The 71,746-nt window shown below is 43.0% G+C and overlaps 3 protein-coding genes and 2 long non-coding RNA genes across 6 annotated transcripts; 3 read left to right on the top strand and 2 right to left on the bottom strand.

Annotated features, from left to right (window-relative positions):
* Positions 1–8,378: 8,378 nt before the first annotated feature.
* Positions 8,379–9,542, top strand: LOC115208750 (Bowman-Birk type trypsin inhibitor). The gene is made up of 2 exons (NM_001371222.1): positions 8,379–8,696; positions 8,854–9,542. The coding sequence occupies exons 1-2, from the start codon at positions 8,428–8,430 to the stop codon at positions 8,930–8,932; spliced, it is 348 nt and encodes a 115-aa protein (NP_001358151.1). The 5' UTR covers positions 8,379–8,427; the 3' UTR covers positions 8,933–9,542.
* Positions 9,543–14,402: 4,860 nt separating this feature from the next.
* On the bottom strand, positions 14,403–14,762 carry LOC109943003 (uncharacterized). Its single transcript, XR_002265595.3, has 3 exons — positions 14,696–14,762; positions 14,538–14,610; positions 14,403–14,461 (listed from the first exon to the last, which is right to left on the bottom strand). It is a non-coding gene; the product is annotated as an uncharacterized lncRNA (long non-coding RNA).
* Positions 14,763–30,237: 15,475 nt separating this feature from the next.
* Positions 30,238–33,459, top strand: LOC103641678 (OVARIAN TUMOR DOMAIN-containing deubiquitinating enzyme 12). The gene is made up of 8 exons (XM_035963471.1): positions 30,238–30,665; positions 31,257–31,311; positions 31,483–31,557; positions 32,029–32,102; positions 32,201–32,249; positions 32,649–32,733; positions 32,994–33,050; positions 33,142–33,459. Exons 1-8 carry the CDS (start codon positions 30,640–30,642, stop codon positions 33,189–33,191), a joined length of 471 nt encoding a protein of 156 aa, XP_035819364.1. The 5' UTR covers positions 30,238–30,639; the 3' UTR covers positions 33,192–33,459.
* A 13,865-nt stretch (positions 33,460–47,324) lies between these two features.
* LOC100278959 (uncharacterized) lies at positions 47,325–49,388 on the top strand. Of its 2 annotated transcripts, NM_001152058.2 has the most exons (7): positions 47,411–47,709; positions 47,795–47,876; positions 48,059–48,120; positions 48,627–48,729; positions 48,829–48,870; positions 48,963–49,004; positions 49,148–49,332. In NM_001152058.2, the coding sequence occupies exons 1-7, from the start codon at positions 47,528–47,530 to the stop codon at positions 49,232–49,234; spliced, it is 600 nt and encodes a 199-aa protein (NP_001145530.2). In that variant the 5' UTR covers positions 47,411–47,527; the 3' UTR covers positions 49,235–49,332. The 2 variants fall into 2 exon arrangements, with proteins under 2 accessions (XP_035818904.1, NP_001145530.2); XM_035963011.1 differs by having other exon boundaries at positions 47,325–47,709; positions 48,829–49,004; positions 49,148–49,388.
* On the bottom strand, positions 48,300–49,018 carry LOC103641677 (uncharacterized). Its single transcript, XR_002265914.3, has 2 exons — positions 48,813–49,018; positions 48,300–48,681 (listed from the first exon to the last, which is right to left on the bottom strand). It is a non-coding gene; the product is annotated as an uncharacterized lncRNA (long non-coding RNA).
* Positions 49,389–71,746: the final 22,358 nt, after the last annotated feature.

Here is a 71,746-nt window from a genome sequence, read left to right as displayed (position 1 = left end):
CTTCCTCCACAACATGTTCTTCTTGTGCTCCCCCTTCCTGTCCATCATCTTGAGTCGGGGGATGCACCAGTGTTGAGGAAGACGGCTGATCTTGTTCCTATAGTTCCTGTGGTCGCACATAACCTATCGCCATCGTGCGCATTGCGGCCGTCAGAACTTCATCTTCATCTATATCATCAAGATCAACTTGCTCTCTTGGAGAGCCATTAGTCTCATCAAATACAACGTCTCTAGAGAGTTCAACTAGTCCCGATGATTTGTTGAAGACCCTATACGCCTTTGTATTTGAGTCATATCCTAGTAGAAACCCTTCTACTGCCTTGGGAGCAAATTTAGAGTGTCTACCTTTCTTCACCATAATGTAGCATTTTCTCCCAAATACACTAAAGTAAGAGACATTGGGTTTGTTACCGGTAAGGAGTTCGTAGGAGGTCTTCTTGAGGAGACGATGCAGATAGAGTCAGTTTATGGCGTGGCAGGCTGTGTTCACAGCTTCCGACCAAAACCGCTCGGGTGTCTTGAACTCTCCAAGCATCGTTCTCGCCATGTTGATTAGCGTCTTATTCTTCCTCTCTACCACACCATTTTGCTGTGGTGTGTAGGGAGCGGAGAATTCGTGCTTGATGCCTTCCTCCTCAAGATACTCCTCAACTTACAGATTCTTAAACTCGGACCCGTTGCCGCTCCTTAACTTTTTCACCTTTAGCTCAAATTCGTTTTGAGCCCTCCTTAGAAAGTGCTTTAGGGTCCCTCGGGTTTCTGATTTTTCCTATAAAAAGAACACCCAAGTGAAGCGGGAAAAATCATCAATAATTACAAGACCATACTTCTCCCGATGCTAAGGTAGGCAACGGGTCCAAAGAGATCCATGTAAAGAAGCTCCAGTGGTCTTGATGTTGTCATCACGTTCTTGCTGTGGTGAGTGCTTCCCACCTGTTTTCCTGCCTAACATGCTGCACAGGGTCTGTCTTTCTAAAAACAAACATCGGTTAGTCCTAACACATGATCTCCCTTTAGAAGCTTATGAAGGTTCTTCATCCCAACATGTGCTAGACGGTGATGCCACAGCCAGCCCATATTAGTCTTAGCTATTAAGCATGCATCTAGACCGACATTCTCTTTCGAAAAGTCAACTAAATAGAGCTTGCCATCTAATACACCCTTAAACGCTAATGAACTATCACTCCTTCTAAAGACTGATACATCAACATTTGTAAACAGACAATTGTAACCCATGTGGCACAATTGACTTACAGATAGAAGGTTGTACCTGAGTGACTCTACTAGAAATACATTTGATATGGAGTGCTCGCTTGTGATGGCTATCTTTCCCAAACCTTTGACCTTGCCTTGATTCCCATCTCCAAAGATAATCGCATCCTGGGAATCCTTGTTCTTGACGTAGGAGGTGAACATCTTCTTCTCCCCCGTCATATGGTTTGTGCATCCTCTATCGATAATCTAACTTGAGCCCTCGGATGCATAAACCTGCAAGGCAATTTAAGCTTGGGTTTTAGGTACCCAACTCTTGTTGGGTCCTACAAGGTTAGTCACAATAACTTTTGGAACCCAAATACAAGTCTTGTCTCCCTTGCATTTGGATCCAACTTCCTAGCAACTACTTTTGTGTTCTTGCATGAAAGTACAAAAGAAGTATTGCAAGCATGATAGAAGGTTTATTGCACATTCTCCTAGGCGCATGAGGCACAACATGATTTCTCCTAGGTCTACTTCTACCATGAGAAAAAGTGGAGCTAGATGCAAACATAGCATGTGAATCATTATAAGTAGCATGATTATAACATTTATCATTATAAGCATTCGTAGAATATTTCCTATCATAAATATAGGCATGATTCTTTTGGGAACTACTAGCCATAGGGGCCTTCCCTTTCTCCTTGTTGAGAACGAAAGCCCTTTGGCTTGTTAAGTTCTTGGTTTCCTTTCGAAAACCAAGTCCATCCTTAATCGAGGGGTGTCTACCAACAATGTAGGCATCCCTAGCAAATTTTAATTTATCAAATTCAACTTTGCAAGTCTTAAGTTGAGCATTAAGACTTGCCACCTCATCGTTTAATTTGGCAATAGAAGCAAGATGTTCATCACAGGCATCAACATCAAAATCCTTGCATCTATTACAAATAGAAACATGCTCTACACATGAACTAGTTTTATTAACTTCCTCTAGCTTAGCTTTTAATTCATCATTTGAATTCTTTAAACTAGAGACAGATTCATGGCAAGCAGATAACTCGAAAGATAGCATTTCATTTCTCTTAATTTCTAAAGCAAGAGATTTTTGAACACTAACAAACTTGTCATGTTCCTCATACAAAATGTCCTCTTGCTTTTCTAGTAGTCTATCTTTTTCATTTAGAGCATCAATTAATTCATTAATTTTCTCTACTTTAGCTCTATCTAACCCCTTAAATAAATCCGAGTAATCTACTTCATCATCAAAAGATTCCTCATCGCTAGAAGAAGTGTACTTAGGGGTATCTCGAATATGTACCTTCTTTTCCTTGGCCATAAGACATGTATGGCGTTCGTTGGGGAAGAGTGAAGACTTGTTGAAGGTCGAGGCAGCCAATCCTTCATCGTTGGAGTCAGATGAATAGCAGTCAGAATCCCACTCCTTTCCAAGGTGCGCCTCGCCCTTCGCCTTCCTGTAGTTCTTCATCTTTTCCCTCTTCCCGATCTTTTCTTGTTCCTGGTCATTATCATTATCGGGACATTGTGCTATGAAATGACTAGTCTTACCGTATTTGAAGCAGGAGCGCTTTCTCCTTGTCTTGTTCTTGTTGGGGTACTCCTTACGTCCTTTTAGCGCGGTCTTGAAGCGCTTGATGATAAGCGCCATTTCATCCTCGTTGAGCCCGGCAGCCTCCACTTGTGCTACTTTGCTTGGTAGCGCCTCCTTATTGCCTGTTGCTTTGAGAGCAACGGGCTATGGCTCGTAGATGGGTAGTGGACCATTTAGCACGTCGTCCACGTATTGCGCCTCCTTCACCATCATGTGCCCGCTCACGAATTTTCCAAGGATCTCCTCGGGCGTCATCTTGGTGTACCTGGGGTTTTCACGAATAAGATTGACAAGATGGGGGTCAATTACAGTAAATGACTTTAGCATGAGTCGGACGACATCATGATCCGTCCATCTTGTGCTTCCATAGCTTCGGATCTTGTTGACCAGGGTCTTTAGCCTGTTGTAGGTCTGAGTTGGCTCCTCTCCCCTGATCATCGCGAACCTCCCCAGCTCACCTTCCACTAGTTCCATCTTTGTGATCATAGTGGCATAATTTCCCTCATGTTATATCTTGAGGGTATCCCAGATTTGTTTGGCATTGTCCAAGCCACTCACTTTATTATATTTGTCCCTACAAAGAGATGCTAACAAAACAGTAGTAGCTTGGGCATTTTTATAGATTTGCTCATTAATAATCACAGGATTATCGGTACTATCAAAATGCATCCCATTTTCTACAATTTCCCATATGCTAGGATGGAGAGAGAATAAATGACTACACATTTTATGACTCCAAAACGAATAGTCCTCTCCATCAAAGTGTGGAGGTTTTCCAAGGGGAGTTGATAGTAAATGTGCATTTGAATTATAGGGAATGCGAGAATAATCAAAAGAATAATTTTAATTAACCGTCTTTTTCTTTGACGAAGAGTCGTCGTCGTCCCTTGGTGAAGAAGATGAGGCATCACTGTCGTAGTAGATGATCTTCTTGATGCGCCTCTTCTTCTTCTCGTCCCTCTTCTTATGACTCGAGCCTGAGTCAGTGGGTTTGTCGTCCCTTGGCTCGTTGAAGAGGGATTCCTTCTCCTTGTCGTTGACCACCATCCCCTTGCCCTTAGGATCCATCTCTTCGGGCGGTTAGTCCCTTAAATGAAGAATACGACTCTGATACCAATTGAGAGTACCTAGAGGGGGGATGAATAGGTGATTCTGTAAAATCAAACACTAAATAGCCACAGACTTGATTATTAAAGTGTTAGTTAAATCAAGTGGCTATGGAACACGCTCGTGCGAACAAAACAATCATAAGAAGCAACACATGAGACACGCGATTTTTATCCCGTGGTTCGGCCAAGTAACACTTGTCTACTTCCATGTTGTGGCGTCCCAATGGATGAGGGTTGCACTCAACCCCTTTCAAGCGATCCAAAGATCAACTTGAATACCACGACTTTCTTCCTTATAGTCTTTCTCACGTTTGCGAGGAATCTCCACAATTTGGAGCCTCTCGCCCTTACAATGATGATTACAAAAGAAACACAGAAGTAAGGGAGGAGAGAAACACACATAAGACTCAAATACGCAGCACAACCACGCACACAAGTGAAGACTTGAGCTCAAAGGACAACACATGGAGTTCACAACTCGAATGGAGCTCAAATCACTAACACAACGAATCAAATGTGTGGGAGCGGAGTCTGTATGCTTTAATATGCTTAGAGAATGATTGGTGTTCTCCTTCATGCGCCTAGGGGTCCCTTTTATAGCCCCAAGGCAGCTAGGAGCCGTTGGAGACCAATTTGGAAGGCCATCCCTGCCTTCTATCGAGTGGTGCACCGGACAGTCCGGTGCACCACCGGACAACCACTGTTCATGTCTGGTGCGCAATCTCCTTCCATATCGGCTGCAGCCGACCGTTGCTCCTCCGGGCCCGTTGGCGCACCGGACACAGTCCGGTGCACACCGGACAGTCCAGTGTGCCCAATCGACCGTTGGAGCGAGACACGCGTCGCCCGCAGATTGCGCAGCCGACCGTTGGCCGCGAGCGCCGTTGGCTCACCGGACAGTCCGGTGAATTTTAGCCACGTTGCCTTTTTCATTTCCCGAGACCGACGAGTTTGTCGCGGATGACTCACCGGATAGTCCGGTGCACCACCGGACAGTCCAGTGATTTATAGCCGTACAACTCCGTCGATTCCCGAGAGCAGTCGGTTCAACGTCGGCCAGCCTGGGGCACCGAACACTGTCTGGTGCACCACCGGACAGTCCGGTGTGCCAGGCTGAGCTAGAGTTGGCTGCACTCTTTCCCATTTATTTTCTCCTTCTTTTGTCATTGTTTCTAGCACTTAGACAAACACATTAGTATTCAAAAATAATGTACTAAGTCTAGAAACATACCTTGTAATATGATTTGTATTTCTCTCTTTATTTATGACATAAGAACTTAATCAATCATGTTGGGCATTTAATCACCAAAATATTATAGAAATGGCCCAAGGGCACATTTCCCTTTCAACTTCATAGATATAATTGTTTAATTTAGGAGAGAGGAACATGGAAGAGACTTGGCACAACTACCAAACGTAGAGGATTGTGGTATATGGATCATGAGGAGACTAATGACACAATATGCACTATGATGGCAACGAGGTTGGAAGAGAAGGAAGTTGCAGTGATGCTTTTGCATTATAGATTGGGGCATCTCTCTTTTGGTAAGATATGCAAAGCTTTTCCTGGTGTAACGCGTGGGGTGGATAAGAGCAAGCTATTGTGTGATGCCTATGAGTTTGCAAAACACACAAGGATATCTTATATTAGTCGAGGTATCAGAAGTATATCTCCTTTGTGCTAGTTCATTATGATGTTTGGACGTGCCCTGTGACTTCTATTAATGGAATGAAGTACTTTGTTACCTTCATTGATTGCTTCTCTCGGATGACATGGGTTTATTTGATGAAGCCTAAAAATGAAGTGTTGAAATGCTTCCAAAATTTTTGTGCACTGATTAAGAATCAATTCAATAATCAAGTTAAAATGATAAGAATATGCTATGGAACTGAGTATGTGAATAAGGAATTTGATGCCTTTCTATCAACAAATGGTATATTACATCAAACCTCCTGTTCAGCCACACCACGAAGAATCGTCATATTCTAGAGGTTGCTCATTCTCTAATGTTTATAATGAATGTTCCGAAATCTCATCAATCGCACCCCTTCAAAAATAAGTGGAATTAGGACCTCCCATAAGGGGGCAAGCAAGTAAGCCAGAAGCAAGCATGTTCTCATCAAACAAGCACGTGAGATCTGCGTTTTGTCTTGTAACACACTCGAAACAACAACAAAGACTTCCACACCATACTAGATGTAGTGGACGTTTTCGAACCAGTCTAATCCCTCTCTCAAGCTCGTTAAAGCAAAGCCATTGGGTCAGTAGCCCACAAAATTCTCTTTTAGACCTATAAATTTACCTGTTGGGTGTACAAAACCAGGACACTCAATACCTAGTTATTAGTTAAAAATATTTACTAAAATACAAAAAAACGATTGGATAATTTTATTTTCTAATCATTTTTGTATTTCTTTTTGTTGGTTTTATAGGAATTCCTAGGATTTGCTGAATGATTTACATGATTTCATTGTTGTACCTCACTGCTGGGATTGGTCACCTCGACTTCCAATATATACTTGAAGATAATTGGTTCAGAATATAAGATCTAAAGCAATATCAAAGGGCTTATCAAAGGAGTGGTCCTGGTAACTGCAATCATGGTCAAGATGGAACAATATTGTTTTTCTTTAGTTTGATAGTTTGGTCAATTAAGATTTTATTTCAGTCGTGCGTGCTCAAATTTATTATATGCACCCCTGCTGAAAGTTTCTTACTAGCAAGAAAAGAAGTGGTCCTAAAGTAATCAGAATGTGCATGTTGTTGCTTTATTCTTTTAGTACTTACCTATTTAGGAGTGTGCAAATGACAGGTTCTGGACTTCTGGCACTTTAGTCTTGAGTGAACTAAGCCACTATCCTCAATTAAACAAAATTTTAGTGCCAACCAACAACTGAAATCTGCTGAACAGCAGGTAGTTTGGTTGTTCAAATTGATCATAAGAACATGTTGTGCCCCTGACAGCTCCATTTGATACTCTTCTGGTTAGCACGAAGTTTACATAATAGAAAGCAGAGGTCCAGAAGCCAAGTTTACAAAAAAGGGCTTTTTTAATTAGAAACGTGGTGTATGTAGTGGCACCTTAACAGCTAAGAATTGTGCATCTTTACCACTTTGTGCTTTTTAGAAATAAGTTTAGAGCCCTAAACTCTAAACCCTTTAATTAGAAACGTGGTGTATGTAGTGGCACCTTAACAACTAAGAATTGTGCATTTTTTCCACTTTGTGCTTTTTAGAAATAAGTTTAGAGCACTCAGCACACTAATATTATTTTCCCTAACGCCCTTTTTAGATACTTAGAATTGAATTTCATTCTAATAATCATAATTTAGACATACATCAATTAAGCTAATATAGTTTTATATCAAATATATTTATTACTACAATTGTTCATATGAGAGAGATATATTTATGTGCTACATTTCTACTATAAAGGAGTAAGACGAAGAGTGTGTCATAAGTTGCAGGATAGAATCATGGACTAGTGATACATAAAATCAATTTTCACCGCCTCACCCAATAAATTTAGGATAGCCTTATATCTAAACTTTAGAAAGTAATGTAATATTAAATTCCAAACCAAATAACATACTATATTAAGTAAATTTGAATTCTTTCCAAGTGAAGGGATCCAAATGGTCCCTAATTTGAATCAAGATGGCGCCTTCAAGGATATGAACTTAGAAGAAAAGTAGGTGCAGATTTTAAATTTTTAGTGTGACCTTTCAAATCGAACAAATTCTTAACAATGTAAAGTATAAAAATACCTTTGCATGGGATATATTCCTCACTAAATATTCAGTCTGGGGCAGTACAGCAGGTGACATGACTTTGTTTATTCATTTAGGAAATAACTTTATGCGCTCTGGACAAGTTAGTGTTTACCTCCTACACTTTTTCCTGGCAGGCTATTTTAGCGACGGAAAATAACTTTATTATAGCTATTGTTGTCCGGGGCTTTAAAAGGTAGTACAGTCGATGGACGATAATATCTTTATGAATGCACAGAGCATAGAACAATTACATCGTTTTTTATGCTTAATTTTTTTATTATGATTCAGAATAATGACATGTTTGGTTTGGTAAATGAGGTAGTTGATCATCTTCTCACTCTTTACTTTCTTGTTTGGTTTTTAGAATAGAATAAGTTTATCCATCATCATTTCATTCATCATAGTCTAATAATTAGTAATAATCTATACTACTTTTTAAGAGCATAGCGTAGGCGTCCACATCGTGGTGGTGCACGGTTTTGCCTTCCATCCTGACATCCTCCGCTCCGCTTCGATCCGGTCGCACTTTCGTCGCCGCCATCAACGGTTGTCGCCACCTCGGCCTCGTCCACGCCCGACGCCTTGACCCGAGCCCCGATGACACCGGATTCCTCGCCGACCTCCACCTCACGTGCCTCGCCTCCACCTCCACTCGCCTCCACCTCCACTCACCCCCACCTGACATCTCGACCCGGTCCCGATACGACGAAGAGAAAGGGGAGGAGGCAAGCTCCTACGGAGATGCAGAAGGATAGGGCCCCGTCGCTGCCCCAACCACCCCGACGCCGATCCACTCCCTCTGGCTCCCTTCGACTGTCCGACCTCCAGTGCGCCGCCTTCTTGCCTAGATCCCTTCGCCTCTCGCCCCACTACGGACTCAGCGGCTCAACCAGGCACCTAGGCACCAGCAATAGGCACCACCACTACCACCACGCCCATGTCCAAAGCACCGGAGGTCGTCCACATCGGTGTTTAGACTCAGTTCCTGCCAAAAAGTCGCATCCTTGGAGGTTTTTCGACCCGTAGTCAATCCAAGATTTTTTTCTGTTATTTTTTGCGCACTACTTTTGATTGGAAAGTTCAAGATTTGTTCCTTCCTTCCTTGCTATCAGCATGCGTGGGTTGTTGAGTTTGGCTCATGGGTCTCGAATCGAACTCTTGTTTCAGGGCAGGGAGCCGGAGGAGGAGGAGGAGGGGAGCTGGCGAGCCGGGCGAAGGCGGCGGCGCGCGCGTGGCCATGTTGTGATAGCTGCGGCGGGTGCACCAGGCCGGAGCCACCGTGGTGCCAGCGCCTGGACGCGGCGCCCTGCGGGTGCCACCCAGCCTGCAGGGACTGCGTCAAATCCAGCCTAAGCATCGACCCGCCGGTGTACCAGTGCATGGACCGCGTCCCCAGCTTCTGCATCGCCGCCGCCGCCGCGCACTGACCGACGCGCGGGGCAGCCGAGCTAGCCGACAGCTGGTTTCTGAGTGCAGCTTGGTATTATTGACCCAGCAACCTTTTTGCTCACCCACCCTCCCGCTCGCCCGCCGGCGAATCATGGCGTCTCGAGTCTTTAAACTTTGAAGCCAGCCGTGGATTAGGATTTTTGTTTGTGTGTGTTTGTGTAGAATGTAACTGTAAAGAGAGATGAGGAATCTGTAATCTGGTGAGCGAGCAACCAATCTGAGTTTACGTTGTCCTCCGTCTGTGGTGTGGTGTCCTTCTTCTTCTGTTCTGTTTTCTTTCTTTCAGTTACACCATTTTGAAAGAGGTTTTACTAGGTTAGCCTTAAGACTACGATTTCCGTTTTCTCCATCTTTTAGTTTGTAAAATAGTTTTTATAATGATTACAATTCAATAACAATAGTAAAAATATGAGTTGTGTGATGTGCTTCTTTCTGCATTCCATTTTCTCCATCTTCCAGCTTGCAAGGCAGTTTTTTACAATGATTAAAGTTCAATAGCAATAATACTAATATGAGTTCCCTATTGTGCTTTTTTTTAATAAATTTCAATTTTAATCTGTTTATATGCTGAAGTATTTCTTATAGTTTCATAAAGAGGAAGCAAAACCCTTTCTACTTTGCCTTCTCTGCCAACTTTTTTGCAATTTGGCCCTTTTAGGGTTTTTTTGCACAATTATGCCCTTCGCAGTTTCATTTCAAAAAATGGACCCTTAGCTTGGCGCCGTCATCATTGGCGTCGAGGTTGTGTGTGTCGGCGCCAACAATATTGGCGTGCATACGTGAGACAGTGGGATACCGTGGAACCTACGTGGCACATACCTTGGTGCCAAGATCTATGGCACTGAGGTAGGCACCGTAGGTCGATGGCGCCTACCTCGGCGCCATAGATCTTGGCGCCGAGGTACGTGCCTATAAATAAACCCTACGCTCGACTGGTTTTTGTGCTCATTCCTATTCTTCGAAACTAGAGATACCGGCCTGATTTCTAGGATGTCTAGACGTGGTAAATCTGCTAAACAAAGGTAAGCGTTGTATTAAATCTTATTTTATGAATCTATTATATTTGTGATTGTTATAGATCTTATCGAAATTTAGGAAGGGTCCTTTCACCGGAACTGCCTTCGATCCGCTGCCTTTGCCAACTAATGTACAGTGCCTATGTGTTTTTGTGGTGATCCTTGTAAGGTTGATAAGTCTGAGGATCATGACACATATCGACAGAGGTATTGGATGTGTGCTAACTTTGCATTTGAGCCAACTATTGTTCAACGTCGGTTGAATTTAATGGTGAGAATAGTTTTGTAATATGTTAACAATTTGAAGACTCGGAGTGGTGAATGTTTTCTTTGCCTACTAACAATTGCATGTTTTGTAGACTCCTCCACCGCTATGTGATTTTGAGCAGTGGATTGACACAGAAATATCAGAGAAAGACAAGAAGTGGTTGGAGAATCTTAAAAAGTGGGATGCAGAGGACAAAAAGAGGATGGAGAAAAGATGAGAGGAGCTTGCTGCCGAGCAACAACGTGAAGACGAGCAGGAAGTGAGGCGTGTTGCTGAATGCAGGGAAGAGAAGGAGAAGAAGCTTGAGCGTGCACGTCGTGCAAAGGAAGCAATGGAGGAGAACCCTAATGCATTTCGCAAGGGCAAATGGCCCCATTGGACTCAGTAGTCTAGGTGTTTTATTTGAAGTTATGTAGTAATGAACTTATTATTCGGTATTATGTATTGTCGAACAATGATATTTGGTAATGAACTACCTTCAAATTGATGAAAACGACATAAATACGCAATTGATGAAAACTACATTAAAAGCAATTGTTGAAGACGACTTCAAGCAATTGATAAAGATAATCAACACGCTGAAAGCAATTGATACATAAGAGTTCTCTAGTAGTGCTCCCACATTCCAAATTGTGTGGACTCTTCTCCATAGTATCCTCCCATTGTTGTTGTCTGCTGTGGGTGCGGTGGAGACGTTGGAGGACCAACATTCTTGCTGTGACAAGGGCAGCAACAATATGGATCTGAGCATACTTGCACCTGTGAAGCACCACCATTGCTGTTGTCTCTTTCTTCCTTGTCATTTCTGTTGCTTACTTCCCTCTCTAGATCAAATATCCTATTCTGTAGGTAGGATATGTATTCCCCATGCGGAAAAATCGGACGAGGATCTACCCAACGAGTGAACCCACAATTCTCCTTGACCAATGAATGTTGCATAAATGTTTATAGTTAGTTTCACTGAACAACAAAATTATTTAGAACAAAGGATTAGAAATTAATTTTTACATATGCATAAGGACATCTGAAGAAACGCTGGCCTCCATCAATTCCACCTTCAACGAACATCTGCACGAAGCAATCCTCACCATGCAGGCACTTCGGCCAATCTTCTCTCCTATTATCGTAGGACCTAAGTCTAACCTCTTTGTTGAAATCTTTTTTACTTTGAACTGGAAAGTTAAAAACCGCCTCTTCAAAAAAATCTGGACCAAGAGGGCCATCGAAGCACATTGGAGGTAACTTCCCTCCATCCTTTCATCTCTCATTTCCCGCACTCTTGCCCCTAGAAGACCCTGAAGCCATTTGTATTGCACAATGAAGCAAATGTACAAAGGATCGTGTATATATAGGCGAAAGGATAGGTAGTGTAATGGATTCTGATAACGGATATGTACAGAAACTCTGAAAAGGCTATGTTCTTGTTCTGAAAAGGCTACATGTCCTACTCATAATGTAGGATATTGTTGATTCTGAAAAGGCTATTTATACACTCTGAAAAGGCTATATGTAACAGTGACATTGTAGGATAGTATTGCTTTTGAAAAGGCTACGAAATGGATCTGAAAAGGCTAGATGCTAGTCCAAAAATTGATGCTTCTGAGAAGGCTATGTAATAGTTCTGAAAAGGCTACATGACATATTCACAGCTTTCACAAAATTTTGGCAGAGTTTTCCCTGTTTTTTTGTCAATCCAACATATACACATAGATAAGCATAACATACAAGTGCATACAATTTTAAAAAATTCCAAGCAAGCTCATAAAGTCCAAACAAGTGCATAATAGTCCATAAAATTCATACAAGTCCATAAAAAGGCCATACAAGCCCGTAGAGGCCAAACAAGTCCTTTACAAGTCCATAGAATTCATACGCTACATAACAAGTCCATAGAGTCCAAACCAAGTCAACGTCTCCTAGTCTTACCCTTGCCTAAAGCGTCGGTGCCTGGAGTGTAACGTTGTGGAGAGCGGTGTCGCCTACGATCTTCTGGTTGTAATGGTTGTGTCGAAGGAGCCCCCTGAAGCTGTGAAGGTCCTATCTCGTCATGATTGTAGTCGAAGCCAGCACCCAGTCCTGTGGAGGGCGTTGTTGTGTGGGTATACGATGGTACATGGACATCATGTGCAACATTAGTCCTGCAGCCACAGCGAGCAGCAGCTCCACGTAGGCGCCTAAATAAACGCTGCATGCCAAAGACATATTAGTTTACAACATATTCATAACAAGCTAAAGGCTATAAACGATGCAGGTAGGCTTACCTACAAGAAGCTGCGCATGCTGCTGTCGCCCACAATCAAAAGTTGCCAATCAATGTCCTCTACCAAGCGTCTCAATGTGTTACCCTGTACAACACAATTTGCATCAAACATACAATTTATACATGTCGAGTACTAAAATCGAGTAAAACTTACCACTCGATCCAAGATGGGTGCCGCCTCCACTTGGGTTCCCAGTCTAGTGGACAGGTCGTACTCCGTTTCTTCATCGTCGGAAGAATCAATGTCGGCGTAGTCATCCGCTGCCCACTGCTAGCGAAGCTTACAACGAGTCGCACCCTGGTACCAAGCTTGATACCGCCTGTAGTCACTGTTGTTGTGCAACTCATCGTTGGAATATACATTCTCACCACCCAAATCCCATTCATTAATAAATGTCAGATGATGTTGACAAAAGTATGTTATCTTCTTTTGCTTCCACCGGTCAAATCTACACACAAACCATATCATATAAAGAACACAAAGTTGTGAATGATTGATGTTATAGATTGCAAAGTAAACTGGAATAATTGAATTTATAGATTGCAAACTTACTTGTGTAGCTCTTTATCAGTTGGAATATCTTCAACCGACCATATCTGGTTCCTACCAAACTGCCTCTGAACCTTGTGAGGTAGGTGCCACTCAACACACCAGAAACAGATCATAGGACATTGCATCCTATAGAGTTCATCTTCACTGCTGCATACTTCACTAAAGATCATCCCATCCAACTCAGGTGCGTTGTATGGCTGCCATGTGACCTGAAATAAAAATGAAGCAATCTATGTTAAGTAAAATAAAACAAATTTCATAATGATAAGATATACATGCTGAGTACTTACGCTAGAGGCTGAAAGCGTGTCAAACTCGTTAACATACTCCATATATGTCCTCTTAGCTCTGGCAAAAGGTGCTGCCACTTGGTCCCAGATATAAGCATACGTCGGTCGAAGACGGCCATTTCCAACAATGATCCATGGCCATGGTCTAGGCTGGAAAACACGTGGCCGACCAACTGGTATACAAAACCACATCCATATCTGTAGGAGGTAGACACAACCGCCTATAGACGAAGAGGAGGACGTACAACGGCAAGCCTCACAAAGTTGTCGGTACAAAAAAGAAAGCACAGTGGAGGCCCAACTGTAGTGTCCAGCTGTATCCCAGTCAGTTAGACATGGGATGTACAACCATGACGCGCAGTCTCCTGTTGCGTCTGGGAAGAGGACACAACCAAACATGTGTAGGATCCAAGCCCGACAATAGAACTGGACTGTATCCTCATCAGCATTAGCAGGGCACACACCAAACGACTGACGGAGCCATGTGATGAGTACTCCAGCAGTCCTGTCAACGCCCTCAGCAGGAAGCTCTCTACCAAGAAAGGCCTCAACTCTAGCCCTCCAACCTTCAGAGTCACATTGGCATGTCACTGCTCTGCTAGTAACATCGAGTCCAAGTATCTTCTGTGTATCCTCTAATGTGACTGTCATCTCACCGAAAGGAAGATGAAAACTATGTGTCTCGGGCCGCCACCTACATAATTAAAAAAACAATTTAGTGTAAACGAGCTCAATGATTCAAGAATAATTTGACAAAATCCTAAAATAATACCTGTCCACAAGTGCAGTAATGGCCACCGAGTCAATAGTAGGCAACCCACGGCGTAACTGGTACGATATTACATCTAGACCTGCTCGTCTGAGGTAATTAGTGTACCTCTCGTCGAACACCATGTCTAGGAACCCATTGTGTGTCCTAGAACGAAGCGTTGCTAGGTCCTACACGGAAAAATATTATATTAGCAACAATATGTGTACAACAACAATTCTACAAAAAATAGTTAAAATTGAATACCTGGCCTTCCGACAGAAGGCGCCCCCGGTGGCTCTCGTCGTAGAACGGGTCGAGGAGGTGGAACTGTGCCATCCTACAAAATGAAATTAATGTTAGTAAGTAATATAGCCTTATTAAATAAAATTAAGGTAATATAAAAAAAACTTAACAATACAAACCTCGCTAATCTGCCAACGACAAGTGCGTGAATTATGACCAAGTCTACCGCACTTGCCACACTCATACTGTTCGGGGTCGGTAAGAAATGGTGTTCTCCTTCCCCTTCTACTCCTACCACCAACCTGATCCATAACCATCTTGTGCCTCGTCCTCTTCCTGGATCCACGCTTGGTCCAACGACTGCTTGGATCGGCGACATACTTTGGGCCATCGTGCGGAGGCCACTCACCCGGGTCACGATAAGGAATAAATCTTGGGCTCCAAGTCAACACTAGTTTGTCAATAGTAAACTCTTGGGGTATCCTCCTCTCTAAGTCAAAGATGCGAGCTCGGGCAGCTGCGATTAGATGAGAACATGGAAAATGGTACTGCCTCGGTGCGCCACAAATACTGCCTCGGGGAACCGTCCGGCGGGGTGCCGGCCGAGGGAGGGGCGCGGGCGCGGGGCGAGGCGGGGCGGCGCGCGGGCGCCGGGGGTGGGGCACGGGCATCGGGTCGCCGAGGGCCGGGACGGGGGCGGTGAACGGGGCGGCGTGGCGAGATAGGGTTACGGTGGCGGCGCGGGGTGAAAAAATGGGGAAAGAGTATGATCGGCGCAGGATATAGGGGTCGGTGCCAAGATCTATGGCGCCGACCCCCTGAAACGTGTTCTACCGCCACCAGGAGTCGGCGCCAAGATCTATGGTGCCGACCCCCCTGACACGTCATGGACAACTGGTCTTCCACGTTAGACAGGCAGGCGCCAATATTGTTGGCGCCGACACACACAACCTCGGCGCCGAGCTAAGGGTCCATTTTTTGAAATGAAACTGCGAAGGGCATAATTGTGCAAAAAACCCTAAAAGGGCCAAATTGCAAAAAAGTTGGCCTTCTCTAGAAGCTATGATATATTAGCCTTAGAGAGGTTCTTGCTATTTTAGTGATTGCCCTCTTATTTTTCAGTTTCTATACTCAACGAAATAGCAGTACTTTATATAGTAGTGATCATGCAGCACCATATAAAGCACATGTGTTCCAGGTGACTCTAACTTTAATTATTAGCTAACTCTAACTTGGCTGCTGCAACCGAGAAAGGGACTGTCGTTAAGGCTCTATTCATGAGCATGATGCCAAAAAAGAGCCAGTCCAACTATTGATGGTAGACAAAAGCCGAGGTTTGTTCAAAGCCGAGATTAGTAAGACTTCCGAGAAGGGTGAAGAGACCACGGTAGCCAAGATCAAAGACATAACATGCATTCTGCCAAGAAGGGTGAAGAGACCACTGTGGCCAAGATCAAAGACATAACATGCAGTCGAGGTCTGTTCGAAGCTGAACTTGGCGTGCCTTGAGGTGCCGAGCAGATACATGTCTCAACCAAAGAATACAGGTGAAGAGACCACAGCGGCCAAGATCAAAGACATAACATGCAGCCCCAAAACGAAAATGGTAATTTGACATCACCTTTTAATCTGCTCAAACTGTCCTCTGGTTTTTGTTACAATATGAAAAAGTTTAAAGCTATCAAAATGATAATTTGACATCACCTTTTAATCTGTTTGAACTCACCTCTGATTTTTTTTACAATATCGAGAAGTTTAAAGCTGTCGAAACGGTATGATCTATTATAAGAATAATGCTAAAAATATATATCCTTTCAATTTAAGCGGTATCTTGTGAGATGAAGTATTTTTGTTTTGCTTGCTTTTACCAAATTTGATTTTTGTAGGACCGGTAAGGCGACCAAAGGGGGTGAATGGGAGCCAATCGGATTTTTGTCTCCAAACACTGAAAATTAACACTTTACTTCAATTGAGATGAAGTAAGTGCACAAACCATAAACACATCAGCGAACGACTGATTTCATGATTACAAAATGTTCCAAATACTCACATGAGACCAGCAAAACAAACGGATCGCAAATCGGACACCAAAAAGTCCAAAACGGTCCAATACAGTATCGTCAACAAGTGATGTTTTCAGCAGTACGAAAATATGTTCTTGATTTTAAAACTGAAGTAAACGAACTTCGATTGCTATGACATTTACACACACCTGAGCAAATATCTTTGCAAGATCTCCCTAAATTTTCAGCTCAATCCGACTTGTGAATCACCCGCAGATTTAAAAATACAACAGAAATTGGGGTTTTGTTGGGGTTTTCAACCTGAGTTTTTCTCAAATCGCGACCAAAATCTGCAACAAATAGGTGTGTGCAGTGGTCCGAAGAGTGCAACTCACCACCAACCAATCCCCAAACCAAATCCTCTCAAAGGAATCAAGATTTTTCACCACCAACACAAGATCGGGAAAAGGAGAAACCAAGACTATAAAACTTCAGAAATTTCAGCAAGGGTACAAACTGAGATTTGAAGCCAAAGAGCCCTGTGGGCTGGACCGGCGACCCTTCCTCTGATTAAACATGAAAATCAAGAACACAGTCAAAGTACAAAATCACTATGGAAACCTCGGCTCAACTGGTGTCTACCTAGAGAGAAAACTAGGAGCTCTAAAATGAGTGCTCAAAACAAATGGCAGCCAAGGATGCTGAACCAACCAGCCCTCCTCTCTATTTATAGAGGGTTATTCTCACTTCCTAAACTATCCCTATTTACATAGAGCTTATCCACTCCATCGAGGGCAAAATGGACCAACTCCTAGGTTTTCGATCCGACGACCACGTCCTTCACACGGAGTTGCTTCGCCTTGATGCACCCTCCGCGATCATGCCACGTGCCACCATCGATTCCCTCCAGAACCACCACCGCCGAGTTTTGAGGCCCAAATTCAGCAAAATCTGCCATCCATAGTGCTGGGTGGTTTTGAGACCCAAACCACCAAACCTGCCGTGAGCACCGCACCTCGTGCACGTCCTTCACGATCAGACGCATGTCCCGCCAGTCCTCGACCATGCCGGCAACATGATCCACTCCACCACGTCCTCGCACAAGTGTGTCCCAGGTGTCAGCCACCGCGGTTGGTCACCTAGCTGCTCTGACCCGTCAGTCAAGACCCAGCACTCGCCCTTCACCGCTTCCGGTCCATCGGCACGAGCCAGCATGACCTTCACCTTAGCCATCAACCATCGTTTCTGTGCTCCTCACATGCACACCACAAGTCGACCGACATGGTTGCACAAGCATAATATCACACTCTAGTCAGTCCACTGACTACCCCAGAATGCTACCCCTTGACAATCACTCATCATCAACCCGAACCACAAGGGACATGTCAACCTTGTGTTTGCAATCTCCCCCTTGATGAGTGCATTGTCAACACCACCATTTGAGCATATGTAAACAGAAAGAGTAAGAAGAGAAACTCACTCAAATGACCATAAGCCAGATAAAAGCTAGACAAGTCATTTAGAGTAAGCAAAACTTGGTCCACAAAGAAATGGGCAACGACTCAACACGACCAAGCAAGAAAAGACTAGCCCTCAATAAGAGGCAAAAGCAGGGTTCAACACCACTAGCCAAAAGCCAAAATCTCATCGGAGCACAAAAGCTAAAATCAAAGCTAGTTCCTCCTGAAGGAGGCAAACGACTCAACACAACTAGCAATAGCTCCAAATAACATATCTCGCCCTATTGAATGAGCGGAAGCCCGAAAGACAAAATTCTCCCCCTAGATAGAGGAAATGGGAAATCTCAAAATCTCTCCCCCTTGTTGACAAGTGAACTCATCAAGCACAGACAGGGGTAGAAAGAAAAACTCCCCCTTGACAAGAGAACCTCCCCTGAGAAAAAACAGAAATGCAACAAAGAGTATGAAATAGAGAAAATGCATGAGCTTCAGGAGTATACCAGTCAGAGTGTAAAAATGCTCTAAGCGGTGCTGTGCTAAGTGTGCAGCAATAAATGCACGTGCTAGTAGATGCTCAAACTGGGCATATGCACAAGATATGTGAAGTGTAAGTATTTTGAATCAGTTTTAAGCATTTCAAAGAGATGTTCACCACAAAGACAACAATAAGCATATAGTAAGCAGGAAATCAACTAAGTGCCAGTCACAAGTGAACAAGGTGAACTATCCCAAATAGTGATCACTCATCATGCTAGAAACATATCTGAAATAGATACCATTTGAAATTTTTAGGATTTATCAGATTTTGCAGCGGATTCCAAATTTCATTGAAAAGCATGTGAGTGCGAGAGGTTGTAAGCATTGTCTTTGTCTGACTTCTCAACCGGGTGTAGCCTATGTAGACAAGCAATCAGAAGCTAAAAACGCCGGTTTCGATCGTCCACTACACTGCTCAAGTTCATCCAAAAGTGCAAATGGAAGCAGTCTTGATACAGTGATGTGGTGACAAATACAAACCCATCTCGATCTTTCTGATTATCACTTATCTTGATTTTGAATCTTTAGCATGATATGAATAAATCAAGACAAGTGAATGACTCAAAGTATGAGACATAGCCACCTAGCATACTAGTAATAGCAAAAATGATTTCAACACATCCTACACATGCTAGGTGCCAATATTAATGGTGAACAATTTGAGATTGAGAAAGTAATAGTCAAGTTCACAATTATGAAAACAACTTAGCTCAACAATATTGTATCAATATGAGCAAAAAGAGCCTAAGCATGACATAGCATTATCATGTACACAAAGAACATACTACTAGGAGCAAAATCACATTCTAGCAGTTATACAAGTGAAGCTCAATATGACATGCAGATATAATACAAAAGAAAGTGAAAGCAGAAAATAAGAAGAAAAGACCAAAAAGGGAGCCCTCTAATCAAAAAGGGAAACAAACACCTAATTCCCCTCGCAAATGAACAAAAGTTTTTTGATCAAGGGGTTTGGTCAAAATGTCTGTAAGCTGGCGAGTGGTATCAATATAGCGCAATTCGATGTCGCCTTTCTCATAATGATCACGAATAAAGTGAAAGCGAACATCAATGTGCTTGGTCCTCGAATGTAGCACAAGATTCTTGGCAACACTTATGGCACTCGTGCTATCACAAAGCAGAGGCACATGATGAAAATCCAAGTCAAAGTCCCGTAAGGTAGCCATCATCCAAAGTAACTATGAACAACAGCTAGCGGCAGCAATATACTCGACCTTTGTGGTAGATAGGGCAACACTAGACTATTTTCGAGAAGACCATGAAACCAATGAAGTACCCAAAAACTGACAAGTCCAGAAGTAGACTTGCGCTCCAAAAGGCAACCGACAAAATCAGAATCAGAATAACCGCACAAGGACAGAACGGACGATGAGGAGTACCACAGACCAAACTCAGGAGTGAAACATAGGTACCTCATAATCCGTTTCACAATCGTTCTGTGAGATGTGCGTGGGGGAAGCCTGGAAAAGAGCGCACAAACGTACTACGAAGTGTATGTCCGGCCTCGTCACAGTCAAGTACAGGAGAGAGCCAATCATGCTCCTGTACTCCTTCTGGTCCACGGGTTCGCCATCCTCATCAGTGTCAAGTGTTGTCGAGGTGGACATGGGCATCGAAAGAGGCTTGCCCTCGCCCATGTCAACCTTCTTCAGGACGTCCTTTGTATACTTGCCTTGATGTACAAAGGTCCCATCTTGAGTCTGCTTGATTTGCAACCCAAGAAAGAAATTCAGCTCGCTCATCATGCTCATCTCAAATTCCCTGCTCATAAGATCTGAAAATCTAGACACAAGAGCATTAGAAGAACCACCAAAGATGATATCATCCACGTAAATCTGGACTAAAAGGGTGTCATTATTATGCTTGAGGAGAAAAAGAGTTTTGTCCACAGAGCCCATTTTAAACCCCTTAGAAAGTAGAAAAGATTTCAAATGCTCATACCAGGCTCTAGGGGCTTGTTTCAAACCATACAAAGCTTTTTGGAGTTTAAAAATGTGGTTTGGAAACTTGGAACTCTCAAAACGAGGGGGCTGCCTAACATATACCTCTTCCTCTATATACCCATTTAAAAAGGCACATTTGACATCCATTTGAAAAAGCTTAAAACCCTTTGAAGCAGCAAAGGCTAAAAGGATCCTAATGGCCTCTAAACGGGCAACAGGGGCAAAGGTCTCCTCATAATCAATTCCCTCTTTTTGGCAATACCCTTGGGCAACCAACCTCGCCTTGTTTCTCACTACCAAACCATCCTCACTTTGTTTGTTTTTGAAAACCCATTTTGTATCGATGGGATGGCAGTTAGAAGGAGGTGGCACCAAAACCCAAACCTGATTTCTTTCAAAATTTTCAAGCTCCTCATGCATAGCATTAACCCAGTTAGGATTAGGGGCTCAAAAGTAGCAACAAAAGTTGAGTGAGCAAAATGAGAAATGTGTTGTGACCTAGAGCGAGTGACTCGCTCGTGAAGCTCCTCGATCATCTGTTGAGGTGGGTGACGGTGCTGAATATGATGTGGATCCTCCCTTGAGGAAGTGGCATCCCCCTCAACAGCAGCTTCAACTCCTCCAGTCTCAGCAGGAGTTGGCTTGAGCGGACCCTAAGTGGTGGAAGGAGTGGGGTCGGGTCCATCAGCCGTAGTAGTGGAAGCAGGCTCGACTGGGGTGGCCGGTGGAGTTGGCTCGAGAGCAACCCAATCGGTGTCGTCGTGCTCCTCCTCCATAAAGATGGTCTGTCCCATCTGATCTGGACCTGCAGGCTCAAAGACAGGGGATGGACAAGGTGCAGTCTCATCGAATGTAACCTCACAAGTCTCCATAATGTGGTTAGTCTCTAGTTTAAGAACATGATAAGCACGAGAATGTAATGCATAACCCAGAAAAACCCCATCAGAAGACCGGGACTCAAACTTGTCCAGATTACCCTGTTTTAGCAGAAAGCATCTGCAGCCAAATATCCTAAAATGACTGACCTTGGGTGGCCGTCCAAATCGCAGCTCATAAGAAGTTTTGTTTAGAAAAGCCCAAATAAAGATGTGATTGGACACATGGCAAGCAGTGTTGATCGCTTCGGCCCAAAAACGCCTAGGAGTCCTATGCTCATCAAGCATCGTCTTGGCCATCTCAACAAGGGTCCGATTTTTGCGTTCAACAATACCATTCTGCTGGGGCACATACGGAGAGGAAAGCTGATGCTCCAGTCCCAAAGAAGCACAAAAGGTTGCAAATTGAGTATTTTTGAATTCTGTGCCATTGTCACTGCTTCTAGCTCTCATGGCATTTTTAGGAAAGTCATTTTGCAACTGAAGAATCAAATCTCAAGCATGAGTAAAAGCCTCATCCTTCACCATCATAAAGAACACCCAAGAGTAGTGAGAGAAGTCGTCGACAACCACAAGCACAAACCACTTCCCTCCAAAAGAGCAAACCCTAGCTGGACCAACAGTGTCCATATGAAGCAATTCGCCAGGATGCGAGGTCATCACCTTGGTGACAAGGGAATGGGAATCAGCAATCATTTTGCCATGACGACAAGGGTGACAGACAAGATCTTTCTCAAATTTTAATTTAGGCAATCCTTGGATGAGGTCAAGTGAGCTCAAACGACACAAAAGATCAAAGCTCAAGTGACCTAGCCTCCTATGCCACTTCCAAAGAGAAGAGGAAGATCCTGCCAACAAACATCGAGAAGGGCCAGAAGAATGTGAAAAATCAGCACTGAAAACTCGACCAAAAGGGGAAATCTGGCAAATAAGATCCCCACGGGCATCCAAAACTCGAGACAAGCCCTTTTAAAGCGCACTTCATAGTCATCCTCAAGGAGTTGCGAAACTGAAAGCAGATTGAAATGCAGATTCGAGACCGAAGCAACATCCTTGAGAATAAAGCTCTCGTTCACCCGAATGGTGCCATGAGAAACAACCTTACCTCTTGATTTATCCCCGAATGTGATGTATTCCTTACCAATCACGGGGTCGAGGCTGGAGAACCATTTTGAGTTTCCGGTCATGTGGCACGAACAATCGGAATCCATGAGCCATGTGTTCTCCAGCCCTTCGTCTTGCATCAATAGTAAGACACGGGGTGAGCAAATGGCACAACATCGGGGTAAGTAAACTGTGAAGAATACCAGTGTTGCGGCATTTGCCCCTGAAAAGTGTTAGGGAAAACACCAAACCTCCCCGGTCCCGAAGGGAAGCGATCACCACAAGAAGAAAATTGTGGTCTACTGGGGAAGTATGAACCAAAACCTCTGTGGCATGGTCCTTGGCCATATGATAAACGGCCAGCATTCCGTCAGGCACAACAACCACGTGGTCTCACTGCTTGAGACTTAGCGGCAAGAGGCAAAACACCTCTAGGCCTCCCAGGACGTCTTTGAACAGGCTGAGCATGAACACCATGAGAGGGGCAGTTCATGTCCTTCCTGCTCGACTTAGAAACCCATCGCTCATCTCTCTTCCTCCTAAAGCAAAAAGAAGCTAGATGCCCATCCCTCTCACAATATTCACAATGGTACCTCACCCCTCTCTTGGGTGGATTTTGTTTGTGGAAGAGGATTTTCTTTTCGGATGGCTGAGGGGCTCTAGGAAGGGGATCGCTAGAGATGTCGGGAAAGGTGTCAAGTGTGTTCCTAAGATGGTTAGGTTTTGGAAGCCACACTTGTTTCTGAGGAGGATCTCTCATAGGTTCATCAATCACACCATCTCTCACAGGGGTGACAGGCTTAGCAAAGGTGGTTTTGATAAGCTTGGGAGTGGACGAAGGTTTCTCTGAAGGTGTCAAACCACTGCACTCACCAACCTTCCCAAAGCGAGCGACACTCCCATCCTTAGTAGCAAAGGTTAACCCCGGTCCTCTAGTTCCCCTCTTGAACTGACTGACCATCATGCCCAACTGGGGCTCACTGCATGACACCCAACTCAAGATAGATCGAAGGTATGTGTTTTCTTCCTCGATTCTTGTCTTGTCGTGTCTATAGGACTCAAGGGCAGATTGCAAACCCTCACAAAGTGCACACTACGCAGGTGCAGGGGCACTCACTGAGCTAGCCTTCTCAAGCAAAGCTATCCTAGCGTGTCTCTCTGCTAGCTCAGACTGCAAACCAGGACAAACGGTACATGCACCCAACAGGATAGACCTAGATCTCAACTCGTCGCGCTCATCTAGCAAGGTAGAGTACTTGGTCTGCAAAGTGGTGATGTTCAACATGTGTAGAGCGCACTCATCACATTCAGTCTCGTCGGACACCTCAACTGAAGCTCTAGCAGACTCAAGTTCCCTAAGCGTGCTCTCGTACTTGGATCTAAACTCTCTCCTCTCACGAGCAGCCTGCCTAAGCAACTTATCCTGACTAGCCAAAGCAGCGTTCAACTCTTCTATCTCAGTGGCAAGATCATCGACGGAAGGTAGTACCTCAGAAGTAGTGTCGTTGCCGATGTCTTTGTCGTCGCTGGTGCCGACCACGTCCTCACCAAGTGCCATGGTACAGAAGCCTCCTGCGGTGTCGGCGATGAAGCACAGCCCGTTCAGCTTGTCCTCGACCAGCCTCTCAGTCTCCTCGTCGCTCAACAAAGATATAACATCGTCGGAGTCGTGGTCGAGGTCGCTGAGGGAGGCGAGGAAGGCACGCTCCTTGATCTTTGCCTTCTGAAGGTACTTCTTCTTGAGTGCCTCCTTATTGAATCCTCCCTTGGACTTGTACTTGCCGGAGGAGTACTTGCCCTTGCACCGACCAGAGTGATGGTCGCGTGGGCCAGACTCTGATTTGCCCTTCTTGGGGCAGCTGGCAACGAAGTGGTCGGGATCGCCACAGTTGTAGCATCTGTCCTTGGACCCGCCACGCCGCCGGCTCATACGGTTGTTATGGAACCGCGTGAATCGGCTGGCCACATGTGCCAGCTCCTCATCCCAAGGCTCTCCACCTGTTCCTCTGTAATAGACAACAAAGAAGATAGAGAAAACATAGTAGGTGAGGAGTCAGAAGCATAACCACCTCCAGAGACCAGGGCCATGGTGGGTGCACTAGGGTTCTCAATCTTGGCCCGAGTCTGGTGGTCAATCTCTATGGACTTGAGCTTGCTGAAGAGCTCATCCACAGTGAGAGTCTCGTAGTTGGGCGACTCGATGATCGCCGAGACCTTCACCTCCCAAACCCTCCGATCTAGAGCATGTAGTAATTTCAGCGCTCTCTCATGATCACTATAGGGTAGCTGTGCCTTGTTGGCACACATCTTGTTCATAATTGACTGGAACCTGGAGAACATGGAATCAATGGTCTCTCCAGCCAACTGTGTGAAGTTCTCGTACTCTCGTCTGTATGTCTCAAACAGTCTGGTCTTCACATGATCGTTGCCCTCATGGAATCTCTTGAGGGTAGACCAGATCTGATGAGCCATAGTCAGATGTCCAACTCGCTCAAACTCACCAAGCGAGAGACACGAGAACAAAGCATTTCGAGCTTTGTTGTTCGAATCATGGAACTCCATTTGAATTGGAGTGATCCGGTCACTTGTAGCATCAAAAATCGCATCGAGGCAAATTTCCCAAACCCAGTAACTGATGCTCTGAAGATACGCAGACATGTGAATCTTCCAGTATGGGTAATTGGTCCCATCGAAGAACGGAGGTTTGCCAACACCTCATTCCATGTCGCCTACGTGGATTTCGAACCAATTAGGGAAGGGAAATCCTTAACTGGCTCTGATACCAATTGTAGGACCGGTAAGGCGACCAGAGGGGGTGAATGGGAGCCAATCGGATTTTTGTCTCCAAACACTGAAAAGTAACACTTTACTTCAATTGAGATGAAGTAAGTGCACAAATCATAAACACATCAGCGAACGACTGATCTCATGATTACAAAATGTTCCTAATACTCACATGATACTAGCAAAACAAACGGATCGCAAATCGGACACCAAAAAGTCCAAAACGGTCCAATACAGTATCGTCAACAAGTGTTGTTTTCAGCAGTACGAAAATATGTTCTTGATTTTAAAACTGAACTAAATGAACTCCGATTGATATGAAATTTTACACACACCTGAGCAAATACCTAAATTTTGAGCTCAATCCGACTTGTGAAACACCCGCAGATTTAAAAATACAGCAGAAATTGGGGTTTTGTTGGGGTTTTCATCTGAGTTTTTCTCAAATCGCGACCAAAATCTGCAACAAATAGGTGTATGCAGTGGTCCGAAGAGTGCAACTCACCACCAACCAATCCCCAAACCAATCCTCTCAAAGGAATCAAAATTTTTCACCAACAACACAAGATCAGGAAAAGGAGAAACCAAGACTATAAAATTTCAGAAATTTCAGCAAGGGTACAAATTAATATTTGAAGCCAAAGAGCCCTGTGGGCCGGACCGGCGACCCTTCCTCTGATTAAACTTGAAAATCAAGAACACAGTCGAAATAAAAAACCACTGCGGAAACCTCGGCTCAACTGGTGTCTACCTAGAGAGAAAACTAGGAGCTCTAGAATGAGTGCTCAAAACAAATGGCAGCCAAGGATGCTGAACCAACCAGCCCTCCCCTCTATTTATAGAGGCTTATTCTCATTTTCTAAACTATCCCTATTTACATAGAGCATATCCACTCCACCGGGGCGAAATGGACCAATTCCTAGGTTTTCAATCCGACGGCCACGTCCTTCACACGGAGTTGCTTTGCCTTGATGCACCCTCCACGATCATGCCGCGTGCTGCCACCGATTCCCTCCGGAACCGCCACCGCCGATTTTTGAGGCCCAAACTCAGCAAAACCCGCCATTCGTAGCGCTGGGTGGTTTTGAGACCTAAACCACCAAACCTGTCGTGAGCACTGCACCTCGTGCACGTCCTTCACGATCAGACGCGTGTCCCACCAGTCCTCGACCATGCCGGCAACACGATCCACTCCACCACGTCCTCGCACAAGTGTGTCCTAGGTGTCAGCCACCGCGGTTGGTCACCTGGCTGCTCTGATCCGTCAATCAAGACCCAGCACTCGCCCTTCACCGCTCCTAGTCCATCAGCACGAGCCCGCATGACCTTCACCTCAGCCATCAACCACCGTTCCTGTGCTCCTCACCTGCACACCACAAGTCAACCGACATGGTTGCACAAGCATAATCTCACACTCTGGTCAGTCCACTGACTACCCCAGAGTGCTACCCATTGATAATCACTCATCATCAACCCAAACCACAAGGGACAAGTCAACCTTGTGTTCGCAATTTCGCATCCGCTTCCTAGATAACAAACGAGCTTCCGTGGACATACTTCTCAAGGCTTCCTTATAACAAATGAGCTTCCATGGACATACTTCTCAAGGCGTCTGTGTTCTTGGAGTGTACTTTGGAGTTGCAGAAAGTCTGTAACACTCATACAAGAGAACTTGTTTGAGACATTTGTTAGAGTTGCTCTAACGCTCATATTTTGTCAAATATTTTGTACGTCGTTGCAACGCACGGGCACATACCTAGTATGAGAAATGAGTTCATTACACCAAATCTGTGGAATAGAATTATGGTGCTTCATTTCATCTAGAATAGATTGATCTAAAAAACCCCTAAAGTTTGTGCATAATCTTTTGAACGCCCAAAGGGTCCGCGAGACACCTCTGAGGCACGGAGGGGCTATACAAATACTCCATCCATCCTAAATTAAAATTTGTTTTGACCTTTTAATAAGGCAACGTAAGTTTCCGTTCAAACTCAGTGCAAACCAACTAGCAAAAGTCATAATAACTTCTCAAAAAATTATGGATATACTTCATTGTCTACTCTACCACTATGTAAAATTTCAAGTTAAAATTCATCATATGTCATGAGATGCAAAAAAGAGAAAATATCTCTTAACATATGATAAATTTGAACTTGAAATTTTATACAGTGATATAGTAGTTAATGAATTACATGTATAATTTTTTTGAGATTTTTTGTCACTTTTGCTAGTTGGTTTGCACGGAAACTTGATTTGCACTTGATATGTTGTCTTTTAATAGATTCATATAATAATTAATGTATATATTTTATATATGTGTCTAGATTTATTATTATTAATTTGAATATAGATATAAAAACTAAAAGTTAAAATGAATACTATCTAATTTGGTATGAGGTTGAATTATTTATTGGATTAAGCATCCCCGTACATTGAACCAACCTATCATGATGCTTAGGGGCTACCCAAGCTCCACATACTCTTGTCTTGGCATCTTAAGTCAAAATATTAAAAGCTTATTTTGATAAAATCCTAAATAAATTTTGTTAATTGCCCTATGTCTAATTAAGACTAGAACCTAGGTTAACCAGAGTGTACAACAAATACATGTGAAGTTGAATCAAAACAGAATTCAGATAAAAGCTAAGACCAATAAATATGAAGTGCGAAGACTTAATAAAACAACAAAACGGTGGAGAGATTCCTTGAGCCTGTATGTATATCGCACTTTCTACAGGATGGATCGCAAGAGGACAGGCCTATAAGGACTTGTTTGGACACTCTAATTTACACTCCAATCCACATCAACCCATATAAATTGGATGGATTGGGGTAAATACTAAATTATCCAAACATAGTCTAATCTCTACTAACTATTAAGGCAATAGTGTAGACCACGCCATGCCCTCGCCTGGCTCCCCCTCCACGCAACCGTCTCCGCTCTACGTCCTCAACCCACGCTCCCCCTGCCCTCCGTGATTCTCGCGTGGCGTCCGCGTCCGCCGCCCACGCTCCCCCTACCCCGCATCCCCTCCGTGCTTATCCTCATCCCCCACCTCCCTTCGCTACCGCCCCTCGTCTGAGCTCCACCCCCACCGTCGCGGGTGCTCGACACCAGCTCGGAGGCAGTGGCCGCCACTGAGGGCCAGATCGGCGCCGTTAATGTCAACGACGACCTTTCAGCCACCATGTCTGCCATCGCGTGATGGATCCCCTCTCCCTCTTGTAGCTCCCTCACGCCAACCACTGCCCCTGGCCGCGGTCACCGTGCCATTGAGCTCCTGCTCGACGGGATGCACTACTGGGCCATTCTGGGGCAATGCTGCGAGATGTTCGTCCGGTACGTGCAGTTACCGGTCGGGGTCGCTGGGTCACTGCTCCTTGATGGGAAACGCGCGCGTTCCAAACCCTCGTCCTTTGTGCGCCGCCGCCCTATCCCCGCTCCTCCCCCTCGACGAGAGCCATCACATAAACAGTGGAGACATATCACATAGCTGCAGCCCCCACCTCGCCGCCGCAACCCTCCGCGTGGCGCAATAACCCCCGTCTTTCACGACGTCGGCATCTCAAGAGCATTCCCCTATGGATCTGACCACCACACCTTGCTCCACCCCACCGTCGCAACCCTCCACACGTCGGAATAACCCCCTCCTCTCGCGACGTTGGCATATCAAGAGCATCCCCCTATGGATCCGACCACCACGCCTTGCTCCACCCCACTCGCTCGTCATCCCTGACATGGGAGATCCAAGGACGGTCGCAGGCCTTTGCATAGCTCCTCGGGGCCCATTGACACCTTCAGCGTGCTTGTGGCGGTCCTGCTGCTCACCTTGGTGTCCTGCATCTTTGGCCGGGTGTGCGCGGGCCACACCGAGGGGCCCAACGAGCGGTATGACTGCAGGAGGCTGGCTCCACAGTGGTGCGGCTGGCGGGCTCCTCGATGGACCGTTCTGAAGTGGGAGGCGAAGGCGTCGCCCGTAGTAGAAGTGCCCGCTGCATCACCGCCGTCCGAGGAGCCGTAAAGAAGCTCCTGACGTCGAGGTTTATTTTGCTCCACGATGATACTGGAAAGCAAAATCCATTGGGATATTGCCCTAGAGTACAGGTGTTCGGGATTCCGTGAAAAAAGTGTGCAGATGATGGACATACGATTCATTATAAGCCCCTAACGTCTTCTACTCCTAATAACCTTATCTTGGTTGGTTTGCCAAGGAGAAACAAATTGCTGCTCCAATTTGTAGCCTCATAATGCAATTTTGCCTCCAGAACGGCACTATGCTTTATGCTCTTTCCATAACCTAGCTAGCATAGACCCTCATCCATTTTAAGCCAAATTTCATTATCCATGGGAGGTAGCCATCAAGTTTTATGTTGTATTCTCATGACTCCTTGTGCTCCAAGCGCAAATCAGTGCCTCTACTATACATATATAGTTATACATTTGAGAGGTCATTGTCATCCCATGCATGTAGAATTAAGTATAACATACATGGAACATCACTGTAAGTCCACGTGGATAATTGATTATACCATATGTTAAATGCATGCTGAAAGACTTGGCGATGGATGCAAACTGTGTTTGAGGAAAAAGATATTTGAGATGTCATCACAGACATCACTAACATGATAGTACTGTAGATAAGTGTCAATGTAAACAAGTTAAGCAAATGGTCGCTCCTCTACCAACAAGAAAAGACACAATTTCATCATGTACATAATAATAAACATTTTACAGTAAAGTTTGTTCAGCTAGGCCTCTCTCATTTTCTCTGCATATGCTTTTCTTTGTCTTTTACTTTGTGTGTGTGTGTCTCTCCATTAAAGTTATATAATTTTCAACCTATGCTGTAGTTTCTGTTTCCTTCCTTCATGCCAGTAGTTGTACAACATATAAATTGCATTTCCAATGTTTATTTCCTTTTAGATATGATTTTTAACATATATAGCGTATCAACGTTATTATAAAATTCTTTATCCTGACAACCACTAGGTTGGATATGACACATATGTTTCCAAGGGAAGGTGCCTCATCTAGCTCAACCTCAATGAGCAGCCAGAGGAGTGAAACTCATGATGATAGGATGATTGCAATGGTTCTCTCCGAAGAATATGCCAAGTTAGATGGTGCTATGGCCAAGCATCTTATTAATTTAACATCAATTCCTGTAAGATGCCTCATGAATTTTAGTTACTTGTATTTTCCTCTGGCTTTTCCTTTTCTTCCCCGCATAGAAGACTATGTGTTTTGGGCACACACTGTCTTCCTTTCTGGTATAGATAAACTGATTAATGAAAGTTAATATCACTGGCTTCTTATCTGATATTCATTTTTATTTGTACATGTGTAGCATGTTCCCCGTATTAACACATAGTTTCCAACATATAGTGATGCCACTATGGACCATTATCGCCTCCTTGATAGGTAACTTTTCATGAAGTTTAGTTTCCATTATCTTCTTGAGCATTCACATCATTTTGTTCGTAAGTAGGCTCCTCATTTTTCACGAAGGTGTTTCATTAATTTTGCCTTATTTTGTAATCATTAACTTTTCTGCAGCTTTAGTTCTTTACATTGGTTAACTCCATCCTCCTAATAATATTGTAAACATCGGGAGATCTATGTCCTTGAGAATGTAGAATTTGTCTTGCTCATACAAATCTGTAGCTGTTGAGTTAAAGCCTTAAAGCACAAGCCATTGTATTAAGTTTTGATAGGGATTGTACCTAGGATCTTGGGAAGACAATAAAGAAACTATGAGTTGACATGCAAGCTAAAGGAGATTCAACTTAGATATGCTACCCCCATTTTTCTCCCAACTTCTAAAATATATAAGATGGATCCAATTCTTTCTAAATTTTTCATTTCCTATGCATTCTGTATTTTCAAACAATATCTAGCAAGATCTTTACTTTATCCTATTGTGGATATGGAAGTTCCGTATCTTGTACCTTGCACATGTTTTGGTTACCGATGAAACATCGACATGTGTTCACGATTAAGAGTTCTTTGTAGGCTAAATGCATACGGCTTGTTTGAGGTGAGAGTATCTGGTGATGGAAATTGTCAGGTACACCAACTTATGCCTATTCTATTTCAGTATTTCTGTGATACAGCAACCGCAATAACAAAGCCTTATTTTCCTAAGCAACTTTTCAGGCCCATTATATTTATTCGATAAAATAAGATAATCTTGTTAAACTCAATCATATGCTCATGTGCTTGTATTTTGTTCATGTAGTTTCGTGCATTCTCAGACCAACTATATAGATCACCTGATTATTACGAGCGTGTTCGAAAGGAGATTGTAAAGCAGGTTTGTCAATCACCTGGCCATATCAGAATTACCAATTTTTGAAATTTATGTTACAAAGTTCATTTACCTTAGTTGTTTTTTATCTGTCTTAACTATATTAGTATGTTTATTTCCTAGTTTAAAACATTAAGAACATTTTTGGGTCATTATTGATCTGATACATCCTTTTCAGTGAAACAAACCTGCATTCTTACATGTGCTTAACACCATTATTATTTTTAGTATGAAGAGAAAGTTGTATTACTCATCCTGTAAGGATGCATGAATAAATGGAAGTGGCATTAAGTGTGTTAATTCGACCATCTTTTTAACACGGATATTAACAGTACAAAAAACCAACAAACTAAAACATATTCTATCTAAAAAAGAACAGATGAAGTATTCAGAAACGTATTTTTTAACCATTGGTCTTATAAGTTTCTTTCCTGTGAGGCCTGCATGCTTATATGTGTCGTTTTTCTCCTCTTTCAGCTCAAGAAATGTAACACCTTATATGAAGGTTATGTTCCAATGAAATATAAAAAATATTGCAAGAAAATGAAGAAGTATGTATATTGCTAATATTAAATTCGCCGCTTCAATAAGAGACGGCCCTGAATTTGTGTTTTCTGAATGTTGTGCCATTGAAATCCATCTTCTCCAGGTCTGGTGAATGGGGTGACCATGTCACGCTACAAGCAGCTGCTGACAAGGTTACCCCTCTTTTTGCGCTATGTTTCTAACATCATTTGCTCTACTGAATTTTCATGCAACTTATGGCATCACTGCGATACATTTAGCCACTGCGCTACTATGCAAATGATTGCTATTATTTCTGTATCTTACTGAAATACAAAACAAATATAACATAATTTGTCTATGGTATGGCCTTAGAATAGAACATTAATGATGTTATATTGTTGCAGTGCATTTAAATTCATCATATATTAATTTGTATTTGCATTATGTTTCACTAAAATCGCCATACTTCCGAGTCAAACACGTAGTTTTCTAATCTATAATAGCAGTCCGTGTTCACATTTATTGTTGAACATGGGTTGCATGGAGACAGGAGAAAGGAGACGTCTAATGTTTTCATGTACTTTTGGCAGTTTGCTGCAAAGATATGTCTCCTAACATCATTCAGAGATACATGTTTTGTTGAAATTGTTCCGCAATATCAAGCTCCACAGAGAGGTAAGATTCCTTTCTGTTTACTTATTAGTGAGTACTAGCGGATCAGCTACACAGAAAACTCTGCACACTGACTTATCTGTCCTTTGTCCTAACATGGATCACTTGCTTTATGCATTATTTTACTTTTGCAATATGCTATTTCAGCATTATTGTTAGTTTATGCATACACCTTTATGATCACTGCACAGACACACTTTGCAAAATATAGGTGGACATAAAAGTTATGTAGCTACTGACCCTAAAATCCTATGCATTTTCAGAGATTTGGCTGAGTTTCTGGTCTGAAATTCACTATAACTCACTGTACGATGCTCGAGGTCAGAAACACATATACTTAAACACATTAATGTGAAGTCTTGCTATGTATTACCCATCTTTTAAGAAGAGGAGGTACCTATTGCTGTGCAGATCTCCCAAGCAAATACAAGCCTATGAAGAAGCACTGGTTGTTGTTTTAATATCCATGCGGGAGTTTGCTTCATACTGGTGGAATCATATTGTTTGACCCTTTCGACCACCGTTCGCCAAATGATGCACCGTACAACTATAGCACGATCCAGGCATACAACAGTAGGTGTAGAGTTACAATGCGGAACCTGAGCCTTGTGAATAGATATTCTTAATACAGGTTGACTGTAATGCCCTATCTTATTTGTTCACCGTGTATATTCTTTATTTATACAGCTACATGTTAGTTCTATTCACCAGTTCATTATTCCCTTCGTTTTTGGAAGAATCCATCATTGCCTTCTGGGCCCAAATGTCCATTGCCTTTTGCTGACACGTTTTATGGTGCATGGCTTGTCTGCCTGAATCTGTTTGTCGTATTTCATGTCTGCACTGGTTGTACAGTACAGCAGTTGTGGTACAACCTGCCAAGTGGTGGAAACCCTGAGTGGCTGAGTGACTGATTTTAATGATCTACGATAGGTGGTGTATGGAGTAGCTGTTAGTTTTGGATTAAAGCCGACTGTTTACTGCCGCAGCTCCAATGCATAAAGATAAAAACATTGTAGAAACAATAGAATGTGGTACGGATTAAAACCAAATGAACAGGTGTCATGTATCAGATTTTGTTCGAAACCATTCTAAATGAGATGATGCATCAATGATTCTATTCTTCAAATTTGATGGAATAACCTTCATTTCTCACGCTAATACTAATTGTTAGTTTGTGAGGAATGAGTTGATACATTAACCTATTCTATCCCATAAATCAAAGAAAATAAGTAAGTGAGAAAATGATGAAATTTCAAATGTTTGCTCTTGGTACAATGGGTGGCGTTTTTCCGATGGGGATTTTTGGCATTTGGCGTGGTGTTATTTAGACTAGAGCTGTAGTGAAGTACATGAAAAAGGGTAACAATTAACTAAGCTAGAAACATGACGAGTTTTTCTAGTGTTTCTAAACTAATATAAACATACGACACCCTTTGTTTTTTTTGAGGAAGCAGTTCTCTAGCTTATTTTCTCGTGGTTATTTTCTCAAACTTAGGACCTGTTTGGAACCACCCAGTTTTTAAGAAACTGGTTTATAGAAACTGAGGTGGTTCCAAACATACCAGTTTATACCTTAGTTATAGAAATTGGATGCACATTTTCTTAAAAACCAAGAAGTTAGCCTCTCCTAGCTAAAAAAATAAAATTGGTTTCTTAAAAGTTGGGTTGCTTCTAACAAGACCTTAATAAAAAAGGACGAGGCTGTCGGACGAACACCGTAGGCCATGGCGTGAGAGTTATGGTAGGGAAGGTAACAGGTACGTACCCGCTAGATACTCTACTCATACCTATATGCGTAAGATAAAAGTGTTGTGAAACGATGTCTCTAACCAAGAGATATATGTGATGATCTCATCCACAAGACACATTTTCAAGCAACAGGATTAAAGATAGATTAGACAGTTTACTATGTAACTAAAGGGCATGTCCTTTGGCATAGTGCATGAACGGTTGCCTCTTAGCAACTGACACCCGTTCAGTGCAACCCTTCACCGTGTATATATATTCCAACAGCAGATCAATGCAAGATAGTTCTTCTATTCGTTCCTTTCATTTACATTCACACTCAAACATGTTATTAGATACATATGCTCTCCATTGAGCACAAGACAACGAACAGGAGGCACGAAGGCCTCCAATCCACCACGACAAGTTCCAAAATGGCTAGAATCGACTTACGACATGGTACTTTCATCGCTCTGTTCAATGCTCTCCATCGAGTTGGGGTCCGTCGTCGTCCTGTTTGTCGCCGCGGCTACTGGGTGTCGCGCTACCGTTCATGGATGTTGCGAACGTTGTGGTGCTCTTTCTTCGAGCGTTTAGGCCCTCGCGTCCATCCCCTGCCAGGAACCCTGACTCCGGCACCGACTGCGCATGGCACATACTAGAATCTGAGGATTGTTGTTGGGGGTATGCTTCGTAGCCGAAGATCCTAAAAAGAACACCTTCGAAAGGTCTTCTCAGAAGCAAGCGCTGAAACTATTATCTATAAAGCTTCGGCACAAAGACAAATCTCAAGATGAAGGGTCGAACCGACTTAAAGATGAATTGACTTAAAGACCCTTGATGTTTTATGTCATTATTGTAGTCGATTGTAAAGGACATAAATGTAATTTTGCGCAGGTTGCATCCTCTGCCTATAAATAGGTGAACAGTATCCCGGCACTGTTCACGCGATCCTGTAATCACAGACACGTTGCGTTTGAATCATTCCTTCCAGTCAAGGCGAAGGTATAAATATGCCCAAATAACATGTTTTAATACTTATATACTCATATAATAAAACATGTGAATATATTTTATACTTTATATTTCATTTCTCATTGTTTGTTGTTTTACAAATATGATCACGAAGGTGAAATCTTCGTGATATTTTTACTCATGCCCTTCGTCCGAAGCTCATTAAATCCTTGGGGAGATAATGCTTCAGCGGACGAAGGGCATTTATACTTAACATCTTTGTGTTGCCTTGTTCTTAATTCATAGCATTTGAGAACAAGTCCCCAACATTGGCGCCCACCTCCGGTGAACTCACTTCCACTTTCTGAGCTGATGGCTTCGTTCAAAGCTGGAGTTGCTTTGGCTCCGAAGCTTGTACTCCCGATAACAGGCGGTTCATGCTCAGAGCCGGCTAACAAGAAGCAGAAGAAGGAGGCACAGAGAAGGGTACAACATGTAGGGGTGTAAGGACCCTTCATCAAGTCAAGATGGTCTCACATCCTGATTACCTTCTCCCAAGAGGATCTTCAGCTCAAGGATTACCCTCACAATGATGTTATGGTTATCTCTTGTGTTATCAAAGGATTTCTGGTCCATAATGTTTTGGTTGACACAGGCAGTGCAGCGGATATTATATTTGCTAAGGCCTTCAGACAGATGCAAGAGCCCGAAGAATAGATCCATGACACCACACATCCCCTTTGTGGCTTCGGAGGAAGGCAAATTGTAGCACTTGGCAAGATCACGATGCCAGTAACCTTCGGATTTATCAACAACACAAGGACTGAACAAGTTGTGTTTGATATTATTGACATGGAGTACCCTTACAACGCAATCATTGGTCGTGGTACTCTCAATGCTTTTGAAGCAATTCTTCATCCAGCATATCTTTGCATGAAGATACCTTCGGATCAAGGGCCTATTGCTATTCATGGAAGTCAGGAAGCTGCAAGAAAGGCCGAAGGAAACTGGACAGATTCAAAAGCAATCCATAACATAGATGGAGCTGAAGCTTGTGAGCAATACAAGTACAGAAGGGAGAAAGCTGCCTCGGCCGATCAGCCGAAGCCCATGCTCTTATGTGACGATATAGCAGAGCAGAAGGTGCTATTGGGATCTCAATTGTTTGAGGAACAGGAGAAAACTCTGATAAGGTTTCTGTTCAACAACAAAGATATCTTTGCATGGTCAGCTAATGATCTCTGTGGAGTCAACAGGGATGTTATTGAACACTCGCTCAATGTTGATCCATCCTTCAGACCCAGAAAGCAGAGGCTTCGGAAGATGTCTGACGACAAGGCTGAAGGTGCTCGGAATGAAGTGAAAAGACTCCTCAGCGCCGGAGTCATCAGAGAAGTGAAATACCCAGAATGGCTAGCCAACACTGTTATGGTAAAGAAAGCCAATGGTAAATGGAGAATGTGCATTGATTTTACTGATCTCAACAAGGCTTGTCCGAAGGATGAATTTCCATTACCAAGGATAGATTCTCTGGTAGACGCAGCAGCTTCGTCAGAGCTCATGAGTTTACTAGATTGTTATTCAGGCTACCATCAAATCTGGATGAAGAAGGAAGACGAGCCAAAAACCAGTTTCATCACCCCCAGTGGTACATATTGTTATCTTCGGATGCCTGAGGGGCTCAAGAATGCTGGAGGAAGCTTCAGCAGAATGACAGCAAAGGTCCTTCATTCTCAGATAGGCAGAAACGTGCTAACATATGTTGATGATATCATAGTAAAAAGCACGAAGCAAGAAAATCACATTGCTGATCTGCAGGAGACATTCGCTAATTTTAGGCAAGCTGGTCTGAAGCTGAATCCGGAAAAATGTGTCTTCGGGGTAAAGAAGGGGAAATTCCTTGGTTGTTTGGTTTCAACAAAAGGGATCGAAGCTAATCCAAATAAATCGAAGCTATCCTTCGGATGGAGCCGCCAAGCACAAAGAAAGGGGCTCAACGGCTGACAGGAAGACTGGCATCTTTGAATCGATTTATATCTAGATCGGCAGAGAGAAATTTACCATTCTTTGAAGTGGTGAAGTCAGCCAAAGTTTTTCAATGGGGATCAGCTCAGCAAAAAGCCTTCGAAGAACTGAAACAGTATTTGATAGATTTAACAACTTTAACTCCACCAGCGCCAGGGGCTCCTCTACTGTTATATGTGGCAGCTTCGCACTCTGCAGTAAGTGTGGCGCTTGTTCAGGAGAAGTTTGAAGGGCAATTGAAAAGGCAGGCTCCAGTATACTTCGTTTCTGAAGTTCTCAGTTTATCAAAGAAAAATTATATAGAATTGGAGAAGGTGTTGTATGCTGTTTTAATGGCCTCCAGGAAGCTTCGATATTATTTTCAAGCATACCATATAATTGTTCCTTCTTCACAGCCTTTGAAGGATATTATGAGAAACAGAGAAGCTACTGGAAGGATTGGAAAGTGGGCTGCGGAACTCAATGAGTTCTGCATTGATTATGTGCATAGATCTTCGATTCAGTCCCAAGCACTAGCAGATTTCATCGCTGACTGGACGCCAGGGGCTCAGGAAGAAGAAGCAACTAAAGATGTCGAAGCTTGGACAGTATTCTGCGATGGTTCCTGGGGAACCTTCGGGGCAGGTGCAGCTGCCGTTTTAATTGCACCTTCCAAAGTCAGAACATGTTACGCAGTGAAACTTGATTTTAGTTGTACAAATAATATTGCTGAATATGAAGCTTTGCTTTTGGGTCTTTGGAAGTTGAAAGCAATGGGGATAAGAAGGGCGGTCCTCAAAACTGATTCCCAAGTTATTTCTGGCCATGTTGACAAAAGTTGCAAAGCAAGAGATCCGAAGCTTGAAAAATATTTGGATACGGTTCGAAGACTTGAAGCCTCCTTCGAAGGGTTTTCTGTTAAGAATATTCCACGAGGAGAAAATGAACACGCTGATCTACTAGCCAAGTCAGCGGCACAGGGGCTGCCATTACCTTCGGAAGTTTTCTTTGAAACAATAAAAGCACCTTCGGTTGACCTTCTTGAAAGAGCAGTGCTCAATATATCTCCTGTTTATAGCGAAGATTGGAGAACTGAGATCATGTCTTTTCTCCAGGGCAATTTCCTTTCAGATGACGAAGCTTATCAAAAGAGAATAGCGGCAAGAGCCCGTCCATATGTAATAATAGAAGGGGAGTTATACAAGCATGGAGTCTGTTCTCCATTACTCAAATGTTTATCCAGAACTAAAGGTATAGAGCTGATGAAAGAAATACATGCAGGCCTGTGTGGATCTCACATCGGATCTAGGCCTTTGTTGGGTAAAGTTTTTCGTCAAGGATTCTATTGGCTGAAGGCAGCTTCGGATGCAGCAGAATTAGTCCAAAAATGCGAAGGTTGTCAAAAATGTGCAAGAGATCAAAAACAACCTTTGTCCTTAACTCAATTAATACAGCCCACTTGGCCATTGCAAAGATGGGGCCTTGATTTGCTAGGCCCACTTCCACCAACACAAGGGAATTTAAGATATGTTGTAGTGGCAGTGGAATATTTTTCTAAATGGATTGAGGTGAAGCCTTTAGCCACAATAACTTCGGTTACTGTTCAAAAGTTTTTCTGGCAAAATATTGTGTGTCGCTTCGGAGTGCTGAAGGCCATTACCGTGGACAATGGAACGCAGTTTGATGCCGAAGCTTTCAGAGAGTTTTGTGAACAAATTGGCACGAAGATCCATTTTGCATCAGTTCGGCATCCGGAGTCAAATGGACTTGTCGAAAGAGCTAATGGCATTATAATGACAGGAATAATGAAGTTAATCTTCAACCAGCCCAGGGGGAAGTGGCCGGACGAATTAATCAAAGTGGTGTGGGGCCACAACACAACAATATCAAGGTCAACAGGTTTTACACCATTCAAATTGTTGTTTGGTGACGAAGCAATAACCCCAGAAGAAGCTAAAGCGGGATCAATAAGAGTAATGGCTTTGGCAGAAGACGAAGCTGATTATTCTGTGGCAAAAGATGCTATAGAAGGGATCAGGCTTCAGGCTGTAGAGAATATCAATAAATATCAAGCCGAAACAATAAAATGGCGTGACAGAAAGGTTCGGTTAAAAAATATTAAGCCAGGACACTTGGTACTTCAGAGAGTTGCCAACCCAGACACAGTAGGCAAGCTGCAGTTGAAATGGGAAGGGCCTTTCCTGGTAGTATCTTCGTCAAGACCCGGTTCCTACAGGCTGAAGGATATGGACGGCAGCGACATTCCTAGATCTTGGAATGCAGATGAGCTTCGGCGGTATTATGTGTAACCTGATGTAATCTTTTTTATTCTTTCCTATGGCACCCTTTTCCTTTCCAAAGGGGGAGAAAGGTTTTTAATGGGGCCATAGCATGTAATTTCTCTTTTTCTTATATCAGCTCTACAAGAGCAGTATCCACCGAAGATGTAAATGTAAAAACTGGGCATGCACCATAGAGTGCAACGAGAAAAAAGAAAAAACAGGGAGAAGCTCGAAAGACGTCCCTAAGGGGATGCAGAGTACGACGAAGCTACAAAAAGCTGTTCCTAAGGGAGCGCAGCGTAAGTTTTCTACTCAAAAGTCGTTTCTAAGGGAATGCAGAGTTTACAACGAAAAGTCAACACTGATTCTGCCAAAATAAAAGGCGAAGCGTGAAAAGTCAACGCGAATACCGCCGAAATAAAAGGCGAATAAGCTCCTAAGGGAGGCTTACAGCGAAAAGTCAGCGCTGATACACCGAAAAATAAGCGGTGAAGCCGAAAAATAAACGGCAAAGATTTGTTATTCCTAAGGGAATAAGAGTGGTAATTATGGTTTTGTATGTGTCTTTGAACATTCATTTGCACGATACATTTCATCATACATTTGCATTCATAAACATTCACTTAGACATACATAGGATCATCATCATCATCACATACAAACTTGCTTCGGCTTTGAAAGATAAGGCTTCGGAAAAAAGGGAAAAAGAGGCAATTTTATGCTTCACTGTGTACGCAAAGAAGGGAAGGTGTTTTTCGCCTTCGGCTCAAAAAGTATTAATTTCGTCCACACCAAAGCATTTCATACATTGACGAAAAGGTAAGATTATATTACAAGGTATGGATAAAATCCACAAAGTGAAATTTAATTACATCATATACAAGTTATCACAGGAGTTTTTTGAGCTATTTCTACAGGCCATTCAAGCTTCGATAGCATCCATGGAGCTTCGACTTTTTTTTTACTCTGCAGCTTCAGTTTCAGCTTGGTCAACCTGTATGTAAGTATTATAAGCTAAATTCAAAACTCAAAGGAAAAGGTAAGCATAAGGTATAATATTGTTACCAGCTTAAGGTGGCTCTGGGCTTCGTCACCAGCTTTCTCTCGCCCACCCTTTGTCCATATCACCTTTATAAATTTATTCGCAATGCTTCGGGCGAGGTTAGGAATATCATCTAGAATTGCTGGTGATAGGCTGAAATTGGGTCTGTTGATAATTTTTCCGTGCTCACAGCCAGATTTCAGGAACGCAGCAGCGGTGCCCCGAGAAGCTACCAGGGCACAAAAGTCGCCGTGTCCGGCAATAACATCATCGAGGTCATCAATCTCACCTTCGATGTGTTCGAAGGCTCCTGGTAGATCTTCAGACGAAGGAATAAATTTTTCACTACTGGCCCCGACTGAATAAAACACCTTCTCCAGTCGTTGAACACATTGATTGCTGAATTTCAAACACTTGTTCTGAAGGTCTATCAATGATTTTTTCAAAACTAAACCATTCTGGATTTCAGCCTCAAGTTTTTCATTAAGCTTCAGCTTTTCTTGTTTCAAACTTTCTGACTAATAGAGAAGCTTCGTATTCAGTTCTGTTATTTTAGCTTCGGCTTCCACTAGTAAACCTTCAGTTGTTTGGAGTTCGAACTCTTTTTTCTCAAAAGCAGTTGTTTGATCTTTTATTTTGTTTTCTAAGTTTTCAATTATAACCTCGTACTTTTTATCTTCTAAATCCTGTTGCATCCTCAAAGCTTTGCTCAGTAGCATACTCTGTAAACGAACAACCTTCGTTAGAAAACATTTTTGTTATGAAAATAAAAAGTTAGAGGGAGATTGTTTACCTTGAAATTGGAATAAAACAAACTACCGACGATGTGTTATCGTCGGTAGCGGCTAATATCGGCTTCGAGCTTCGGGAAACCGATACTCTTTGATAGAGTACCGATAACCTTTGCTCCGGTCTGATCTCGGATGCAGCCTAGCTTCTCATCATCAACACCTCCGAAGAGAAGTGCCCCTGGCCGATAGCCGCAAGAAATAGCATACTCTTTTAATTCTTCTTTTTCGGCTTTTGTTAATTCTTGACCAACCAAGTTTTGAAAATTGAAAATTTCATCTTCCAGTGTTTCTTCGGCAATTTCTTTCTTTTTCTCGGCCTCTGGGGCCGAAGCCTCTTCGGTGGCTCCAGCAGCTTCTTCTGCGGCCATGTCTAGCAGAATTTTATCTATATCAAGAGCCATACTTTCCAAATTAATATCTTCGGCTCTAGTAGCTTCGGCATCTGTGGCCTCCGAAGGTGCAGCTTCAGTAGCTGTTGTGCTTTCAATATCCGGCACCTTCGGAGCTGAAGCCCTTGGTGGTGTTGCTTCAATCACTTCTGTCACAGTAACAATCCTTTGCCTCTTTGGCCTAGGTGCCTTTGTTTTTGTGGGCTCCTTTTCCTTATGAAAAAGCTTCGTCAGATGAAGCCCCAATGGACTTAGTTTGACAGGCAAAGTTTCAGTCATTACCTTTAGGATTTCCTCTATTTCAGTAGCAGAACATGTCGCAGAAGTCTTCTCTTCCTCATCAATTGATTTTTGCTTTGGGGTCGAGGCCTTTCTTTTCTTCGAAGCAACTGCTTTCGCCTCAGATTCTTGTTTCTTCTTCTTTGATTGATCTTCGCCGTCTTTATTCAAAGCACTAGCCACTCTTTTTCTTTTTTGCCCTTCGGCACTCTTGTCCAGTCGCTCATAGTCAGGATATTCAAAGCCTATAGCATCCATCACTCGTTTTAGCCTTCATTTCGGACGGGTGCCGAAGACCGCTATCATCAATTGATCTTCTTTTTTAGAATAATTTCCAAGAATTTTGTTGCACATTACTTCGATTGTATCCAGCCATTCTTGGCAGGGTACTTTGAAATGTCTCTTGAACTTGTAGTGGTAAGACAACCAAATAAGCTCCCCTTTCTTCTTTTCCCCTCTAGTTTCGGCATTTCCCACTCCTTCAAAGTCGGAAATACTCTGAAGGCCAAAAATTCCTGTACTAAGTCTCTAGTGCCAATATGATCTGCAATTACTCGAAATTCAGCCAAGGCAATCTGGCTCGGGCTCCCCGATAACATGTTGCACGGGGGTCTTGTTTCTCCGAAGGTCAGTTCTAACGGACTCTGGACCAATTTATCTTCATCTTCGTCAACTTTGACATAAAACCATTCAGATTTCCATCCTGCTGGCCATTTGCTTCGGTAACTAATCACTGGGAACTTTGTAGTTTTGCGGTAAGCAAAGTTGTAGCAGCCAAAATTTTCATGCAAACCATCCCCCCTAGCCTTGGTTTGGTAGTGCAGTTCGTGTACTCGGCAGAAACCTTCGGCGAATGGTTCCACCCCCTGGCTTCGGAGGGCCCAGATATAAACACTCAGCCTAACGATAGCGTTAGGCGTCAGCTGATGAAGGTAGATCCCATATTTCTTCAACACATTAGCAATCATCTTGCTCAGAGGGAATCTTAAACCAGCTTTAAAAAGACTTTTGAAAACCACCACTTCATTTTTTTCCCGGCTTCGGGATAGTTTCTTCTCCACCAAAATGAATCAATTCCTTCTTTGCTTCACTAAGATAGCCCAGCTTCACCATCTTAGGAAAATCAGCTTCGGAGATGGTGGACTTTCCGAAGTCCAGGTGGCTAGGCTTGCTCGGCACTGCACTGTTGTAATCATCTTCGGAATCAGTTTCTTCAACAGCAGCCCATTCTGCTTCGGCAGCAGGGATGTCCTCCGGTGTTACCAACCCAGAGCGCTTCATTGCTTCTGAAATAGGAACAGTCTCAATAGCTTCGGTCTCATCTCCCTCACGATCGACCCGAGCAGTAGAGCGAACTCTGGCCATTTGATTATGACTTACTTGAAATTTTTGGTGTTGACTTTTCTGTTTTTTTCGAAGCTCTTACTCTTGTGCCGAAGCATAATCACAAGCGAAGTTTCGTCTGAGCACGATGATTAAGCTTCGGCTATGACTAAAAATTTGGCAGCAAAACAGTGCAATAGCAATGAATGCCGTGGTAACTTCACACCTACCCGTCTGTTTATATAGTGTCGCAGGTGGGAAGGTGAATCGGCAAGGTCTCCAGCACCGAACAAACAGTCACCCGCACTCACTGAACGGTGGGCCATAGGGTCCGAGAAGGTGAATCGCTGGCGCGCGCGTAATTGGTGCAAGATGGGGCGCGCGCGACGATTATTTTAATCGTTTCTCGCCAACGAGCTCAGGGAAGGTGTTTTTTGGATCTTCGGCGTCCCGAAGCCTAGAAGACTTTTTCACGGATCAAGCTCGTTACGAAAAACGATCTAGCACCGCGAAGGGGCTACTGTTGGGGGTATGCTTCGTAGCCGAAGATCCTAAAAAGAACACCTTCGAAAGGTCTTCTCAGAAGCAAGCGCCGAAACTATTATCTATAAAGCTTCGGCACAAAGACAAATCTCAAGATGAAGGGTCGAACCGACTTAAAGATGAATTGACTTAAAGACCCTTGATGTTTTATGTCATTATTGTAGTCGATTGTAAAGGACATAAATGTAATTTTGTGCAGGTTGCATCCTCTGCCTATAAATAGGTGAACAGTATCCCGGCACTGTTCACGCGATCCTGTAATCACAGACACGTTGCGTTTGAATCATTCCTTCTAGTCAAGGCGAAGGTATAAATATGCCCAAATAACATGTTTTAATACTTATATACTCATATAATAAAACATGTGAATATATTTTATACTTTATATTTCATTTCTCATTGTTTGTTGTTTTACAAATATGATCACGAAGGTGAAATCTTCGTGATATTTTTACTCATGTCCTTCGTCCGAAGCTCATTAAATCCTTGGGGAGATAATGCTTCAGCGGACGAAGGGCATTTATACTTAACATCTTTGTGTTGCCTTGTTCTTAATTCATATCATTTGAGAACAAGTCCCCAACATTGGAAGTCCCCAACAATTGTCAATGCTAGAATCTGGTGATTCTTTGAGCTGTTTGCATGTTGACGCTTATGTGCCGATTCAACGAGGCTAAAGCTACACATTTCATGTAACTCTGTACAAAATTGTAAGTTTGTTTTGATCATGATTTTCATGGATGTTCTGGTGTAAATTTAATATATATTTTTTCTCTATTAATTTCTTGAGAATTAAAGCTGGAGGTCTTGAAGATTTGTCCTTAACAGTTTATATTGTCAGTTTTACAAGAGCAGATATCTCATTACACTGGTTGTTGTTCTTGGATTTGAAATTTCTATTGGAGTTGTTGTCTGGAACTCTGGATAGCATGATGTGGTAAGAGCAGCTGATGATAAGATAATATATATGTTGCTCATGTAAAGAAGTGTAGAACAAAAAGGTCTCGACTTATAGTGAGTTCGTTTTCCCACTGTTCTGTAATCTTTCAGTTGGTTTGACCACGGTTGAAGGAATCTGATACTGCTACCGAGACATGAGAGACTATGCACGAGACATGCAAATTAACAAGACTCATACAAGCGCGGAACAGTATGCTGATGGGGCATAAGGGTAACACATGCTCAGGTTTTAACATATTTGGCTTCCGAGTAAACTTTCTCCAGACCTCCAAGGAAATATAAGATCCGATTAGATATGTGCCGATGCTCATTCCAGCGTACTCCCGTTGCAACGCACGGGCACACACCTAGTAGATTGATAATTGTTGGAGGACAGCCCAACACTTGGACCAGTCGACAGGTCCAGTCCTCAGGCTGACCATTTCATCTATATATCTTCCCTCAGGCTGTCAACAGATCTCAAGATTGTTATTAGTTTTAAAAATATTTATTGAAATACAAAAAAGATTGAATAATTTTACTTTCTAATCATTTTTGTATTTCTTTTTGTTGGTTTCATAGGGATTCCTAGGATTTGCTGAATGATTTGTATGATTTCATTGCTGTGCCTCACTGCTGGGAATCTGGGATCGACTTCCAATATTTACTTGAAGATAGTTGGTTCAGAATATAATAATAATAAGATCTAAAGCAATGTCAAAGGGCTTATCAAAGGAGTGGTCCTGGTAAACTGCAACCATGGCCCACATGGAGCCATACAGTTTATCTTTAGTTTGATAGTTTGGTCAATTAAGATTTTGTTTTCAGTTGTGCGTGCTGCTGAAATATTCTTATTATCAAGAAAAGCAGTGGTCCTAAGGTAAGCAGATGGTGCATGTTAATCTTTTAGTACTTACCTATTTTGGAATGTGCAAATGACAAGGTTCTGGCCCTTGAACGAACTGATGCATTCGTCTCAGCTAAACAAAATTGTAGTGCCAAGCACCAAACTGAAACCTGCAAAACCGCTGGCAGTTTGGTTGTTCGAGTCCGTCATCCCAAAAGAACAGGTTGTGCCTCTGACAGCTCCATTTGATACCCTTTTGGTTACTGTTGGAGTTTCACGTATAGAATTGTAGAAAGCAGAGGTCCAGAAGCCAAGTTTACAAACAAACAGTTCTTTTTAGGGCTTGTTCGGTTATTCCCAATACACATGGATTAGATGGGATTGGAAAAAATTGAGAAGAGATTTGACTTGTTTGGGATTCAAACTCATCCAATCCCATTCAATCCACATGGATTGAGAGCTAACCGAACAAGCCCTTAATTGGAAAATGTGGTGTGTGTAGCGGCACCTCAACAACTAATTAGAAGTGTGCACCTTTTCTACTTGTGCTATTTAGAAATGAGTTTAGAGCACACATCTGACCAATGTTGTTTTCTGTAATTTGAACCAGATGGCACTGGCAGGCATCAAGAATATGAGCTTAGAAGAAAAGTAGGCGCAGGTTGTCAGTTTTTGTTAGTCTGACATTTCAAAGCAGAACAAGTTCTTAACAATGTAAAGTGTAAATGTCTTTACATGGGATATATTCTGTCGCTAAATATTCAGTGTGATCATCGACAGCTCGATTGTTTAGTATGGAGGCAGTACAGGTGACATGAATTTATTTATTCATTTAGAAAATAACTTTATGCGCTCTGAACCCAGTTATCATTTACCTACTGCAGTTTTGATAGCAAGCTATTATAGCTACAGAAAATGTGACCCCCGAGGCAGTTAGGAATCAAACATGAAAGATGACCTAGCTTGATGTCTGAAATTTCAAGGACACAGAATGGTTTTTTTCCAGTGCTTTTGGTTCCTTCCCTACGAGCAAGGTTTCATTTCATGTGTCAGTGTCAGACTTTGTTGCCATTATCAAAACAATATTTTTTAGTTCAGGTACTCAGTGAAAAATGTCTAGTGTATTGCTTTTGCCCCTCTAGAAAGAGCGCTATGCTTGTTCGCTTGGCTTTAATCTTTACCGATTTCTACTGCTTTTACAGTGTTTTTGTCTTTATGAATTACAGCTGCAGCAGTCCAAACAGCCGGCTTTAGTTCAGCATGCTTGTTTCTCTGTCTCTACCGCAGCCACTAAGATAATTTTCAAATTTGGTGATATTTATGGTGTAAGAGTTTCTTTACCCCTCTTTCTCTTGGCAATATAAAAAATACGCAGCTCTCCTCCGTGTTCAAGAAAAATGATCTACATACATCTCTGTTCAAGAAAATGATCTACAACAGTTCAGATCCTGTATGTAGGCCTTTACAAAGTGGAAGGACTGGCCTACCAGTTTATTCCTTGTTCTCAGGACTCACGGGCGACAATAAAATGCTCGCTTCCATGGTGGATCCAAGTCGCCATCTGCCTCATCCAGTGCAAGAGGGAGATCAAACTGGCCACAGCAGTCTCAGAAGCTAGTCAAAACTAGTGGGAGGCTGTGTGCACAGAACTAGAAAAGAAAAGGCTTGGAGATCGAATGGCTCGTGGTAAGGTTCAGATGAGGAGGATAGAGAACCCAGTGCACCGGCAGGTCACCTTCTGCAAGCGGCGAATGGGCCTGCTGAAGAAAGCTAGGGAGTTGTCTGTTCTCTGTGACGCTGCTATCGGTGTCATCGTGATCTCCCCCCATGGCAAGATCTATGACTTAGCCACCAATGGGTCTGTATTTCTTCCAGGTTTATCAATACAAACGTCACTATGCGTACTGATTGTTGCTCATTTCTTTAAAATTCCTTGGCGTTAGGAACATGCAAGGTTTGATCGAGAGGTACAGGAGAGCCTGTTCAGAAATGCATGGCGAAAGTAGCAACCACAACGAAACTCAGGTCAGGAACTGACAAAGTCATATGGAGATTAAGGAGGAAACTCTTTTTTTTTTTTTTTTTTGCTTAGTGCACCTGTACGTCCTTGGCATCCGTTTATCCGTGATTCTATAAGGACTTCTTAAGCACTAACAATCATTCTTCTGTACGCTGAATCGCTGATATTAATTCACTTGTTTTTGCAGACGATAAAACAAGAGGTGTTAGCATTAACGCATGAAATTGATTTGCTTCAAAAGGGATTCAGGTAAAGTAACGGTGTCCCATGTATACTGTAAAAAAACATAATGAACTCTGCATAGACTAGAGTAAAATTTATTGTCTTGCGCGCTACATGCTTTTTGCAAACAATAGTGTGTACGGCATGCAGCATCAGAAAAAGAACTGAAAGTGTTAATGATAGCACAAAGCTAGGTTGGATAAGAGTAACACAAGTTGCATGACATCTCTTCACAGATGTAGCCAGGAGAGCTGTTGTGAATTCAGAAGAATTTGTGAGTAGCTAAAGATGGTCCTTTTTTTGAAATAAAGATGTTCCTTCCATTACTTTCCTATTTCTTTTATTTTCTAAAACGTGTACAAAACCGCCATCCAGCTTCATAAACTTTGGAGAGGATGCAGCTTCGTAGCTATATTTATGTTCAACAACTTACCAGTACAGCTGATGGTCATGTTGAACTACCAAGAATCCACAAATCACAAATTATAGAATCGATTGCAGGGCTCATGACAGATCTCAGCACATCCATGCAGGTACATGCATGGAGAGAATGATATAAACCACATGAATCTTGTCGAGCTCCAGACCCTGGAAAATAATCTTGAAATGTGGGCAAATAACATTCGCTCCCAGAAGGTAAGTTTTAGCTTCTTGATACACACAGATGAAATCTTTTTTTCAAAAAGAAAAATAGTATCTGCAAGTTCAGATGTACTGACCTCATATGTTGAACAGATGCAGATCATCTCCAGGGAGATTGACATGCTCAGGAACAAGGTCAGGTTCAGTATTTGTCGCTCTGTTCCTGCAACAAAGCTCAGGCTCAGCAATTTCCGTCACCGAAGGTTCTTTGCGCTTCTGTTTTGCAGGAGGCCATACTGCAGGCTGTCAATGGCGTGCTTCAGGAAAGGGTATTGCAAAATCTGCGTAGCTTTTCTTTTATAATATTTATATATAAAGAACACTCTCTCTGAAAGATCGCATTAGGATCTACTGATCTAGGAATGGATAGATGCGCTGGCCAACCATAACAGATATAATCCTGTGCATGCAGATAATCGAGCAGAATGGGATTCTGAATTTCAGCGGCACGGCGATGACACCGTCCCAGCTAACCATGGAGAGTAACTACTATTTGTAGGCAAAGCTGTCATCCTACGAATTTATATACGTTTGGTTCCGAAAATGTATGGTGTTTCATTTTGTTCCAAGTCAAACATCTTGACCAAGTTTGTAGAAAATACAGTAACAATCTACATACAATACGGAATAAATGCACTACAGCTCATATTTAATTGTGGATTTAATTAACTAAGGGGATGTTTGAATGCACTAGAGATAATATTTAGTTAGCTAAAATATACTAGTAGAATTAGCTAGCTAACAAATAGTTAGCTAACGAGTAGCTAATTTACTGTAAATAGCTAATATCTAGGGTGTTTGGATGTCTCTAGCTAATTTTAGCCACTAACTATTATCTCTAGTGCATTCAAATACCCCTAATTTGATGTTGTAGATATTGGTACAATTTTCTACGGACTTGGTCACAACTAGAAAAGTTTGAATTGGTACAAAAAAAAGACCTAAATCCAACGAGAAAAGTTTGACTTGGTCATAAGCTCTGCCACTCCATCTTGGGGAAAATTAGTATTTGGATCTATGAAAGATCTACGTGTGTAAATAAACTACCTAGATTGAATTGTCTCTGTTCAATATGATAGAACTTTGTGAATAAAATGATGAAATTTGACAGCAGGAGGGAATCTAGTACCAAGGTTGCAACCCCGATCGCGGTTCAATAATATCTATACTATATTAAATTTTAGTCCACAAAGCTTAACTAAAATAGGTCATAACTTCCTTCCTAACCACGGTACTCGGAACCTGAGCCGCCCACGCCCGTGCCCAGGTCTGGACCAGAGGGGGCGCTAGGTGGGCGGCCGCCTCCTAACCACGGTACTCAGAACCTGAGCCGCCCACGCCCGTGCCCAGGTCTGGACCAGAGGGGGCGCTAGGTGGGCGGCCGCCCAGGCCCCCACTCAAGTATATAAGTATAAATTTAAGTATAATACTTAGAGTGTATTTGGTTCAGTTTTCTACACTATATTTGCTACCAAAATTTTGAAATCTCAACCAAACGGGTACAACAACATAATCAATTCCTGAAAATATCAGCTCACAGCAGCTTTTTTACAGCTCACAACTAGAATTAGATTTTCTGAAATCCACAACTGAACTAAACATACCCTTAGTTGTTTAATCGGCCTAATCAGTGTTGGCTTGGTTGCCCTAATGCTACAGTAGTCTAGCCCTGCTACCCTGAGTAGTACGCCATCATCGAACTTAGACATTATCGAACCTGGCCAAACCAATCCCAAGTACCAAGTCAAAACAGACTACATTGAGAAAACCTAATTCATGTCTCTACCATGCTGTCAAAGGACAGGGCTGAAGACACGCTCGACAATCAACGTTCGCACATACGCATACATGTATACGACAGCTAGGGAGCCAGCTAATTGTCGTTTGGCCTGTTGTTTGCTTTGGCCTGCTAGGGAGCCAGCTAATGGTTTGTGAATTCTAATTAAATAACTTTTTTACTCATTAGTAATGTAATAATGTTGTACCTTTCAAAATGTGTGTTTATATATAGAGAGAGATTATGTATAAATATATGGTTAAAATGACCATATATAAGCTTTTGCCTAGAGTCCGTTAAATCTCAAGCACGACCCTGCCCGTGCCACCAGCACTTTGCACGTCGCTAGAGCACGCCATCACCAACACAGCAGCACGTGGACCCACACTTGTCCCTCATCCATGCCACAACACTGCAGCAATACCAGCTATAGGAAACCCTAACCCCTGAGTGCGGTTAGGAAATGTTTTAATAGACTTATTAGTTGGGGCAGACCCATTATAGTAGGGACGAGAGGGTAATTACATAGGAAATACCTAAAACTCTAATAGGTACTCTAACACCTCCGTAGTCTCAACTCTATCCTGTACTGAGAGCACCTAGAGGGGGGGTGAATAGGTGATCCTGTAAAACTTAAAACTTAAGCCACAAAACTTGGTTAAGTGTTAGCACAATAATCACCAAGTAGCTAGAGAGAAGAATTTGCACAATACGATAACCTCAAAGAGATCAACACAGAGATGACACAGTGGTTTATCCCGTGGTTCGACCAAGTACAAAACTTGCCTACTCCACGTTGTGGCGTCCCAACGGACGAGAGTTGCACTCAACTCCTCTCAAGTGATCCAATGATCAACTTGAATACCACAGTGTTTTGCTTTTCTTTTCTTATCCCGTTCGCGAGGAATCTCCACAACTTGGAGCCTCTCGCCCTTACACTTTTGATGTTCACAAAGAATCACGGAGTAAGGGAGGGATGAGCAACTCACACAAGACACAAAGATCACAGCAACTACGCACACACAAGACCCAGACTTGAGCTCAAAAGACTAGCACACTAGAACGAGGCTCAAATCACTAGAATGGCGAACAAGTGCGCAAGAATGATGTGTGAGTGATCAATAGTGCTCAAAGGATGCTTGGTGTACTCCTCCATACGCCTAGGGGTCCCTTTTATAGCCCCAAGGCAGCTAGGAGCCGTTGAGAGCAATCTAGGAAGGCTGATCTTGCCTTCTGCCGACTGGAGCACCGGACAGTCTGGTGCACACCGGACATGTCCGGTGCCCGATTTCTTTCCATAAATGGCGCAGTCGACCGTTGGCAGCCTGAGAGCCGTTGGCGCACCGGACATGTCCGGTGCACACCGGACAGTCCGGTGCCCCCTTCTAGTCGTTGGCTCGGCCACGTGTCCCGCGCAGATCGCGCGGCCGACCGTTGGCCCGGCCGACCGTTGGCTCACCGGACAGTCCGGTGCACACCGGACAGTCCGGTGAATTATAGCCGTACGTCGCCGATGAATTCCCGAGAGCGGCTTGTTCGCCAGAGCCAGCCTGGCGCACCGGACACTGTCCGGTGCACCACCGGACAGTCCGGTGCTCCCAGACTGAGCAGACTTTGGCTGAACAAAGTCATCTCATTTCCAATTCGATTTTTCCTGTTTCCAACACTTAGACACAATACATTAGTCACTAAAACAATGTACTAAGTCTGAGAAACATACCTTTATCCTTGATTTGTACTTTGTCCACATTTTACACTTAGGCACTTGTGTTGGACACTAAATCACCAAAATACTTAGAAATGGCCCAAGGGCACATTTCCCTTTCAATCTCCCCCTTTTTGGTGATTTATGCCAACACAATATAAAGCAAGTGGAACAAATACAATATCACTTCAAACAAGGACTCAAATCATTTGATTCAAATTTGACATATATGGATTACTCTTTGCCACCACTTGGTTTGTTTTTGCAAATCAAACTCAAATTTCTATCTCTAAGTCAAACACACATGTTAAGAGAGTCATTCCAAGAGAAATTGATTCAAGATTTCAAAAACTCCCCTTTTTCCCATAATCAACATTTCTCCCCACAAGAAGCCAACTTTTGACAAGAGAGACAATAAAAGAGTTTTGACAAACCAAAAGCTCTATTCTACTATTTTCAAAATCTCTCAAGTGGTAGCTGATCCATTTATCGCTTTGGCCTTTATTTTCTCCCCCTTTGGCATCAAGCACCAAAACGGGATTAACCTTGGCCCTTGAACCCCATTGCCTTACCAAAATCTTCAATAAGAATACAAAGGCAATAAGAGTACATGAGATGAACTTGGAATAAGTTACCCTCTCATCGGAGTGCAGTGGAAGTCTTTCATGGTCCAAGTCCACCTTTTTCCTTTCAATCCTTCTTCGAGACTAAATCATCAAACTCAAGCACATGGTTAGTCTCAAATGGTCAAGTTGTAACACATCTCCCCCTAAACATGTGCATCACTTTGCAACGGACTTGTGAGGTCCAGGGAGTGTTTGTACAACTTGAGCACCATTATTTAGCAACAAAATGCATAGGGAACAATGATCAAAGGCATAAACACATGTATGCTATAAATCAATCCAGGTTCCGCGAATCTAAGATATTTAGCTCACTACGCAACCTGCAAAAGGTCTTCTCATCTAGAGGCTTGGTAAAGATATCGGCTAGCTGGTTCTCGGTGCTAACATGAAACACTTCGATATCTCCCTTTTGCTGGTGGTCTCTCAAAAAGTGATGCCGGATGTCTATGTGCTTCGTGCGGCTGTGCTCAATAGGATTTTCCGCCATGCGGATAGCACTCTCATTATCGCATAGGAGTGGGACTTTGCTCAGATTGTAGCCAAAGTCCCTCAGGGTTTGCCTCATCCAAAGTAGTTGTGCGCAACACTTTCCTGCAGCAACATACTCGGCCTCAGCGGTGGATAGGGCAACGGAGGTTTGTTTCTTAGAATTCCATGACACCAGGGACCTTCCTAAGAATTGGCACGTCCCCGATGTACTCTTCCTATCGACCTTACATCCAGCATAGTCGGAATCTGAATATCCAATCAAGTCAAAGGTAGACCCCTTTGGATACCAGAGCCCGAAGCAAGGCGTAGCAACTAAATATCTAAGGATTCGCTTCACTGCCACTAAGTGACATTCCTTAGGATCGGATTGAAATCTAGCACACATGCATACGCTTAGCATAATATCCGGTCTACTAGCACATAAATAAAGTAAAGACCCTATCATTGACCGGTATGCCTTTTGATCAACGGACTTACCTCCTTTGTTGAGGTCAGTGTGTCCGTCGGTCCCCATCGGAGTCTTTGCGGGCTTGGCGTCCTTCATCCCAAACCGCTTCAGTAAGTCTTGTGTGTACTTCGTTTGAGAGATGAAGGTGCCATCCTTGAGTTGCTTCACTTGGAACCCAAGGAAGTAGTTCAACTCGCCCATCATTGACATCTCGAATTTCTGCGTCATCACCCTGCTAAATTCTTCACAAGACTTTTTATTCGTAGAACCAAATATTATGTCATCGACATAAATTTGGCACACAAAAAGATCACCGTCACAAGTCTTAGTGAAAAGAGTTGGATCGGCTTTTCCAACCTTGAAAGCATTAGCAATTAAGAAATCTCTAAGGCATTCATACCATGCTCTTGGGGCTTGCTTAAGTCCATAGAGCGCCTTAGAGAGCTTACACACGTGGTCGGGGTACCGTTCATCCTCGAAGCCAGGGGGTTGCTCTACGTACACTTCCTCCTTGATTGGCCCGTTGAGGAAAGCGCTCTTCACATCCATTTGGAACAACCTGAAAGAATGGTGAGCGGCATATGCTAGCAAGATATGAATGGACTCTAGCCTAGCCACAGGAGCAAAAGTCTCCTCAAAGTCCAAACCTGCGACTTGGGCATAACCTTTTGCCACAAGTCGAGCCTTGTTCCTTGTCACCACTCCGTGCTCGTCTTGTTTGTTGCGGAACACCCACTTGGTTCCCACAACATTTTGCTTAGGACGAGGCACCAGCGTCCAAACTTCATTCCTCTTGAAGTTGTTGAGCTCCTCTTGCATGGCCAACACCCAGTCCGGATCTAGCAAGGCCTCCTCTACCCTGAAAGGCTCAATAGAAGAGACAAAGGAGTAATGCTCACAAAAATTAACTAATCGAGACCGAGTAGTTACTCCCTTGCTAATATCACCAAGAATTTGATCGACTGGATGATCCCTTTGGATCGTCGCTCGAACTTGGGTTGGAGGTGCATGTGATGCTTCTTCCTCTTCGACTTGAACATCCTGTGCTCCCCCTTGATCATGCGCCTCCACTTGAGGTACCTGTTCGTCATCTTGGGTTGGGGGATGCACCATAGTTGAGGAAGAAGGTTGATCTTGCTCCAAATGTTCCTGAGGCCGTACATCTCCAATCTCCATGGTGCGTATCGCGGCCGTTGGACCGTCTTCTTCATCTACATCATCAAGATCAACAACTTGCTCACTTGGAGAGCCATTAGTCTCATCAAATACAACGTCGCTAGAGACTTCAACTAAACCCGATGATTTGTTGAAGACCCTATACGCCTTTGTATTTGAGTCATAACCTAATAAAAACCCTTCTACAGCCTTGGGAGCAAATTTGGAATTCCTACCCTTCTTCACTAGAATATAGCATTTACTCCCAAATACACGAAAGTACGATACATTGGGTTTGTTACCAGTTAGCAGCTCATATGAAGTCTTCTTGAGGAGGCGGTGAAGGTAGACCCGGTTGATGGCGTGACAAGCCGTGTTCACGGCTTCCGAGCAAAAGTGCTCGGGGGTCTTGAACTCTCCAAGCATAGTCCTCGCCATATCTATGAGCGTCCTGTTCTCCCTCTCTACCACACCATTTTGCTGAGGTGTGTAGGGAGCGGAGAACTCGTGCTTGATCCCCTCCTCCTCAAGGAACTCCTCCACTTGAAGGTTCTTGAACTCGGACCCATTGTCGCTTCTTATCTTCTTCACCTTGAGCTCAAACTCATTTTGAGCTCTCCTTAGGAAGCGCTTTAGGGTCCCTTGAGTTTCAGACTTATCCTGCAGAAAGAACACCCAAGTGAAGCGTGAAAAGTCATCAACAATAACTAGACCATACTTACTTCCTCCTATGCTCAGATAGGCGACAGGTCCGAAGAGGTCCATATGCAGCAACTCCAGAGGTCTTGAGGTGGTCATCACATTCTTGCTGTGATGTGCTCCTCCCACTTGTTTACCTGCTTGACAAGCTGCACAAGGTCTATCTTTTTCGAATTGCACGTTAGTCAAACCTATCACGTGTTCTCCCTTTAGAAGCTTGTGAAGGTTCTTCATCCCCACATGTGCTAAGCGGCGATGCCACAGCCAGCCCATGCTAGTCTTAGCGATTAAGCATGCATCTAGACCAGCCTCCTCTTTTGCAAAATCAACTAAATAAAGTTTGTCGTCTAGTACACCCTTAAAAGCTAGTGAACCATCACATCTTCTAAAGACAGACACATCTACATTTGTAAATAGACAATTATATCCCATATTACATAATTGACTGACAGATAGTAAATTATATCCAAGAGACTCAACTAAAAACACATTAGAGATAGAGTGCTCATTGGATATTGCAATCTTGCCTAAACCTTTCACCTTGCCTTGGTTCCCATCACCGAATATGATTGAATCTTGGGAATCCTTATTCTTGACGTAGGAGGTAAACATCTCCTTCTCCCCCGTCATATGGTTTGTGCATCCGCTGTCGATAATCTAGCTTGAGCCCCCGGATGCATAAACCTGCAAGGCAAATTTAGGCTTGGGTCATAGGTACCCAACTCTTGTTGGGTCCTACAAGGTTAGTCAAAATTGTCTTAGGAACCCAAATGCAAGTTTTATCACCCTTGCATTTTGCCCCTAATTTCCTAGCAATTACCTTCTTATCCTTTCTACAAATAGCAAAGGAAACATTTAAAGCATGATAAATTGTAGAGGGTCCATTCATAACTTTCCTAGGAGCATGAACAATATTCTTTCTAGGCACATGATGAATATTTTTCCTAGGCATATCTCTACTATGCATATAGGAAGAACTGGAAGAATACATAGCATAAGAATCATAGGCATGTGAATCAAACGCATTACAACTCCTATGAGATTGTCTTCTATCATTGTACATAAAAGCATGATTCTTTTTAGTACTACTTGCCATAGGGGCCTTCCCTTTCTCCTTGGCGGAGATGGGAGCCTTATGGCTTGTTAAGTTCTTGGCTTCCCTTTTGAAGCCAAGCCCATCCTTAATTGAGGGGTGTCTACCAATCGTGTAGGCATCCCTAGCAAATTTTAGTTTATCAAAATCACTTCTGCTAGCCTTAAGTTGGGCATTAAGACTAGCCATTTCATCATTTAACTTTGCAATAGAAGCTATGTGTTCACTACAAGCATCAATATCAAAATCTTTACATCTATTACAAATAACAACATTTTCTACACAAGTTGTTGATTTACTAGCTATTTCTAACTTAGCATTCAAATCATCATTAATGCTCCTTAAGCTAGAAATTGTCTCATGGCAAGAAGATAATTCATAAGAAAGCATTTCATTTCTCTTAACTTCTAAGGCATGGGATTTTTGTGCTTCTACAAATTTGTCATGTTCTTCATACAACAAGTCCTCTTGTTTTTCTAAAAGCCTATTCTTATCATTCAAGGCATCAATCAATTCATTAATTTTATCTACCTTGGTTCTATCTAGGCCCTTAAATAAACATGAATAATCTATTTCATCCTCATCACTAGATTCGTCCTCACTTGAAGAAGCATAAGTAGAGTTTCGACTACATACCTTTTTCTCTCTTGCCATAAGGCATGTGTGACGCTCGTTGGGGAAGAGAGATGACTTGTTGAAGGCGGTGGCGGCGAGTCCTTCATTGTCGGAGTCAGAGGAGGAGCAATCCGAGTCCCACTCCTTTCCTAGATGTGCCTCGCCCTTGGCCTTCTTGTAATTTTTCTTCTTTTCCCTCTTGCTCCCGTGTTCCTGGTCACTTTCATTATCGGGACAGTTAGCAATAAAATGACCAATCTTACCGCATTTGAAGCATGAGCGCTTCCCCTTGGCTTTGGTCTTGCTTGGCTGTCCCTTGCGACCCTTAAGCGCCGTCTTGAATCTCTTGATGATGAGAGCCATCTCTTCATCATTAAGTCCAGCGGCCTCAATTTGTGCTACCTTGCTGGGTAACGCCTCCTTGCTCCTTGTTGCCTTGAGAGCAACGGTTTGAGGCTCATTGATTGGACCGTTTAGAGCGTCGTCCACGTACCTCGCTTCCTTGATCATCATTCGCCCGCTTACGAATTTTCCAAGGACTTCTTCGGGCGACATTTTGGTGTACCTGGGATTCTCACGAATGTTATTCACCAAATGAGGATCAAGAACGGTAAAGGACCTTAGCATCAATCGGACGACGTCGTGGTCCGTCCATCGCGTGCTTCCGTAGCTCCTTATTTTGTTGATAAGGGTCTTGAGCCGGTTGTATGTTTGTGTCGGCTCCTCGCCCCTTATCATCGCGAATCGTCCAAGCTCGCCCTCCACCAACTCCATCTTGGTGAGCAAGGTGATGTCGTTCCCCTCATGTGAAATCTTGAGGGTGTCCCAGATCTGCTTGGCGTTATCCAAGCCGCTCACTTTGTGGTATTCATCCCTGCACAATGAAGCTAGAAGAACAGTAGTAGCTTGTGCATTCTTATGAATTTGCTCATTAATGAACATGGGACTATCTGAACTATCAAAGTGCATTCCACTCTCTACAATCTCCCATATACTAGGATGGAGAGAGAACAAGTGACTACGCATTTTGTGACTCCAAAATCCGTAGTCCTCTCCATCAAAATGAGGAGGTTTACCAAGTGGAATAGATAATAAATGAGCATTTGCACTTTGAGGAATACGCGAATAATCGAAAGAAAAGTTCGAGTTAACCGTCTTTCGTTTGTCGTAGTCGTTGTTGTCGTTTTCCTTGTGGGAAGAAGTGGACTCATCACTGTCGTCGTAGTAGACGATCTCCTTAATGCGCCTTGTCTTCTTCTTCTTCCCATCTTTTCGTCTATGACCCGAGCCCGAGTCGGTAGGCTTGTCATCCTTTGGCTCGTTGACGAAAGATTCCTTCTCTTTATCGTTGATCATGATACCCTTCCTCTTAGGATCCATCTCTTCGAGCGGTTAGTCCCTTTGTGAAGAGAACGGCTCTGATACCAATTGAGAGCACCTAGAGGGGGGGTGAATAGGTGATCCTGTAAAACTTAAAACTTAAGCCACAAAACTTGGTTAAGTGTTAGCACAATAATCACCAAGTGGCTAGAGAGAAGAATTTGCACAATACGATAACCTCAAAGAGATCAACACAGAGATGACACAGTGGTTTATCCCGTGGTTCGGCCAAGTACAAAACTTGCCTACTCCACGTTGTGGCGTCCCAACGGACGAGAGTTGCACTCAACTCCTCTCAAGTGATCCAATGATCAACTTGAATACCACGGTGTTTTGCTTTTCTTTTCTTATCCCGTTCGCGAGGAATCTCCACAACTTGGAGCCTCTCGCCCTTACACTTTTGATGTTCACAAAGAATCACGGAGTAAGGGAGGGATGAGCAACTCACACAAGACACAAAGATCACAGCAACTACGCACACACAAGACTCAGACTTGAGCTCAAAAGACTAGCACACTAGAACGAGGCTCAAATCACTAGAATGGCGAACAAGTGCGCAAGAATGATGTGTGAGTGATCAATAGTGCTCAAAGGATGCTTGGTGTACTCCTCCATGCGCCTAGGGGTCCCTTTTATAGCCCCAAGGCAGCTAGGAGCCGTTGAGAGCAATCTAGGAAGGTTGATCTTGCCTTCTGTCGACTGGAGCACCGGACAGTCCGGTGCACACCGGACATGTCCGGTGCCCGATTTCTTTCCATAAATGGCGCAGTCGACGTTGGCAGTCTGAGAGCCGTTGGCGCACCGGACATGTCCGATGCACACCGGACAGTCCGGTGCCCCCTTCTAGCCGTTGGCTCAGCCACGTGTCCCGCGCAGATCGCGCGGCCGACCGTTGGCTCGGCCGACCGTTGGCTCACCGGACAGTCCGGTGCACACCGGACAGTCCGGTGAATTATAGCCGTACGTCGCCGATGAATTCCCGAGAGCGGCCTGTTCGCCAGAGCCAGCCTGGCGCACCGGACACTGTCCGATGCACCACCGGACAGTCCGGTGCTCCCAGACTGAGCAGACTTTGGCTGAACAAAGCCATCTCATTTCCAATTCGATTTTTCCTGTTTCCAACACTTAGACACAATACATTAGTCACTAAAACAATGTACTAAGTCTGAGAAACATACCTTTATCCTTGATTTGTACTTTGTCCACATTTTACACTTAGGCACTTGTGTTGGACACTAAATCACCAAAATACTTAGAAATAGCCCAAGGGCACATTTCCCTTTCATGTACAGATATTGAGAGTGGAGCAAAAGTCTAGGAATACACTCGACAGTAGCTCCTTGGTGAATATGTCAGCGAACTGCAGCGTTATGGGGACGCTGAGGACCCGAACGTCACCTGCAGCGACACGCTCCCAAACGAAGTGCATGTCGATCTCCATAGTACATGCTTCGTGCGCTGATGCTGCACGGGATTGGTGGAGAGATAGACGGCGCTGACGTTGTCGCAGTAGACGAGGGTGGCGCGCTGAAGGGGTCGTGGAGCTCGTGGTGGAGCTGGCGCATCCAGGAGGCCTCTGCCACGCCGTTGGCTACAGCGTGGTACTCGGCCTCTGCGCTGGAGCGGAAGACGACGGGCTGCCGCTTGGCAGCCCAGGAGACGAGGTTGGCGCCCAGGAATACGGTATAGCTGGAGGTGTATCGGCGCGTGTCGGGGCAGCCGGCTCAGTCGGCGTTGGTGTAGACCACAAGCTCCGACGTCGAGAATGGTCGAAGGAGGAGACCGTGTGGGAAACTCAAACCCCTGAGTGGGTTGAAAATGTATTAATAGACTCGATAGTTAAGCCATACCCATTATAGTAGGAGCGAGAGGGTAATTACACAGAAAATACCTAAAACCCTAATGGGTACTCTAACACCAGCGCCGCAACATACGGCTCGGTGGCCAACGCACTGCACACCCATGCTGCCGCGTGGGTGCAAGCTGCAGCACGCCAAGCATGTGGGGACATCGTTGCAGCGCTCTCCCTTGGCTCGATATCGGAATAACAAGTCTTATCCTACTATTCCTTCTTTTAAATTCATTACTAGATCTGTCACTGTTTGACAGAGTTCTAGATTCTCACCACTACATTTTTGCAACTATATATGTGTTTCACAACAAGCGAATGCAGAGTAACACATCTTGCAGATACCATTTTACTGATTCTTGAAAGGCAGAGATTGGTGTGCCTCATGTGTGGTCATGTTGAGCAGCATCAACTCTTCCCTGCTCTTGCTGAATTCGTTGTCCTTTTATATGAACAGTGTTGGAGTGCTTCCTCTCCAGGCTACCTGACTCCCTGCTTTACTGCAGATTCATGGGAATGGAACAAGGAGTTGTCCATCTCAGGCTAATTCCTTTGAGTGAACTCAGAAATTGTGTTTCGTGCATCTGGTAGTCTAGATATTGTGTCTCGTAGACTGTCATATGTGTTAAGAGTATATTTGGTAGTCTAGATGTTGTATCTAATAGATTGTGTGGTTATCTCCTACGTCATGTAAAATGGTAGCAATCCAACTAACAGAAAGCAATCCAGAACAACATGAACAAAGTGTACATGGGTTCCCTTCAAACCCAAAGAACTAATTGAAACTTAGCAATTCCATATATTGGGATACCAGTACTAGTGTCAACAATGTTCAGGTGGGGCTCCTCGCCCTCTCCACGTTGATTCCTCAAAAAAAGTGTCAACAAGCATGTCAGCAACCACTGTTGGTTCACCGACGATGAGCCGGAGAAGCTGTCGCCGCTGTGGCCGCGGCTATGAATTTCGATTACTGAATCAAAACTGTTTTCCTGTTACAAGTCTCTTCTATTTATTACAGCTAGCCTCTAGCTAGCAATGAGGTATTTGGGCCTTGGTGCTTAACGAATCCACTCTGCTCCCGCGATCCTGGAACTAGGCCTTCGGCTGCGCCGGCCCATCCTTCGTCCTGGCTCAGCCGTCATGGCTTCTCCCGTGCTTGCCTGCTCCTATGTGTCCGGGTTGCTGACATTACCTCCGCCTTGAAAAGCTGCTTGACCCCAAGCAGCAGCTGAAGGAAACCTTGCACGAAGCGCTACTTCATCCTCCCATGTAGAAAGAGATGCGTCAAGGTTGGACCATTTGATCAAAACCCGGGACACCTGATGGTTGCCCCTATTGATAAGACGTCGATCCAATATCTGCTGAGAAACTTGTAAAGGATCAATCTGATCTGGAAGGACAGCAGCCACCTGATTAGGACCCAAGGATTGTTTGAGTTGAGACACATGAAAGATAGGATGTATAGAAGTGGACGGTGGCAGAAGCAATTTGTAAGCTGCCTTGCCAATGCACTGTAAAACAGTGTAGGGGCCAAAATACTTAAAGCTTGGCTTGTGATTGGCGCGGCGAGCAACAGAGCTCTGTACATATGGCTGAAGTTTGAGGTATACTGAATCCCCCACGTAGAACTCACGATCTGTCCTTCCTTTATCAGCCTGAGTTTTAATCCTTTGCTGAGCCCGTAGAAGATGTTGTCTGACCAGTCATACCATCAATTCCCGGTCTTGCATCCAAGCATGTAAATCATTTGTTGTGGACACATCGACCATAGAGATACCCAGATGTCTAGGATGTCGACCATACATTACCTCAAAAGGAGTAATGCCCAATGAAGAATGGAAGCTGGTATTATACCAGTACTCTGCCAATGCCAACCATGATAACCATTTGGAAGGACATGCGTGCACAAAGCTGCGAAGAAAAATGTCTCCAAACATTGATTAAGTCTTTCAGTTTGACCATCCGTTTGAGGATGATACGAAGAACTCATCTTCAAGGCTATGCCCGACAACCGAAACAGCTCCTGCCAAAAGTGGCTTGTAAAGATTTTATCCTAGTCTGATATTATGGAATGAGGCAACCCATGCAACTTGTAAACTGAATCCATAAAGACTTGAGCCACTTTGAGTGCAGTATAAGGGTGAAGCAATGGCAAGAAATGGGTGTATTTAGAAAAAACATCCACCACCACTAAGATAGTATCAGCATTACGGGATCGAGGAAGCCCTTCCACAAAGTCCATACTTATGACTTGCCAAGACTGCTCAGGCACTGGTACAGGTTGAAGAAGTCCAGGATATTTGCTTCTGTCAGGCTTAGACTGATGACGTACAGAACAACCAACAACGTAATACTTGATCTGATCTTTCATACCTTTCCAAGAGAACAACTGTTTAACACGCTGATAGGTAACTACAAATCCAGAATGTCCTCCCAAGGGACTGTCATGCAATGCAGCTATGATGTTATGCTGAAGATGAGAATCATTGCCAACCCAAACTCGGCCTTTGTAACGAATTATACCCGACTGTATGGAATAAGGTGCAGAATTGTCTTGTTGGACCACAAGTTCAGTCAGTATTTTTTGGGCTTGAGGGTCTTGGTTGTAGCTGTCTAACACCTTAATAAGCCATTGAGGCACCGAAGAGGATACACTACACAACATAGCTTCGGTGGCCGGTCTGCGAGACAATGCGTCGGCTGCCCCATTTTCCACTCCTTTCTTATATACCACTCGGTACTGCAACCCTAATAGTTTGAAAAACATTTTCTGCTGCCTATGCAACTTCTGCTCTGTAAGATGGGATAAACTTCTATGATCAGTATAGATGAGAAATTCCGAATGTTGTAAATATTGTCTCCACTGAGTGACTGGAAGACTAATTGCTAAATACTCATTTTCATAAGTCGAAAGGCCTTTAGTTTTGGACCCAAGTGCTTTGCTGACAAAGGCTAGAGGATGACCGTCTTGTAACGGCACCGCACCAATCCCCAAACTCGAGGCATCAAACTCAATAGCAAAGGGCATTGCGAAATTGGGCAGAGCTAAAACTGGGGCTGAAGACAGGGACTGCTTAAGAGTGTTAAAGGCCACTTCATGGTTGTCACACCCGGGTTTTAGGGGTCCAAAGCCCGGGCGCGAACATAATCACCAGGTGTGCTGGGACCAAGTCTCACACATATGATGAATCATGGCACAGGATCGAATGTCACATCTTTACTACATAACAGGAGTTCTATACAAAATAAATAATTACATTATAAGGAGACACCGGTCCAGCAACCCAAAGTTGACTGGGAGACGACGGCCTAGATCTCTCTCACGAACTCATCGCAGCATCCTCCATGCGCCTCATCCTGCGGTACCTGTTCTTGACCTGTGGGGGGGTGTGAGACAGCAAGAGTGAGCTCACATACGTTCATCGCTCACATACGAGCTCATCCTGCGGTACCTACGAGGCCTTTACAGAGTTCCACTAGCTTCAGAAAACTCGCTACAGTTTATAGGAAGCTCCAATGCAGGGTTCTTGTCTGACCGCCATCGCAGCAAAATCAACCAAGGACCTCCCTACACTGACCACTCCCCTACTGCCCTTGCCCTTTCGGGTAAGGTAGTCCTCCACTAGCTTTCCTAATTAATCAGCCAAGGGTGTCCATAAACCCTTGTGGTGGCACGTGTTTCTCAAGGTAAGCTCTATGTTCCAATTAACATTAATGATCTTGACATGAACAGTAACTAACAACGGATAACAAAAGTATAATCATGAATAATGTGTATCTCAATGCCCAAAACCACATATAGCACTAGCAAGTACTACCCAAAAAGTTCAGTGGTAAACAAGGCATAAAGATAGACAAACTAGGGTAACCTATTAGGTCCCATCAAAATTAACCTATGCAGATCATTATGATTAATTAGAACATGAGTGGGTAAAAGAAGTGATCAAGGGCACAACTTGCCTGGGACTTGAGATTCCAGGTACCAACTTGCTCTTTAGATGACACGTGTTCTCACTGCTAGTCGTAGTAATACAAACATACATGGTATAGACAAAATTAACATCACACCAAACATAAGAGCAGACTAAATAATAATATTCTACACGTTGCTACGAGATCGCAGAAACAAGAACCACTAAATTCGAAGTTACAGTCATTAAGTTATTAACTTCTGAAATTATTCAGTACTTAGAATAGATTAATCTTAATGAATAATTTTAATTCAAGTTTCATGGCTAAACAGTGTTACAAGTTGATAGACAATATAAAAAAATTATTACAACTGGAATGGGTTAAAAAAAGGGGTTAAAATGGAGAAGTTATGAATTATCTAAGATTATTCTATATTATAAATCATTTTCTAAAATTCTATTTACCGAAAACAAAGGCTATGGACTGCTGCTACAAATTCTAAAGAGTACATGGGCTAGTTTATAAATATACAGGGCTCAATAGCAATTACTTTACATCGGCCGAGGACGGCGGGTTGAGTACTGTGAAGATCAGGGGCTCTTTAAGAATTTTGCCACGGTCGAAGGGGTATAGAGAAATTCGGCCGTCCGATCAGAAGCCCGCGGGATCAATGGCGCCCGGCGCAACACCCTAACATCTAATCCAGGCTGATCGTCAATAAATCTACGCTTCCCATTACTCCCTCAACCAACGCCCCTAGACCGCGGCGGCGTCCCCAACCGCGGCGGCACCGCGCCGGCGAGCAGACGCCCCGGCCATCCGGGACCCGTTCTTCCTGCTAACGGACGCTATGCGCAATAGAGAAGGAAGCAAGCCATATGATGATGCTATTACCTTCGATTGCGCAGCACAGGGGCTCCTATTCACGATGATGCGTAGAACCACGACGCTGGCGAGGAGTTCCCGCCACCATGCAGCTCCCACGCGCCACCCGCAGCCACGGGCATCCCCATGGAGGACCGCCGATGGCCTGAAGCCACAACGCTCAAAGTGGTGGACACAGGCGAGATTTACTCGGCGGCGGCTGGTTTGCGTATTTGGTGGTCGTGTGCGTGGTGCGATCTGAACTGGTGGTTTAATCCCGGTGCTGCGTGGATGACTCGCCTCCTTATATAGGCCCGGCTCTTCATGCGTGCGCTAGAAAAGAACGGATCTCTACAACTAAATTGGCGAAAAACAATGGATCCGTTGCATGCATGCACATGGCTGCATGTGCGTACAGGATAAGGATTTCACAGTATACTTATTAGCTAAGGACTTCAGTTGAGCGTATTTACAACTAGAATCTCCTCTCTGCATGCGGTGAATTTCTACTGCTCAATCGGATAATCTTCACCCCACGCCGTGGTACAAGTCTGCAAATCGCATGTCGAGCATTCATCGAACCTTGGATTAATCTCCTTTCACATTCATGCATAACTACCTTGATTTATTTATTTTTAAAATAAAGTCCGCATGCAACTCTTGAGCACTCCTTCGTTCATATCTATTCATAAGCAACGTCAAACAAGATTTCAAATAATATTAAGTACATATTATTTTATGAAATATTACTTATATATTCCAAGTATTTATTTGTAGTATTTTATATACTATTATCAATTATCAACTCTGAGTTATTTCGAATATAAATGCAACCATACAGGAAACCCAGCATGAGATCTTATTATGTATTTTATTTTTTAATTGTTTCTTTAATCATTTTAAGTAAACAATCCAAATATGTACCTTATTCATTTTAAATAAATCATTGTTTTGATTAAAAACTTCATTCGAAATTTAATATTTGTTACTGCAAAGGTAATGTATATCTTTGTCACGAGTTACCTAAGATTTGAATATTTTTAAAGAGTGTTTCTAATTATATAGCTCACAAAGGAAATAATCCATTCTATAAATGAATTGGAAAGTCTTTCGTTTATTTCTTTTTGGAGTTTTACATTTTAGACTGAAGTTTCGATACTAAATTTGAAACCGAGAATTTCAATATTACCAATTAATTATTCTAGAAGAAGACTTTCAAAAAAAAGTAAGAACCTCCTTATTAAAACACACTTTAATCTAATACATTTTTGGAAAAAAAACCCAAAGCGAAAAATAGGATTTTGGGTGTTACAAATTCTACCCCCCTTAACAGAAATCTCGTCCTCGAGATTTGTAAGAAAAAGATGTATACCCATATTGTCTCAACACATATGCACGAACAAAAATCTCAGCATGATGCATAATTTATTAGCAAAACATATGGTCGATTGGACCTTATTATTATTCCTAAAATAATAGAATACGGGTTAGGAGATGGTTAGGAAAATATGGACAAAGTATGTCTAGGCATCTATGAGATTCCCTTATAGTCAGTATAGGTCATGGCAAGGAAGAGTTTAATAAGGAAAGACTTTATCCTGAACTGTGGATCTTGCTTCATGTTGAAGTTGGATTTGACTCATCTTCTTCCTGGTCGAGGTTGAGCTCTTCTTTCCAGACCTTGGTGTCTTCATCCGGGTTAGGGATAAGAGGTTTAGTAAGTAGCTATGAGTTAAATGAGATAAGTCAGAATTTCGTTTGGTTGTTTTCTTCTAGATTGGTTGGATAAATTATGTAACATGTTATGTAGGTCAGGTTGTTGTGTATGGCTGAGTTGTTCTAAGTCACCAATTTAGGCATAAGTGAATTAGGGGGTATGGCCTTATCTTTTGTACCAGCATTAATTAACTCACTCTAGATTATATCATAATAGATTAGATAGAATCTAGATTAGGTATGACTAGATTAAACTTGCTAAGCTCACATGATCAATTTATTTAGGGGCAAGTAGGTAGATGTGGGTAGAATAGGTTATGATAATAAAAAAATCTTGGGTGCTTATAATTTTATGTCGGTCTATACCTACTTTGCAACCCAACTGGCTGAACTGGTATAGCGGACTGGTTTAGGTTAATCATGTTTATAGGAGTATGATCTAATTTATGCCACCCGCATTATCTAACTTGCTTAAACAACTTACATTAGATTAGTTCAACTTGAGGTTAGTCTTCGTTGGGTTAGATTAATCTATACATTGGATTGGATCTAGGTTAGATTGTTATGACTAAATAAGATCTAAATAAATTTTGGATTAGCTCATGGTTGTTATTCTAGAGTGGGATAAATATGCTAATTAGGGCAAGATGAATCCATAAGGATAAGGTAGAATGTTTTGAGGTTAGTTAGATCTATTAGGATATGATAGAATCTTTTCGGAATAAGATGAATTTATTAAGGTAGGAGAGAATCTTTTAAGATAAGATAGATCTATTAAGATAAGAGAGCATCTTTTAAGATAAGAGGGGTCTATATAATATTTTATGTTAATAATATTTTCCTTTATGTCTAGGTGTATATGCAGATGCAATTATGGACATTACTCCACAACTCATCACACTCAACCAAAAATCCAAATCAAACAGTACCATAAGAACAAGCACTCAAGCGTATATATATCTATAAGAAAATAGTTTTGTTTTTGTTCCTAAGATTAGGTCTCCTATTCCTAAAGGTCACTTTAGGCACAGAATTTCAAAGTGTGAAATTCACATTTGTCTTTAGAAGGAAAAGGTAAGAATAATCAGAGTAAATCGGAAATAGATGAGAAAAGATTAAGATAAGTTTAGAAAGAATCAGAGTAGCAGAGGTAAGTAAGTATTGGTTGTCCAGTTCTATCTAGGTTTCGTCCTACAGTCAACATTCCTCTGATACCACTTCTGTCACACCCGGGTTTTAGGGGTCCAAAGCCCGGGCGCGAACATAATCACCAGGTGTGCTGGGACCAAGTCTCACACATATGATGAATCATGGCACAGGATCGAATGTCACATCTTTACTACATAACAGGAGTTCTATACAAAATAAATAATTACATTATAAGGAGACAACGGTCCAGCAACCCAAAGTTGACTGGGAGACGACGGCCTAGATCTCTCTCACGAACTCATCGCAGCATCCTCCATGCGCCTCATCCTGCGGTACCTGTTCTTGACCTGTGGGGGGGTGTGAGACAGCAAGAGTGAGCTCACATACGTTCATCGCTCAACAAGTTGTGGGGAATAATGTGCATGAACTCGCCAAAGGTGGGAGCTCACGTGAAGTGTAAGGCTTACCAAAGAGGATGGTTAGAGCTGAGCATTGCTTTTAAAGTTGGTCAAAATTTTATTAGCAATTACTAAGTATAAGTAAATACCAACCCAATTAAGTAGTAGAACAAAAGTAACACCATCACCTGCGATGCAATGCATATGACAAATTGAATTTAGTTCCATAAATTAATCATCAGAGAGTCCTGAGCTGCTCATGACCGTGAGCTCGGCTAGTATACCAGTTTTACACTCTGCAGAGGTGGTACCCTTTACCCACAAGTCATGTTACCCATCTGCCAAGGGATCGCGACTTCCCATACACCTCTACCGAGGAGGCGAGGCAGGGTAACACTACGAGGCCTTTACAGAGTTCCACTAGCTTCAGAAAACCCGCTACAGTTTATAGGAAGCTCCAATGCAGGGTTCTTGTCTGACCGCCATCGCAGCAAAATCAACCAAGGACCTCCCTACACTGACCACTCCCCTACTGCCCTTGCCCTTTCGGGTAAGGTAGTCCTCCACTAGCTTTCCTAATTAATCAGCCAAGGGTGTCCATAAACCCTTGTGGTGGCACGTGTTTCTCAAGGTAAGCTCTATGTTCCAATTAACATTAATGATCTTGACATGAACAGTAACTAACAACGGATAACAAAAGTACAATCATGAATAATGTGTATCTCAATGCCCAAAACCACATATAGCACTAGCAAGTACTACCCAAAAAGTTCAGTGGTAAACAAGGCATAAAGATAGACAAACTAGGGTAACCTATTAGGTCCCATCAAAATTAACCTATGCAGATCATTATGATTAATTAGAACATGAGTGGGTAAAAGAAGTGATCAAGGGCACAACTTGCCTGGGACTTGAGATTCCAGGTACCAACTTGCTCTTCAGATGACACGTGTTCTCACTGCTAGTCGTAGTAATACAAACATACATGGTATAGACAAAATTAACATCACATCAAACATAAGAACAGACTAAATAATAATATTCTACGCGTTGCTACGAGATCGCAGAAACAAGAACCACTAAATTCGAAGTTACAGTCATTAAGTTATGAACTTCTGAAATTATTCAGTACTTAGAATAGATTAATCTTAATGAATAATTTTAATTCAAGTTTCATGGCTAAACAGTGTTACAAGTTGATAGACAATATAAAAAATTATTACAACTGGAATGGGTTAAAAAAGGGGTTAAAATGGAGAAGTTATGAATTATCTATGATTATTCTATATTATAAATCATTTTCTAAAATTCTATTTACCGAAAACAAAGGCTATAGACTGCTGCTACAAATTCTAAAGAGTACATGGGCTAGTTTATAAATATACAGGGCTCAATAGCAATTACTTTACATCGGCCGAGGACGGCGGGTTGAGTACTGTGAAGATCAGGGGCTCTTTAAGAATTTTGCCACGGTCGAAGGGGTATAGAGAAATTCGGCCGTCCGATCAGAAGCCCGCGGGATCAATGGCGCCCGGCGCAACACCCTAACATCTAATCCAGGCTGATCGTCAATAAATCTACGCTTCCCATTACTCCCTCAACCAACGCCCCTAGACCGCGGCGGCGTCCCCAACCGCGGCGGCACCGCGCAGGCGAGCAGACGCCCCGGCCATCCGGGACCCGTTCTTCCTGCTAACGGACGCTATGCGCAATAGAGAAGGAAGCGAGCCATATGATGATGCTATTACCTTCGATTGCGCAGCACAGGGGCTCCTATTCACGATGATGCGTAGAACCGCGACGCTGGCGAGGAGTTCCCGCCAACATGCAGCTCCCACGCGCCACCCGCAGCCACGGGCGTCCCCATGGAGGACCGCCGATGGCCTGAAGCCACAACGCTCAAAGTGGTGGACACAGGCGAGATTTACTCGGCGGCGGCTGGTTTGCGTATTTGGTGGTCTTGTGCGTGGTGCGATCTGAACGGGTGGTTTAATCCCGGTGCTGCGTGGATGACTCGCCTCCTTATATAGGCCCGGCTCTTCATGCGTGCGCTAGAAAAGAACGGATCTCTACAACTAAATTGGCGAAAAACAATGGATCCGTTGCATGCATGCACATGGCTGCATGTGCGTATAGGATAAGGATTTCACGGTATACTTATTAGCTAAGGACTTCAGTTGAGCGTATTTACAACTAGAATCTCCTCTCTGCATGCGGTGAATTTCTACTGCTCAATCGGATAATCTTCACCCCACGCCGTGGTACAAGTCTGCAAATCGCATGTCGAGCATTCATCGAACCTTGGATTAATCTCCTTTCACATTCATGCATAACTACCTTGATTTATTTATTTTTAAAATAAAGTCCGCATACAACTCTTGAGCACTCCTTCGTTCATATCTATTCATAAGCAACGTCAAACAAGATTTCAAATAATATTAAGTACATATTATTTTATGAAATATTACTTATATATTCCAAGTATTTATTTGTAGTATTTTATATACTATTATCAATTATCAACTCTGAGTTATTTCGAATATAAATGCAACCATACAGGAAACCCAGCATGAGATCTTATTATGTATTTTATTTATTAATTGTTTCTTTAATCATTTTAAGTAAACAATCCAAATATGTACCTTATTCATTTTAAATAAATCATTGTTTTGATTAAAAACTTCATTCGAAATTTAATATTTGTTACTGCAAAGGTAATGTATATCTTTGTCACGAGTTACCTAAGATTTGAATATTTTTAAAGAGTGTTTCTAATTATATAGCTCACAAAGGAAATAATCCATTCTATAAATGAATTGGAAAGTCTTTCGTTTATTTCTTTTTGGAGTTTTACATTTTAGACTGAAGTTTCGATACTAAATTTGAAACCGAGAATTTCAATATTACCAATTAATTATTCTAGAAGAAGACTTTCAAAAAAAAGTAAGAACCTCCTTATTAAAACACACTTTAATCTAATACATTTTTGGAAAAAAACCCAAAGCGAAAAATAGGATTTTGGGTGTTACAATGGTCATGTGTCCAAACAAATAAGGCACCCTTCTTCAACAGATTAGTTAGAGGTTTAGCTATAAGACCAAAATGTCGGACAAATTTTCTGTAGTACCCTGCCAAA

The sequence above is a fragment of the Zea mays genome, chromosome 10, assembly GCF_902167145.1.
Source record: "Zea mays cultivar B73 chromosome 10, Zm-B73-REFERENCE-NAM-5.0, whole genome shotgun sequence".
Classification (NCBI taxonomy): Eukaryota; Viridiplantae; Streptophyta; class Magnoliopsida; order Poales; family Poaceae; genus Zea; species Zea mays.
Note: the sequence above shows the minus strand (reverse complement) of the source record. Positions and strands in the feature narration are given on the sequence as shown.

Excerpts from the sequence above, each read along its gene's own strand:
- LOC115208750 (NM_001371222.1), top strand. The coding sequence starts at position 8,428 with ATGCAGAAGGATAGGGCCCCGTCGCTGCCCCAACCACCCCGACGCCGA. Across the intron at positions 8,697-8,853 it reads AAAAAGTCGCATCCTTGGAG|GGCAGGGAGCCGGAGGAGGA; the intron begins GTTTTTCGACCC and ends CTCTTGTTTCAG.
- LOC100278959 (XM_035963011.1), top strand. The coding sequence starts at position 47,528 with ATGGCTCGTGGTAAGGTTCAGATGAGGAGGATAGAGAACCCAGTGCAC. Across the intron at positions 48,121-48,626 it reads TTGCTTCAAAAGGGATTCAG|GTACATGCATGGAGAGAATG; the intron begins GTAAAGTAACGG and ends ACATCCATGCAG. Across the intron at positions 48,730-48,828 it reads ATAACATTCGCTCCCAGAAG|ATGCAGATCATCTCCAGGGA; the intron begins GTAAGTTTTAGC and ends TATGTTGAACAG.
- LOC103641678 (XM_035963471.1), top strand. The coding sequence starts at position 30,640 with ATGGACCATTATCGCCTCCTTGATAG. Across the intron at positions 31,558-32,028 it reads GAAAGGAGATTGTAAAGCAG|CTCAAGAAATGTAACACCTT; the intron begins GTTTGTCAATCA and ends CTCCTCTTTCAG. Across the intron at positions 33,051-33,141 it reads CTCACTGTACGATGCTCGAG|ATCTCCCAAGCAAATACAAG; the intron begins GTCAGAAACACA and ends ATTGCTGTGCAG.